The sequence below is a fragment of the Camellia sinensis genome, chromosome 10 (assembly GCF_055761805.1).
Source record: "Camellia sinensis isolate YWXY chromosome 10, ASM5576180v1, whole genome shotgun sequence".
In the NCBI taxonomy this organism is placed as follows: domain Eukaryota; kingdom Viridiplantae; phylum Streptophyta; class Magnoliopsida; order Ericales; family Theaceae; genus Camellia; species Camellia sinensis.
This window is the reverse complement of record NC_138970.1, coordinates 145067054-145139142: the sequence shown is the minus strand read 5'-3', so window position 1 is coordinate 145139142 and position 72089 is coordinate 145067054. Positions and strand designations below refer to the sequence as shown.

General features: G+C 35.2%; 2 protein-coding genes across 3 annotated transcripts; one reads left to right on the top strand and one right to left on the bottom strand.

The window, feature by feature from the left end:
• The first annotated feature begins 6322 nt into the window (after window positions 1–6322).
• LOC114298682 (uncharacterized) lies at window positions 6323–7195 on the top strand. The gene is made up of 2 exons (XM_028243282.2): window positions 6323–6518; window positions 6858–7195. Exons 1-2 carry the CDS (start codon window positions 6323–6325, stop codon window positions 7193–7195), a joined length of 534 nt encoding a protein of 177 aa, XP_028099083.2.
• An 8106-nt stretch (window positions 7196–15301) lies between these two features.
• LOC114298710 (2-oxoglutarate and iron-dependent oxygenase domain-containing protein CP2) lies at window positions 15302–35332 on the bottom strand. Of its 2 annotated transcripts, XM_028243328.2 has the most exons (9): window positions 34754–35332; window positions 31163–31210; window positions 22949–23125; window positions 22703–22853; window positions 22503–22589; window positions 20125–20249; window positions 16292–16410; window positions 15710–15821; window positions 15302–15628 (listed from the first exon to the last, which is right to left on the bottom strand). In XM_028243328.2, the coding sequence occupies exons 1-9, from the start codon at window positions 35069–35071 to the stop codon at window positions 15593–15595; spliced, it is 1173 nt and encodes a 390-aa protein (XP_028099129.2). In that variant the 5' UTR covers window positions 35072–35332; the 3' UTR covers window positions 15302–15592. The 2 variants fall into 2 exon arrangements, with proteins under 2 accessions (XP_028099129.2, XP_028099130.2); XM_028243329.2 differs by lacking the exon at window positions 31163–31210 and having other exon boundaries at window positions 34754–35326.
• Window positions 35333–72089: the final 36757 nt, after the last annotated feature.

Sequence of the window (72089 nt, the reverse complement as noted above, 5' to 3'; positions counted from 1 at the left end):
GAAAATCGAATATAAATTTCCAAACTTACATTACATGATACAATAGTTCTTCATGCAACAATACATTAATCTAACAACAAGTAAATAAACAAATAAATACCCTAAGGGTTTACAAGTTTCTAATGCTTGAGCCTGATTACATAAAATGGTTATTCAAACCCGCACACATACAGCCCTTGGCTTACACACAGAGTCACAGCAAAATGAGAGTCTCGTACTCTCAACACACATTTCCTCGCCTGTAGTTAGGCAGCATCACCACATCTTTTCCTGCACAAAAATCACGTAGGGTGAGCATAAAGCCCAGTAGGAAATCCTTAACAAAGTATATACATTTTATACAAGCCTCAAGAGATGAAATGCACATGACATGTTATGCCATTTTGAAAGAAAATCACATCTTCATCTTTGAAAACCATCATGCTCAATGATGTCATGTAATTTCAATTCTTTAAAACTAAACAATTCATTTCAAGAGCGGTAGATATGACTCTGGTAATCCCTAGGTCGGTGTCTACAAGTAGACTATACAAGTACTACCAATTTGTCATTTTTACCGGTATTAACCAGAAGGCTCGACACCTATCCGCGCGGGTTTTCGGGCTTTCACCCCGGACTCTCAGGCCAACTTATTCAATATCATCTATACCACCTATTAAGACTTACCAACGTATTTACTCCAAAACCATTCCATGAAAACTTGTTTCTCAACATTCTTTTCTCAATGCAAGTTTTCAAATCAACTTTCAAAGTTTAATGAAATCAAATGAATTGATATGCCAATAACACAAGATGAATATAAATATTGTTATTTCAATTCATCATCTAAGGAATAACACAATTCCCTCTTCTCAAATATCCTCAACAATTAGTCATTTCAAGACTATTTCAATGCTTTGAATAATAATTTTCAAACTGAACAATAATTCTCATATTCCCTAAAATTCATCATTTATGTAAATATAAATAAGAAATTTTCTAAACATCCATTTATTTTGACACACAAAATAAGTATAACAATATCATTCATGGATTTTCAGTCTCAAAAAAAAAAATTCCCAAATTCTAGGTTTTCTCACCAAAACTATACAACTCAAATCTTTTGAAAGAAAGCTTTCCAAAATCATCTTTTCTTCAATCAACGAAGATTAAAACACATAAGATTATTTTAAAAGAATAAAAGACAAACCTACTTTCAAAATCGCTCAACTTCTTGAATCAACAATCAATTTTCAAAGCTATCGAAAGATGGTTTCGAAAATCATATAGATCTTGCAAATATATATATAACTCTAAGAAAATCCCTCCCTCAAATTTTGAAGAAGAAATGAGCTGAAATCCCAAAATTTACGGTGTCGAAACTCGATCTCTACCGCACATAACGATGCCCTCGAGAAGTTACACAACTTTGATGAAGAATTACGGTCTAACTCCCAATGGATGTGGAGAAATCAAAGAGAGAAGATGACTTCTAGAGAGAGAAGCTCTAGATTTGGAAATTTTGGAGAGCTTTAGACAGAGAGAGAACTGAGAAAGTGATCTGAAATCTCCCCTTATGGACTGATATAACATGATCCGCTCGAGCGTGAAATACACTTTCCTGTAAGCAATTTCGAATGCATTTTACATTTTTGTTTTTAGCTCGACCCCCGTAAGTTGACCGGGTCAAAATCGGGATCGCTACAAAAATCTTTTTCAATACATGAAATATAAAAGCATAATAGCATTTTCTTAGGTATATTGATGAGTCGAGTTAGGTCTGGTGGCCTCCTATTTGCCATACGTCCGAACTTAGACAGATTAGGAAAAATGCATCAATATTTGTCCACTTAGACTATTGAAATTATTCATTTTATGATGCATTGGTTCAGGCCATCCAATTTTGGTGGATTGAATGGATGCTTACCCAGCCCTAGGCTGAACATCTGTAACAACTAAAGGTTAGTTTGGAAAGTAAATTTTTTAGTTACAATATGAGTTTAAAATATAAAAACTATTTGGAAATGATTTTTTTGATTTTTTTATATATATAAAAAACATGCATAAAATAAAGAGGAAAATAAAAAATCTTTGATTTTTTATATGATTTTTTGACTTTAAAATTTTTTTTATTGATTTTTTAACTTTTTAACAAAAACCTAATCTGCTTGAACGTATAAATGAATGCATAGAGACCATTTACCCAAAAAAAAAAAAAAGAAAAGAAAAGGAGAAGGAATGCATTGAGACGGCTTGGAGTTGATTTATTTGTGATTTTTGGAATTTTTTTAAAAATATATTTTTGTATGAAATTAATGGGATATCTAACATTTTTTAGCTAATAATGAACCAACAATAGTAACTTTTTAAACAAAAGTTTATTTTTTTGAAAGTTGCCAAAAGACTTCATGAGCTTAAAAATAATAATTATAATAATAGATAAATTATAAATTATTATCCAAGTACGCATACACATGGTGTTTCAAACTATAAAGATAATTTACAATCGTGCTAACACAAAAAGTTTTAAATATAGAACATACAGATGTGAAATAAAAAATATTTGTATTTATAGATTCGATTCTTTCAAACATAGAAGCGTCGATGTGAGACTAAATATATAAAAAAAAATATTAAAAAATTCTTTGAATAAAACAAAATATAAAAATATACTAAATGTTTATATATATATATATATATATATATATTGTGTTTAATGATTTTTTTTTAAAAAAAATTGTACAAATTTCATATTTTTAAGTGTATCTAGATTAAGTGAATTTAAAAATTAAAAAAAATGACTAAAATATTTAAACAAATTTAGTAAAAACAAAAAAAAAATACAGATTAAAAAATCAAAAAAAAAAATTAAAATTTCCAAACCAAATAGAGTTATTTTTGTGAAATGCTCATGTACATATTAAACTTAATAAAAAGTAGGGGATGAATAAGTTTAATTTAAACCAATTATTTTGAAAATTATACTATGAATCAAACTTGAAAATTTTAAAATTCTCGAGATATTAATTTGTGATTACATATCAATTTTAACCAATAAATAATAATCTCTATCAAACAATCAAAGACAAATTGACGTTACGATTTTACGTGAAAAAACCACAATAAGAGTATCTCCAATTGTGATTAAAAAAAATATGGACAAAAGCCACAAAACAATCCACTAAAAAAATATAAAGGAATTACACAAGTGTACTCTCAATTACCTAGTGAATCCACGCCCGAATTGAACCGACCCCTATGTGTCTTTTCCAACCCCGTCTTCATCTTGGAATTGTCTTGCCCAACGTTGAATCCACAACGCCGATATCGAATCTACAAGAATGAGCCACTTCAGAATCTACCAAAACTTCAGACTCAAATTCCATAGAATCCACCAAAGAACAAAACTCTCTTTTGTGAATAAAACAAAATAAACAAACCCTTTGATATAATCTACTCAATTCATGATATAAACTCTCACAGATATTAAAGGAAAGAAGCACAGAAGCTCCAGATGAAAACCTTAATACCCAAGAAGAAAATCTGAAAACCGTACCCTAGAAACTGATTTAATTACAGCTTTATAGCAGATCGAATCGCGATCTCTGCTCGAACACAAGAATGGATGCTCGAGTGGACTGACTAAACCGGTGTTTCAGAACATGATCTATGCTCGAGCGCAAGAAAGGCTGCTCGGGTGTAAAAATACAACTCCCAATATTTTTGCAAGTGAGTGAAACTTCTGAAAGGATTACATCTCCGCTCGAGCGCACAATCGGCCGCTCAAGCGGTCAAACCACTTCGATTGCAATTTTGCTTTTTTCTTTGGACGTTACCCCTTTGACCCCTGCGAGCTGACCGGGCAGCTCGATCCCTGACATAGTCAGCGAAGTGGCAAACATGATAGGATTAAGATCATAAACTCCTCTACATAGGCACAATTCAGATTGGATTTCGAATCTAAATACTCATAGTCTCACTTAGATAAAATATCGAATAAAATTACAACTGAAAGGAGTTTTGTCAAACGGGATTGTCAATAACAAAAACTTAACAAAACTATAATAATACCATTTTTAATTTATTAAAACTAGAATCTAAATAAACCATTTTTAATTTATTAAAATTGGAATCTAAATAATCACGTAAAAAATCTAAACCAAATCTAGGGGTGCAATTTTGGCTTGCAAGCCAGTGGTTCGGGTGGGCTTGGAAACCTTGAGCTAGGACTGTGTGCTCTAGAGCCTGGCCCAAATTTTTTTCCCCTAGCCTGACTCAGCCCAACGAATCTCTATGCCTGCACTGTGCAACAATAAGAAATTTGAAGAGAAAAAAAATTCAAATAGTCAAATTACCATTAAATTCACAATAGCCATATTTTTTTTATTTTTATAAATTAACCCGTCCTTCATCCCAACTTCTATAAATACCACCCCTCTCAATTTTATTTCTTACAAACAAATCCCTCTTTCAAACTCTCATTCTCTCTCATTTTTGAACTCTCTCAATTAATTTTGAAATCTTATCCCTAAGTGGCAATTGCAATTGTATAAGAATAAACTTTTATCAGAAGAAGCTAATTTTCGTATTGCATTCGTCAGTCGGAAACATTAATTATTTCTTAACATACATTAGGTTTTATTGTTTACTCATTATTTTAATTAATTGTTAGTTCATATATATTATTTTACTTATATTATCATGGATCCCAATATTCCTAATGTTTATGTCGATATTAATGCATATACACAGCATGAATTTGTTGATTCTCCTTCTACTGTACCTAATATCCAGGGCTGGCCCTAGGCATAGGCCCACCAGGCCATGGCCTAGGGCTCCTCAAAATAGACCCAAAAAAGAGGCCCTCTCCTATTATATGTTTTAAGTCCAAAAAAAATTAAAAAAAGGTCCAAACTAACTTAAAATAAATTGATCCATTAAAAAATTGAAAGGCCCATTCAAAATTAAGAGGGCCCTAACTACTCTTTATCCAATTTTCCCAATAGCTTGACAGCAGTAGCCCAACAAAGAGCACAATGGAGCAGCACTGAGTAGTGAGCAACACACAAACAAAGCACAATGGAGCAGCACTGAGCAGCACATGTAGGTTATTTTTTTCTATTCAATTAATTAAATATTTGTCTTGTCTTTTGCTCAATTGCTATTATAATATTGGTATTTACATCATGAAGAAGAATTTGTTTAAGTTTAATAGTTCACATTACATAATTTAAAAGTTTTGTATTTTGTTAAGTGGTGGTGGTGCTCGTGTTTTGAATTTTGATCTAAAAAAGAATTTTGTTCTCAGGTCATCATTACTCTTAAAAGAAATTATTCGTCTAGATTCGCAAAAAGGAAAAAGAAGCAAAAAGTCGAAAAATTAGTCGAGTGTCAAAAAGGAGCTATTGATAAGTTCTTTACGAGTGACAAACAAACAGAAAAATCAGTTGAAGACTTGAATAATGAGAATGAAAATTTGGTGAATGAAGAAGGAAATGGGAAATTTGGGAATGCAAAAACCAATCAATATAATGAGATAAATGTGGAATGTGAGGATTCAAATATAGATGATCCGGGGACTTGAAAAATAATTGACTAGAATTTACAAAATTTTTTAGTCGAAAGAGGTCCTGTGAGAAGAAATTGTGAGTTCAACTTTCCTAAGGATGATTCTTCTAGGCATAGGCATTTCTCACCTGTTCATTACTTTCGGCATTTACCAAATGGAGGAAAATTTGATAGGACATGGCTAATATACTCGAAACTTTTGGATAGAGTAATTTGCTTTTGTTGTAAGTTGTTTAAGCAAGAGAGAAATAAGACTCAATTGACTATCAAAGGATTTAAAGACTGGAGAAATATTGGCGAGAGATTTAAAGGCTATGAAAGTGGTAACGAGCACATTACTTGCATGAGCAAATGGATTGAGTTGGAGGAAAGATTGGGAAAGCATCAAACAATAAATAAAAGTATACAAGAACAAGTTAACAAAGAAAGAGAGCACTTGAGAAGGGTTTTATTGATAATAATTACAGTTATGAAAACACTTGCCAAGAATAATTTGCCTTTTTGTAGAAGCCATGAGAATATTTATGAAGAGAGCAATGGACCTTTTTTAAGCATAATTGAAATGATTGGCGAGTTTGATCCAACGATAGAACAACACTTGCGGCGGATAAAAAATGGTGAGATTCATTACCATTATTTGAGTCACAAAATTCAAAATGAGGCGATACAAATGTTGGCTGGGGAAGTCAAAAGTGCAATTTTGTTGATAATCAAACTAGCAAAATATTTTTCGGTCATAATTGATTGTACTCCGGATATAAGCCATCAAGAACAAATGTCTCTTGTTGTATGGTGCGTAGATGTTTCAACAAGTCCAATTACGGTGAAAGAGTTTTTTTTGGAATTCTTGAATGTGGATGATACATTGGGAATAAGACTTTTTGATAAACTTCAAGAAGCATTAGCTAACCTTCAACTTGATATTGGTGACTTAAGAGGGCAAGGATATGACAATGGCTCTAACATGAAAGGCAAAAACGAATGTGTTCAAACAAGAGTACTTCAAGTAGATCCTAAAGCATTCTATACGCCTTGTGGTTGTCATGGTCTTAACCTTGTGCTTTGTGATATGGCCAACTCTTGCTCTAAAGCAAAAACTTTTTTTGGTGTGGTACAACGCATATATGTATTGTTTTCATTTTCCGTTAAACGTTGGACAATTTTAAAGGATAATCTAAAGGAAGGCCACACGGTTAAGTCATTGTCTCAAACGTGTTGAGAAAGTCGCATTGAAAGTGTTAAACCACTAAGATACCATGCTTCAAAAATAAAAGATGCTTTAGTTGACTTGTTCAACAATCCTACCACAGATTCGATTGCAAAAAGTGAAGCTAAATTCCTGGTAACTCATGAACTTGAGACTTTTGAGTTCTTGTTTAGTATTGTAATTTGGTACAATTTGTTGTTTCATGTGAACTCTGTTAGCAAGCTTCTTCAAAGTGAAGATATGGATATAGCAGTTGCTGTAAAGCAGCTAAATGGGCTTGTTAAGTATGTTGCAATGTATAGAGAAGTTGGTTTCATGGAGGCTATGGTTGAAGCTAAAGAAATGGCAAGTGAATTGGGAATTGAACCCACATTTGTTGAAAAGCGCATCATTTCTAGAAAGAAACAATCTGATGAGAATGTTAGCGAAAAGGTGATCTAGTCGGCTGAAGAATCATTTAGAGTTGGTTACTTCTTCTATTTTTTTGATCAAGCCCTTTGTTCACTCAAAAATAGGTTTGAACAATTCAAAGTCTATGAGGCAAACTTTGGCTTTTTGTTTGACTTGAAAAAGTGCAGCAATGAATCGTTGAAGATGGGGTGTGTGAATCTTGAAATTTTTTTAAAATATGGTGAGATTTCTGATATTGATGGAAGAGATTTATTGATGGAGCTAAAAGTCTTGAAAGAGAGATTGCCAAAAAAAATCAATAAACCAATTGAAGTGTTCAATTATCCACAGTTGATGGCAAATTGTTTCCCAAATTCGTGGGTTGCTTATAGGATATTTTTGACTATTCCGGTCACAGTTGCATTAGGGGAAAGAAGCTTTTCAAAGTTGAAAATGATCAAAAATTATCTTCGATCAACCATGTCACAAGAAAGATTGAATGGAGCATTGTTATCCATTGAAAATGACTTTGCAAAAAAACTAGATTATGCAAGTATGATTAATTTATTTGCTTCTAAAAATGCAAGAAGAGCGAGGATCAACTGATACTTATTAGTTGTTATAATGTAATACTAAGCATTTTTTGTGATTTTGGCACAAATCTTTTGTTCTTTACCTTCCAAAAAAAAAAAAAATTCATTCAATGAAAAAAAAAATGTGAAGGGCCCCAAAAATTTATTAGTTGATTATCGGCTTTGGGCCTTAGAAATCTTAGGGCCAGGCATGCTAATATCCCTCTTCTAATAGTAGCATCATCATCTAGGGGCACGTCTAGTACTATTTGGGAGCATTTTGAAATAATATTTGTAACTAATCTTGATGATAAAATTGTAATTAAAACAAAATGTAAATATTGTGTACATTTACTTAGTACTGCATCGGCGGGGGGTTACTAGCCATCTAAAAAGGTATGCTCAAAGACATTTATAAAGTCAATAACTTGATATTAGAATTTAAATGCAATTAGAAGGTTCATCAAATGGTAATTTGCAAACATTTTCATATGATCTTATACATGCACAAAATTTTGTAATTAATTATGTTATTGAAAAAGAACAACCTTTTACTACTAGTAAATGTCCCCATTTTTTAGAAATAATTCGCGGAGGTTTTGCACTGCAATATTGTCATGCCCTCAAAATAAACCCATAAATCATACAGTATTGACATGCTTAGACATAATAGAGTAAAGCATAATTTCATTTCTCAGAGTATTTCTTACAAATGTATTACATGTTGACATCAAAAGTAAATGCCCTATGGGCTTAGAACTTTCCAAGTCAACACTTGGTTACAAAAAGAGAGTACTAACTCCACACCAAATAAGCCCTTGGCTTGATATACATGCAATACAACAAAAACAACAAAAGAGTTTAACAGCCTCAAGCCTTCCAAGCTACGTCCTTGGAGGTGGCATATCACCTGTACCTGAAAATGATGTCTCATATAGGGTGAGCCAACGCCCAGTAGAGATATGCTAAACATAATATAAGCAATGACTAAAACATTAGCATTTGATAAATGTTTGACTCATATGAACCACCTTATAACACATTCAGTTCCATGACAAATAATCTATGTGCCATTCCACTTTCCTTTACTTATATAATTTTCAATTTATCAGCATGGCTCAGAACTTAACCAAAACAATTTAAATGAAACTGCATCTCATGTTAAAACATTATCCTTATCCACAATTCATTTTCAAATGAGATAACACTCATATCAAAACACTTCCGCAATTCACAATAGATACACATATTTGCTTTATCAATATCACATGAACACTTCCCTACTTCATAAATGATACACAGATTCGCTGTATCAATACTTCAACAGATACACATATTTGTTGTATCCATGGAGTCCATCCCCTATCTCTTCCCAAACAGTATCCAGTTTAGGAGTCCATCCCCTATCTTCCCCTAAACCGTGGAGTACATCCCCTATCGCTTCCCACACAACACAATGTATGTAAACACATATCATATACATGATCAATCAATACATAAATTTGATGTATTTTACCGACTGCCATATTCGATGGCATACTCAATTGATTAGTTTTAGTCCACCTAATCATCATGCATTGTCTACAACAATCAAGACTATCCTCCACCGATAGCCCAAAGCAATTATTTCTAGACAGATAATAATTACATCCAACAGATAAATTATCAACAATTTCCAAGGTGGGTGATTAGTAATTCCAACTCCATCATTTTACCTCATAATAAGCCGATTACATTATTTCCGACTCAATTTCATATTTCCATAATAAATGTCATTAATTACACTAATGACCCAAATATGCCCAAACATGGCATTTTCTCCTTTTTCTCAATATTGACCCAAAGGTCCAAATATTATCAACAACATCATTAATTTCTATTTCAGACCCAAAACACATATGTATGAGTCAAATGAACAAAACCCCCCTTTTTCAATGTTACACATTTCAAATCCTAACTTCCCAAGTCAAGTCATTTATACAAAAAGCTCAACATCTATGTTAAAGTTCATAAAGATGAGTAGGAATCCCTACCTCAAGAGATGAAACCCAATGGAGAAGATGAAGAAATCTCGAAGTGCTCCAGACCAAGAAATTTTCAGATTGTTAGATAGCTCACAACAAACTCCACACTTTTTACAAAGGGACAAAGATGGGAGATCACTCTAACTAGATCAAACCTTAGAGAGAAGGTATATTCTAGAGAGACTAGCTCTCAAAAGAGGGTTTAGAAAAGTAAGAGAGAGAAAGGAAATGTGAAAAGTGATTCAAAATCACCCAACTGCCATTTGATATACGACTAGTCCGCTCGAGCGGAGAATAGGACGCTCGAGCGTCAAACATAAAAACTGGACCCGCTCGAGCGCAAAATGACCCGCTCGACCTCCAAGACACAAGAACAATATACACCCGCTCGAGCACAAAGGAAAGCCCGCTCGAGCATAGATTAACCTCTTCTAGTATTTTTACAGACATTGAACACCCGTTCGAGTGCCAAGATACCCGCTCGAGCGCGACCCACTCAAGGGTAAGGAAATCTGCTCGAGCGTGAAAAACAAACCTACAGTACTTTTGCAGAAGCACAAAATGCTAAAAGTGTGCAAACTCCGCTCGAGCGTGAAAGGGTCCGCTCGAGCGGACCACCAAAAATCCGGGCAACAAGAAATGGAACCAAGGCTCAACTAACCTGTTCGAAACACGCCCATTACATCCTAAAACTCAAATATATGGAATTGAAGGATGACAACAAGACATATACAACAACCAACTCTACGGAACCTAAGTCCGGATACAACAATCAAAGGAGGAAGAACCAAGATCGCTATAAATATCAAGGTTTTTCAAAGATACTGCTAGGAACAAAATTTTATAGAAATTTAATAACATTAAAAGTGACATTTTTAAAATTTTGAATGGAAGAGTTTGTTTAACATCTGATCTGTGGTCAAATAACGATTTAGAATATCAATCTATCACTACACATTTTATTGATAATGATTGGAAATTAAATAAAAGAATCATTTTATTTAGATTAGTTGAACTTCTATACACTGGCCATTCACATTGGGTAGAAATAAAAAATGTATTACATGAGTGAGCTTTGCAAAATAAAATATTTATCATTAGTTTAGATAATGCAACATATTACAATCAGACTGTAGCCTATTTTAAGTCAACTTTACAATTATTTGTTAATTGTGATTTATTTCATGTTCGTTGTTGTACTCATATTTTAAATTTGATTGTTAAAGAAGCTATGCATGTATATTACACTTCTGTACTGGTAATAAAACATGGGTTGTTACCATTATGTCTTCTGTTAATCGAATTTCAGAATATAGGAAAATTTGTTAACGAGAATGTATGTCATTTAAAAAATTAATTTTAGATATAGGCAGCAGATGTAATTCAACGTATAATATGTTAAAGAGAGCTTATAAATAAATAAAAACAATGGATTTATTTGTTGCAACAACATCAATAGGAGGAGTACTGATTCCCACATAACTTAATTGGCACTAAGTAGACTTATATAAAGATTTTCTAAAAGTTTTTGATACTATAACAAAATTATTTTCTTATATATATATATATATATATCCATACTTCACCATTTATTTTACATTCGTTAGTAGAAGTAGAAATAATAAAAGTTTTCACAAAATATGTGTAATGAATATTATATAGCCATTATTACTGCAATGAAAGAAAATTTTGATAAATATTTTGATCTATTGCCTCATCTTTTAGGTTTAATCGTCGTAATTGACCCTAGGTGTAAAGAAATTGGTTTATAAGAATTTTTAGATCGTATTTTCGCTGATAAAAAATAACTTGCCCCTATTATGAAAACATGCACAAAACTATTTGAAGAATATAGGGAAGTTGTATCTGCAAATACGACGCTAGCCTCATCACAAGGTGAAAATTAAGTGTTTCTTCAGCAATAAAAAGTAGAAGAATATCTCAACATCCAAGCGTAAGTATTTCTAAATTGCAACGTTATTTGGATAGCCTACCAATGGATAATAGCGATGATTTTGAAAATTTGGATTGGTGGAAACAAAATCAACCTATGTGGCCTGTACTTTCACAGATAACTCGTGATATACTAACCGTTCTTATTTCTACAGTTACTTCTGAAATAGTTTTTAATGTAGGTAGACGAGTATTGAACGATTACCGCAAGAGACTTTCACCCCAAATGATTGAGGCACTGATGATATCGAGAGATCATATGCATGCGCTTATGAGAAGACAAAATTATAGTGAAAATGAAATAATTCAAAGCGATTTGAATGATATATCCTAGGACAACATGAGTGAATTTTCTCTGATGATTGATCAACAAATTTTTTTTTTTACTATTTCATTTCGTAATATATCTATTAGATTATTGATGTGGAGCATAATGCAAATTATTAGTAGGCCAATATGTGCCAATCTAGTTGAGATGTACTTAACTTATAGTGATGCAATTTATCTACCATCATCAATAATCTATATCTATTTTATTTAATGATATAAATTTTTGTAATATTTTATTTCATTTTGAAATAAAAATTATTTATTAAATAAATGTTATCTATTTAATTTGATGATTGTAATATTTCATTTCCTTTTGATATATATAAAATTATTCATTTTAAAAGAAGAAAATTAATACCTTCATACTTTTTTAGTCATAACCAAAAAAATATAAGTCATACATAATTAAATAACACCACATAAAATATAACCAAACATCTCATTAATCTTAACTAAAATACTCTAGTACAATTTTTCTTTTGTTTTTTTCTCTCTCATAAATAATCTATCTATCGTTCGTTTTGTGCACCAAAAAAAAAAAGAAAAGAAAGAAGACCCGCTAGGCTCGGCCAGAGGTCCTAATTTCAATGGGTTTGGACCGAATTTGTCAGCCGGTAAGCTGGCCCAGCTTGGCCCGAAAATAGGCGAAAGCTCGTGAGGCTAGAAAGCAGGCCAGGCCAGGCCGGGCCCAAATTACACCCCTAACCAAATCATACGATTTGATCAATTTAGATTGGTTTATTGGTTAAGTGTTGCTAATAGCTCCCATATTTTTTCTTTGGACCTCAACTTCTTAGAACCACCACTTACCAAAATTGCTCAACCTTTTTTACTTTCAACCCCCACCATAATCACAGTAATACCCTTCAAGAACCTCCACCCTTCTTTAGTAGCCCTTTCCCTCGCGCACACCCTCCTCTAACAACCTTTTATTCAAAAATCTATATCTAAACAACACAAATAATATGTGCTAAGATTTTCTATGATATGCGAATAAAATTACCCCTATTATTTTTTTTGTTTTCAACACCAAAAACCCTGAAGTATCAATAATGCATTTCCTTCAAAATTCTTATACACAAGGATGTAGTTTAACCTATCGGCATGTGAGATGACTATTTAATAAAGATGTGTCAATGCTCAACATCATTCTATTAATAATTTCTTTTATTCTAAGTTATTAATTAAAAGTGTAACTTGAACACATTCCGCGTAATATTTTGAGATTATTGAATATAATTAATTACTCATGCCATTTTAGCAGGCTAGCTAGACGGCTACAATTATGAGAGGAAGTGTGCTTAAATTTGAGGTTTACTACTACAAAATCAAAGTTCTCGAGGCCAATCATGTGATCTAAACAATTGTTGAAATGCCAAGAACGAGGCTTTTGGCTATAGAAAGATGGCCTTCAATTCAATGTTTCGAGTGAGGCCTTCATGATCTGATCAACAATTCTAAATGATCATTGAAATGCCAAGAAAGAGGCTTTTGGCTATAGAAAGATGGCCTTCAATTCAATGTTTCGAGTGAAGCCTTCATGATCTGACCGACAATTCCATTTAATTTTGTTCCTCGGATTGGATAATCAAACCTAGAAGGGAAGCGCCCCTCTTTCCTTCCATGGTTGTAACCTGTTGGCTCATGCAAGACTTGAATCCAATGAAGAAAATGCAGGTTCTGGAGGCCTAGATAAGGCATGTGATTCAGGCTCTTGTATTCCCACCAATTCTGCACCTTTGCTTTGTCCTCATAATAAAACTTTAATGTATTAAGAATAAATATAAAAAGTTTCTTTAAGAAGTTTAACACATACCACTATTATCAAAATATACTTAGTGAGTAATTTAATATTTTAAACTTTAAAATAATATAACTTTTGATTTAGATGTCGATTTTTAATAAAATTAGTATTTTTAGAATTCTCTCATCATGATCTATCAAACAAAATTCATGTTGACTATGAAATTCTTAAAAAAATAAATAAAATACCGTCGAAATTGATGTAAACAGTAACATAATACTATGTTTGACAGTAACATGTTACTCTGGTTCACAGTAACATTTTATTATTACAAAAAAACAAAGTACATACTAGATGAACCAACCAAAAATACACATACACAACATTTTTAAACTTATATAAAATAAAATGAAAGTGTTTCTTGTTAAAAGAATTCTGTAAGATATATATGCATAGCAATATTGTCAAAGAAAAAAATAATGAAATTTTACTCTATCATTGCTCAATTATGCACCTCCTTCTTAGGAGGTTTATGAAACAAAATAAATTGAGCTGTTATTTTCACCAAATAAAGGTCTAATGGAAGGGTTTTAACTAAATTTTCCTTTCATCAAGGAGTCTGCATGAATGATAGATTTGTGAAAAAAAATAAAATAGAATGAAAATTTTCTTTTCTTTTCTTTTTACTTTCACAAATTAAATATTCAAATAAAACCTTAAATAAAAAGATCACACACAAACAATGAATTCCCAAAGCATTTTATGGTGAAATTCTTGAATTCATGAGAATTGCGCAAACATCAACAAGAGTCTAGGATTTGCCCTAATCCATCAAGGCCTTTAGATCATATAGACTTGAGCATCAATTAATTTTCAACCAGAGTCATGTCTCAAGTTTACACTTCTAAAATGTATCTCTGGACTTTTTATATCCGAAATAAGAATTTTGAAAGTTTTATTCTCTGTTTTCGATATAGATTTTCAAATTTTTCGATATCCACAATGATTGCCTCCTCTCTTAAGCTTTCCCTCATACCATTATGAGTATCCTTTCTCAACTCTAGCTTCTGGCTATGTTCGATATCTGCCGGCGCTGACGGCGAAGTTGAACAACAACGACAGGGACGACGGGCTTTCAAGTAGTTCTTACTTTCCAAACCACATCTTTGAGAAGATCAATGATTTTTCTTGACTCATAACTATTTTTTTGGCGAATTTATTTTCGTTTTTTGTTGTTTGTTTTTATTTTGTCATTTGGTTGAGATGCCCCTTTAGGGTCTTATTTATGTAATATTGTCATTTATTAATATAATGTTTCTCATGTTCTCAAAAATAGTCTCCAACAAAGATCTAAATTACTTCAGCAGAAACAATATGCAACTCTCATCTACCATGAGATATCATATCAGTCAATACAATCTTTTCTTTCTCAGTCCGATCACATTATTCTCTGTTTGCAGTCGAAAACCCTAAAAATGTTTCATGTCAATTGAAAAACAAGTTTCTAGACCTAAGAGCAACAAGTAGAGTCTTCTTTTCAAGGTAAAAAAACATTTCATTGACTAAAAAAGGATAATATGTTTTAAGTACAGAAATGATATCATATTGTCACCAAAGGTGGCCACAGCTGATAACAATAAGGACATCAAACGTAACTTTCGACAAGAATTGGATGTACTGAAACATAACAAAGAGCTATGACAAACAACACCCTTTTCAACCCTCATATCTACCGACAAAATTACAGTGAATTCTTCAAGAGGATGATGATGATGATAGTTGTGCTATATTACAATAATCCGCAAACTGCACACGGAACTCTTGCTCAAGAAGCAGCTTCTCCTTCTCTCTTTAGTAATTCCTGGACCATCATCGCAAAGATGTCAATTATAGTTTGAATCATCTACGTAGTTTAATAAAACAGATCAGATGCAGTATATACCAGTTTAGTGGCGGTGACAGACTGGTGCAGTCTTTCTTTCTTCTCACGTTGGCACTCTCCACACCAGTTAGAGAAATCTTTCTGATATTTTCTCAGCTCTCTAAAGACGGAACTGCAAATAGAAAGTTGTGTAAATGCAGTTTGAGCAAACCAAAAAAAAAACAGCTATTAATATTTGACAATTCTGACAGAGAAACCGAACACAATGTGCATGAAAATTAAGTACATGAAAGGAAATGTTGATGATTACATAATAAGGCCTCGTTTGGCAAGTGGATATTTTAGTTAAAAAGCTAAAAGGTCACTAAAAAAATCAAAAAGCTAACAACTTATACTAAAAAGTGAAAGATTCCTTTTACTCTCTACGTTTTACACATCTTTTCGTAAAAAATTAAAAAGTCATCCCAAACATACTAGTTTTTTTTATATAATATTTTAGTTAAAAAGCCAAAAAGTTATTAAAAAATCCTGTTCCCAAACTAGGCCTAAGTCAAACAATTTCCGTACCTATGGAAATAAATAAATAAATAAATAAGAGCAGTGATTTATTCAACAAGTAAAGGTAAGGAGGAACTGGGATACCTTCTGCACCATAACAGTAAGTTGATCCTATGCCCAGATGTTGTGGCTCTAGCACCATGCCTATGGCGACCGCGATGAAGAACTGCACGTCCCGGAACATGGGAATAATCAAAGATTTCCTATGAATGCACCATAGTAAGCTCCATTATATAAGTCCTCAAACACTTACAAAGACACTCTGCAGGAAACTACAACATGCTAAAGTTTGTCATATAGTTGAGCTCGTGTTTGTTGAACTGCACCACCCCACAGACAGGTTCCATAGACAACAACTAATTATGATAATTGGAAAACCATATCATTAAATTAAATCCAAATATCTAGGATTACTGCAAAAGTTATTGGCAGAGTAAACATTGCAAATCTATGCCACAAAGTTAATTGGCAAATGGCAAGATTCATTTAATGATTGACAACCAGTTTCATTAAGAATGCTACTATGGTGACTTAGATAACAAGGCATTTTAAGATGCCTTGGAGCAAATGCCTAGATCAACTTTCAAGCAAATATGTAAGCCAGAAAAGGCTAACACCTAGACCTCACTTCTACTTGAGCTAATTCTACCCCAAAAAACAAAAAAACCTAATGCCATTTAACCATTAAAATAAAAACAATGTAACATAATTTTTGGTCGTACTTTTTAAGGTGTGACCTCTGTTATCAGAATCTTACGATTCGTGATTCGATTCATGATTCAATTCGCATTTTTTGCAAAATCGATACGTATCTATGGGTGAATATATTTTGGAAGTGAATTTGTAGGGAATCGCACAATTCACAATTGATTCACAATTCGATTCACTTATTACGATTCATACAATTTTTGAAATTATTGTGCCCGACATATTTTCGACTCCATTTTTTTAGTGAAAATGATATAATACAACTTCTAATAGCGTTTAATATTAAAATAACCAACATATATACATGATTTGTTATTATTTTAGTGATAGAGTTTTTAGTGATCAATATTGTTGTTAATTATTGTTACTTTGGAAATGGACAGTTTGTCTATTTGGTTATTATCTTTATTAAGAATGGTTGTCCAAAAAAGAAAAAAATAGATGTTGGTGATCTTACATAAGAACCTTTGTTAACTTCTTACCTATTAAACTACGTGATTATCATTCCAAATAACATTTTCATTGATATAAGTCTAAACATTTCATATTCATAAAATATATTTAATATCAAAATATGAAGATATATGTTTTTAAGTAATTTAAAAAAAGTGACTAAATCTTTACGATTCACAATTCAATTCGATTCGTGATTCAGTACGAGGCCATTTCAATTCACGATACGAATCTCAATTTGACAACTATGGGTTTGACTCTCTTTGCATCCAATGAACATAAACTGTTCTCAAAGTTTTCACTATTTATATCTTTAAGTAATGCAACATTTTACAAATGAAGAAGAAAATGAGCCAAATGTTTTACCAACAAAAAGGAAAGGGAAAAGGGAAAAAAAAGAAAAAAAGAAGAGGAAATGAACCAAACTCTGAACAAAAAAACAGATAAATAAAAAGAAGATGAAAGGCCAAACAACTAAACTAAGACCAAACCTATCAAAGCACCCCCTTGAAAAAAAAAAAACAGTAATAGTAATAATTTTATAATGCCATGCAATAGCAATTCAAGAAAAATATTCCATCAAAATATCCTCTTCTTTCCGTCGAAACCTACCAATAGACACGTCAGCAGAGATGTGCACTTTACACATCATCATACGCACCTGCACAAGTCTCAGCATTCAAGGGACACATATCCAGTCCACATGTTCAGTCACAGCAAACGGGTTTCAAAAGATCAACAACTTCATGTCCGCTTCGGTCCTAGACTTGATCATTATATAGTCCACCTCATAATCTCATTACGCTACAGTAGTTATACTGTACACCAGTGTTGCAAATCCCATATCATACCCACCAGTTTAACGATAAAGCAGTGGTGAGAAGGGACAATACCATTTCAGGCAAATTCCAGCTTGATCCAGTCTATTTCAGGCGTACTGGAAAATTTCGTCTAATTTCAGGCAATGACAGTATTCCATCTAGTACATCAAATGTTGCTTTATATATATATATATATATATATACTTGTAATTAAACAGAACTTTAAGAATTCTTTCTTTTCATCAAGTTTCTAATCGTTAAGTCTAACAGTGTTCTACAAGTGCGAAACAGAGTTTTCAAAATGCCCTGGCCAATATTGGTGAAAATAGTTTTTTATTAGCTCCAGATCAGTGAATAATGCTCTAAAGTTAATTCCCTCACTCTCCATTATATATAAATCTCTCTCTCTCTCTCTCTCTCTCAACTTTGCAATCTCAAACCTTAAATATTTTTGTAGTTATCACTTAACAGCTTAAATTTCGTTCCACTTAGCTACAATCACAGATATAATGAAGGTGTGTATATTTCTTCTCCGATTCTATTTTTTTCTTCAAAAAATTTACTGAAAATGAAGCCAAATAATTAAAAGCACAAAAATCAATAATTCCAAGATGGTACGTTGGTATGGGAAAATCGGTACACTGGCGCCTCTTATTTCCTTAACATGGTTGCTACAGAGACTTGTGGTTTTGGAGGCTAGAGATATAGGTTTGGCATTGGTGCTGCACCCAACACGAGTCAAGCTGCCTTGGGCCAGTCCAACTGAGAAAGAGACCTCGCCATTCAGCTTCAAACTGGAAACTTCCAAAAGACTTTGTTTCAGGCCAAGAAACAGTTTTAACAACCTAACTGAATCCTGACAAGCCTAACAGTTACCCTAAAGAGATGTTAATTTCAATTAAATGTTTAGCATAATCTACTTCTGCTGAAACTCAACCCTCTGTGATCATTATTTTGTTGAAGTAGAAGTATACAAATATGAATATTACAACATTTTCAATCCAACAATCTTCCTATGCAGTAACAATAGGTATTCTTCATTACTTCTGTTATTATTGTTCTAGTGACATACTAAAAATGTAAAATTGAAAGTTCATTCTCCAGTATTCTTTTTTGTTATTTTTATAAATTATACTCCCTCCGTCACAATTTATTTGTCCATTATAGAAAATCCAACTTAATGACGAGACATGCAATCCTTACATTTTAATTCAAATTTTGAAATATTTTTCCCTCCATTGCCCTTCTCTTTAAATTTTAAAATGTGTTTACAATGATTTATAAGGGGCAATTTTGGAAATCTAAAAAAATTTAGTATTCCAAAATAGAAAGTGGACAAACATTTTGGGACAGACTAAAATGGAAAGGTGGACTAATAAAATGGGACGGAGGGAGTAATTACATTGAAGGAGTCAATATGGTTTATAAGATACCTTTGTCATACAAACAAATGTATATGAAAAAGAAAGGAGCCACAATTTTCCATTGCCAACAATAGAGGGCAATATATGGCCCACATAAGTATACTACATGTTGAAATGAAAAATAAAGAAAAGCATATATTTAGAGTTTCACCTAGTCAATAAACATGAAAGAGTAATCAAGGACTAACTGGGTTGTTGTACTATTGCCTGAGCCTAGTTATCACTTTAGAAGAATTGACGTCTTATGAAACATGTATTGGCTTAAAATTTTCTGGGAGGAAAATTGTGGCGTATTTTATTTTTATTTTAAAAGACAATAGTCATGTAGAGTAACAAAGTCATCAGTCAAACATTTTTTAAAATTTACAGTCACTGAGACTGTCGTAGAAAATCAAGAAAAAAAAAAAAAAAAAAGACAAACTAATGAACGAAATTGCATACCAAATAAAAGCATTTGCTAAAGATGATTAATCAACTGCAGTCAAATATCACTAATTTAATGACAACATACCTCAGATTGAGTTTCTGTATTTACATGTTTATCACATCTAACTCCTCGGAAGAACAGTTCTCCACCAGAAAATTCCTTACCCAAGCAAACATTTAAAGTAACTTCTGAGTCATCTACATGGAAACCTATAAAGGTAAAACTGTTTAGATTCTCAAGCCCAAATAATATTGCAACCATTTCCATGTTGAAAAATTTTGAGCACCAAACACAACTAAGTAAAAATATTTATGTGTATATTTATACATAGGTGATGAAATTATAACAACTAAAGGGAAAAAAGGAAGGGGGAAAAAAGGAAAAGAAAACATAACGAAAAAATATGGACATATCTAACAAAAAAACTTATCCATTTTGCAACACAGACATAAAAGCACATAGACAAACATGTGGTCGAAGGTGAAAGCAAACAGAATGATGCTAGAACCAAAACATGATATCTTTTACTAAAATGGACGAAAAGCACGAGAATTTAGTATTAACATTGAGACTAGGAAGGAAAACAAGAAGAAAAAAAGTTGCACACAATACTTCACAAGAAAAGATTGATACGCTTTCAAGGAAGCATGGATTAGCAAGAAACAATCACAAAGGAAAGTGGAGTTAGACTTAACAGTACATCGTCCAGCAATCATACTAGCTGTTGATAACATAGTAAAGCATCAACAAAAAACTACCAGCCCTTACAGTCCCTTTTCCACTTTATAATAAATTTAAAAAAGGATTTCACGACAACAATACAAGATTCTAGAGGCACACCAAATGCAAAGGTCAAACAGAGAATGCTCATATTGTTACTTTGACAACTGTTGACATTTAAGTGGGAAAAAGTGACTTTACTACAGGAGATACTAAGACGAATGACATGGTGACCATATATTGGACATGGAATATCATGAATGTGCCTGACACAGATAAAACTTAAGAGGTGTCTAAGATGGTCTCAAGGCAAATTTTAGAAATTAACATGCTTTCTGCCCGAGAACAACCTAGTGATAGAGGTTGTATTGTTTTGGGGAGGCACATTGGCTTGGCAAGTATGCAATGACAGAGTCTTGTTTAGCCTTATGAAAGGTAACTAACGATAGGAAAAATACCTGCAACTATTAATTGATAGGTAGGGAATATTATTGGTGGTCAAGAATATCACCCACCAGTCCAAGGGTTTCTCAAGCAATCACTTCTATCATAACATCCAAATTGAGTCTGTTAGGAAATATTATGTTCCCAAATGTAAGAATCTCTTATAAATTGACAAAAATAAATAACACAATAATTCATTGGGCCAAATACATGCTGATGCTCTAGAGCATAAAATAGTCCACCAGTGACAGCTAGTTATGAATAGGCTGGTTGCATAAACTAAAATTTATTAGATAAAATCCGGCACCATGTTTCTTTTTAATAGTTGGCCGACAGACACTGAGGAAGAGTGATACCCCTCCAGAAATTGTGTTAAACCTCCACAATTTTCAAATTTCTCAAACATGCCCAGAGAAAGTAGAGTTTCAATAAGTGAGGTTTTCTATGGCTAGGTGGACGAGGTGAACTAATGAGCTACAAGCAGCATTACAAGGAAAACCTGAAGAGAGCTGAGAATGGATTGAACTCAGGTGGCTTGTCCATGGGTAACACAGGCAAGTTCTAGGTTGCATCATTCTCCTAATCAGAGAAAGAGCCTGTCCTTAGGCTGTGTCAATTTCACTCATGTCATTGATACTGAACGAAGCAAGAAACCAATAACCTACACCTGAACCTACCACACCAATGAACTAAGAATTTACATAATCTATATAATTACCATGTCAAGGGGTTGCAGAAGTTCAATCGTTTTTGTGTAGTGGTTTGCTCATACTCTCAACTAGGGGTACAACTGAGTGATAGATTAGATCCTCAGACATCCGCAACTAGGACTGTTGCAACTTAAAAAAGGGTCATACATAACTTTCCAAGAAATGCTCAAATGTTGTTAGTTTCTGATCAAATAATGACATTGAGAGGCATATCGCCAGCTGCTATTCTGTTTTCCATATTATAATCCAGAAAATTGGAAATTATCACAAAGGATTTTTACTCTACGCAATCTGAGTTCTGAGAGTGGCAAAACAGTATAACTTAAGTCCTCAGAAGAAGAAACTTCATCAACTCATCTATTAGACCAATCAATGAAAAATGTAATAATGGTAACTTCATGCCCTCATTCAGTTTCACTTAACTTAGAAATTTAATCTTGTTTCAAGTTAAAAAACACTTTGCAAGTAACAATATATGCACAATCATTTATGCAGGAACTAATGGCAAAACAGAGGGTATAAAAAGGATTGGCTAAGAGATTTTTTAGGGGGGTTAATGGGGAGGGGGGCATTGAAGAGATCACCCACCAAGATCAACATCCCTATCCATTCCATACTCAACAACGAAACCATGATGAGAATCTAGTGTCGATCCACCAACTTCAGGAAAAAAAACTGCATAAGATTTAAATCATATTAGAAGGAAGAACAAAAAGATTAAGTGAATATCTAATCTATCATTCAGCTTTAGTATCTACTTTTAAATCTAAAATCATTCAACACTCTACCTCTAGATATAGGGCGTATAAAGTCTTCCATTAACTTGTCAAGCATAGTTTCCAGGCCGAAGTCATCAAGAACAGCACCATGCTTATTCATTGTATTTGGTCGCATAATTCGGAATTTTGTTTCATGAACCCACTTTTCAAAATTTTCTACCTAAGCAATCAGAACCTGATAAGAAAACATAAAAGCTAAACTACAAGGAAGAATTAAAATTCATGCCAGATGACAAGAACAAAGCTACATGATACCTCAGCTAGCAACAATTCACAGAAATGTGGCTGAAGCATTTCAAATGTAAAAACTCCTGGAGAGGGTTCAGACATAATACTTTTAAAACTCTCCTCTGTATTCTCATTGACCGCCTTGAAAAATGAGGGTACAAAGAAGTTTGCAGCATGCATAGTGTATAGCTCCCTATGTAGAGGCTGGAAAGATAAGAAAACAACTGAGAATGTAAAAGATGAATATTACAACAAAGCAATTTAATTTTTATGAGTAATTTGCCAAGGAAAAAAGAAAAAGAACAGCAGATAATATGAGATTAAATTTTCAGATTTCTCAGTAGATCCAATTTCTAAAATACAAGCATCAACGAGGACACCTTTTATTCATTTATTTATAAATATTGTAAGTAAATATTAATTCATAGAAAAGGCGTCAGATAGGATGCCAACTGTAGATCTCAAATCAATGACGGGTTCTGTTTGGCTCCTAAATTTAATGGGCACCTGAAACGACCGGATCATTTGTTAGGATATTGTTCTCTTGTTCCTTCGAGGCTTGAGTAAGGCATCGATTTTTCAATAAGATCAATTCTTTTGATTGCATAATGGACTCTACTGAAAAACATTGGTGAGCTTGTAAATGAGGTCCTTTACCCAACCCAACAGAGATATAGCCTTTGGTGCTAGTGATTCATATTTCATCATGTAGATAATTTTTTATCAAGATAACTATTCCATTATCTGACATTATAGTTGTTTGATCGGTATTGCTTATAAGTAACATAATGTTTATAATCCATCAATGTAATAGGTATTGTTTGGTTCTCTTTATAATCCGGTTCGTGTCCCAAATTCACCTTTAACCCTAAAACTGCTTCAAAACAAAGAAGAGTGCATTAAAGATAACCCAACTACTCTATCTCTACCCCACAAAAAATAAGAGTATCATCTAAAAAGGAATCCTCCAGTTTCCCCACCTAAAAACCTAACATAAAACCTTCCCGCACTGATTGTTCAATCATCCTACTCAATGCCTCCATCACCATAATCCCCTCAATATCAATTTTTTTATTATTTTATAAGTAGTTAATATCCAGAAAATAAAAAAGGGTTGTAGCACTATTCACTAGAACAAATAGAATAGTGGAAATACAAACCAACAAATAATCAAGAAAACCAATTTCCATGATCATAAGGTTTTTCAATATGAAGCTTGCAAATAACCCTTGGAATGCCACTCCTAAGACTCAAATCCATGATAGCATTCTCTATAAGTATAGCAACAAACCACACAAATTTTCTTCATTAGAACCCTAAAAGCAGCCAAACCATCCGCAACTTCAATATTCTCCATCACCTTCGCCCAAGGTTCTGAAAAACAGTTGCTGTCGCCGTAACGGTGGCAGTGGCACGATTGCGGTTGCGGAGTGTAAAGGCCATAGCGTAACAGTTGCGGTAATTGGAACCGTAAATTTTTTTTATTTTTTGCACAATTTGAAAAAAAACTTACCGATACGCATTTTTTTTTCAAAAATCATATTTATTAGGTTTTAAAATAAATTTTGATAAATTTTTGTTAATTTTTAAATATGATCCAATATATTTCATATTTTTAAATCACTACAAACTGAGTTTTTTATATTTTATTTTAATAATTAATAACTTTATAAGTCAGAAATCCATATTACAAGTGGCAAAATTTTCTTTTATTGGACTTAGATGTATAAAATTCTTTTTTTAATTATTATACTTGTGGAAACATATGCAAATTTTAACTTGAATAGTTTTAAAAAATAAATTATACACGCTAATGTAATCATATAAAAATTAAAAAAATAAATTACAAAGAAAAAAAATGTATACATGGTTTTTTTCTTTGGATCACTTGAATATTTGTTCTCTTTTTAGATAACCTATAAATAAAAATAAAAATAAAATAAATTAATCAACAAAAATTGACAGGTATAAAATATGTATCAATATATAATTATACGTATTATGCTTTCTAAATATTTTACAAAAAATCAATCACTAACTATTATATATAAGCTAAACAATGACAAAAGTAAAAAAATAAATAAGAGTCTAAATATATATATATATATATTTTTTTAATCAAGCCAAATAGATAATAATTACACTTATTATTATTATTATTATTATTATTATTATTTATTTTTTATTTTTTTCAAACAAAGATTTCATGGTTGGGTGAAATTCTCCAGGCAAGATGAACAGGCAGCATCATCTTCAACAAATCAATAATGGGTTTTTCATCTTCCCTCTTCTCTCTCTTTATCTCTTGCTACTCCATCTTTCCTCTTCTCTCTATCCCTCTTTCCACCTTTTCAGCATTTTTTTTTCTTTTTCCAAAAGAAACTGTTTGGAACCATTACGTAATGGTGCGTAACAGGCCGTTACGGCCGCTACGACAGCCACTACGGCCGACATACCTATGAATCTCAATTACACCACAAAAGCGGGGGTAAGACATGGTACCTACCACCACAACCATTGCGTAAGGGCCACAACTGTTACGTAACGCTACATTTAGAAATCTTGAAATTAATTCATATAAGATTTTTTTCTTTAGGCTTGGATTACTTGAGTATTTGTTCTTTTTTTGTAAATTTTTATTTATTTATTTTTTGGGGGAAAGGAAGTTATTCAGAATATTATAAAAGGGTGTAACAGTGTGTAACGGACTGTTATGGCTATTACAGTACCGCTACGGCCGTTACATAACACCGAAACGGCCGTTACACGTGTGAATATCTATCACACCGCTATAGCGACCGTAATGGGTGGTAGTAACCACCACAACCGTTACATAACAGTTGCAGCCGCTTTGTTAAAACCTTGGTCACACCCTAGAAATACCCATCCCAACTACTGCAAATAAAAAACTGACCAATGAAAGCAAATAGCCTATCTTGATTTCTAGACCAAGTGAACTACCCTCCAATTAAACAGAAGATCCAACAACTCTCACATCAAAAAATTTCGAAAAATTGCTCAAAACTTGTTCAAAACATTACAATTTAAAAACCACATCCTCCACAAGAAATATAACATCAAAATCTCCACCAATGCACCATGGAACATACCACAGGGATTGTATTGACTAAAGTGTTTAAAATTGAAAATTGTTTTTTGTTAAAATTTACCATCACCTACCACCAATTTACCATTACCTACCACCACCTACTCCTCACCTACTCCTCACCTACTACACTCACCCTCTCCTATATAATGAGCCACTCACCATTTGTAATATACAACAATTACATCTATCAATCAATAATACATATATTTTTACATGGTATCAGAGCTATAAGATTTAAGCCTGTATTTCTTTATCACCGGCGGGCAGCCGGCCGGCAACTTTGCCTTTGCTGCCCGCTGGAATTTTCTACACATACCTTCCAATCTCCACAGCGTCTTCGGACCCCTCTCTCACCTGCCACACTTCCAAGGTCACTTTCGCAACTGGGTTCTCTTCAATCTCTGCTTCCGTTGCACACAGCTGTCTCTTCAGCTCGAGCCTCGGCATTGACTCCAAGGGTTCGAGGTCTTTGTCTCAGGTTATGCCTCCCACGGACCGCCACACCCAGGTGGAGGGCCGAGGGCGGAGAATCCGAATCCTCGCCACCTGCGCCGCCCGGATCTTCCAACTAACCCGAGAACTCCGCCACAAGTCCGACGGCGAGACCATAACGACGCCGCCATTGCCCGACACAGATCTGAGATTCCGGCAACAATCCTCTATACGATCTGGAGTTCTGATCGACAGCGGACAACGCTTTGTACAGCGTTCGAGTCGTACTAGCTGTCGACGAGACAGCGAATGAGAAGTGTTCTCTACGGCCTCCATCACTCCAGTGTGGCCTTTTCTTTCGGCCGCATTTTGTAGCTCCACGGCACTCCATAGTCCAGCTCCAGATATTCATAAACTACAAGATTGAAGTCTGTCAAACGAAGAATAAGTTTCCTCCCTGGCTGATGATCTGTTCTTGTTCAAAGTATTCATGGAGTGTGGTGTTGGGCTCTTCACCAAGACTGCTGTAGAGTATCAAAAGCGAAAAGAAATTTTTTTTAAGGAGCTGGAATTTGTTTTTGCGGATGTGGTGATGGCCATTATTGCAGCTTTCATGCTTGTCTACTCCTACTGTCTCTCTCCACTCAAGGACACCCTCATAAAATAAATATAAACACATATCAACACACTGCAGCAGCAAAGGGAAAAGGGCCACACACACACACACACAACACCCACGTTATTTCCACTTTTCTTTTCTTTTAATATATATATACATATATATATTTTTATAATATATTTCCACCAATATATTTCCACCATCCTCTAAAATAATAATTCTTCACACACTCCCAATTTGACCCATTCGTTGTAGTTGTATTATTATTATTATTATTATTATTATTATTATTATTATATTTTTCTTTTTCATCCCACCGTTTCAGATCCCTACATCATTTCCTCTTTTCCCCAGGCTCATCATTTCATCACCATTCCCTTATTTATTTATTTATTTATTTTTATTTATTTATTTTTCGATTCCCTTCTTTTCAAAAAAAAAAAAAAAAAAAAAAAAAATTTACAAATTTGCACAACAACCCATATTTTATTTCTCTCAGGGATCCACCCCGATCATAATTTTACACCAAAAATAAAATAAAATAAAATAAAATAAAAAATAATAATAAAAAAATAAATAAAAAAAAAAAAAAAACCAAAACACAACCCCAAAAGCTTTGTTTTCTGCAAATGGCCACCCACCGACATCACTTCTTCGCCTATTCCGCCGGTCTTTTCTTCTTGCCTCCGTCCTGAGCAGCCCTTGACGGTGCTGCCTCCGTGTTTTCCACGCCGCCGAGCACGTTCACTCCCCCATACTCCTCCACTGCAGCATATGGCGGACCTCCAAATCGGAACATCACGGTGGCCTTCCGCTTCAGCTCCTTATTTTCTGTCTTTAGCACACTTATCTCTGCTCGCGCATCCTTATACATGCGTTGGAGCAGAGCCAGCTGGGAGTTTAACTGTTGCACCTCATTTGTCCTGCTCTGCAGCCGGTGCGACAAATTTGTGACCGCAGTCATGGTTTCCACGCATGACTTCAGAGTATACTGATTGGCCTCAATATCAGTTTGCACCGCCATTGTTTGCTCCACCGACCGCATCGGAAAGTTCAACGGAGCAAACACAGAGGTGTTTGGTTGAGGTTCACTGGCCACCGCACCAGTTATTTCTCTTGTGGACTCATTCAGTTCTGGAAAGAGCGTAAGTAGCCCACGGGAAGAGGAGTCCATGTTTTGGGTAGCTGGACGGGAAGAAAAGGCCATGTTGCTGAGTGTTTCAGAGACGGGTTGGTTACAGAGTATTACCGAGTTTCTTTCTCAGCAACACGAAGGATTTTTCAGAGGTTTCTCTCAGTTTTTCTCTGCCTCAGCCTCTGCCTTCGTCTTGGTTATATAGCCAAGGCAGCCACGCGTATCATGCGCCGCTCGGCGCTAGACGACAACCTGGGCGCGCAAGCCAAGTCACGCGCCTCGCCATCATGTCCGGTACACCTTTTGATAAAATGGGCACGCCTTTTGATGGCACGCCTTTTGACAAATTGGGCACACCTTTTGAGGGTGCGACTTTTTAGGGGTCCGACAAGACTCTGTAAACTGTCCCGACATTGATTCCGGTTAGCTCCTTTATGGGTCCGACAAGACTCTGTAAACTGTCCCGACATTGATTCCGGTTAGTTTCTACAAGGGTCCAGCAAGACTCTGTAAACTGTCACAACCACTGTTACAACATTGTCTGCTACAACGGTCCGACATGACCCCACAAACTGTCTTCTACATCGGTCTGACACCGCCATCCAGTGTCCTCTACACCGTTATGACACCACCATACAGTGTCCTCTACAACGTTATGACACCCCCATACAGTGTCCTCTACAACGTTATGACACCACCATCCAGTGACTTCACCAATGGTCTGACACGACCATACAGTGTCTCCTATCCTCTTTTATTTTTATGTATTTTCTTGTTTTGTTACTCTCTCCAAACTCAAGTTGGTTAGTTTCTATCCTCCTTGAGTTTGCGGGGGGCTGTTAAAATTTACCATCACCTACCACCAATTTACCATCACCTACCACCACCTACTCCTCACCTACTCCTCACCTACTACACTCACCCTCTCCTATATAATGAGCCACTCACCATTTGTAATATACAACAATTACATCTATCAATCAATAATACATATATTTTTACATTTTTACTTTATTGAAGAAGGTTGATGATGTGAACTTAATGAAAATGAAAAGCAAGTATATAAGTGTCATACTAAAGAGTGATCGAATTCAGTTGAGAAGAATTCCTCAAGTTGTTCGAATCCACCACTACTTGCATAACACGAAACAATTGTATCCATTCTTGGGACATTAATAAGGCCTTGTTTGGGGTATCTTAAAAAAGTTAAAAAGTCAAAAAGTCACTATCCTATTTAAGTCACATCATCTTATTCAAGTCACATCACTTCAAACCTAACCCATACTTCATAAAAAGTCAAAAAGTGCACTTATTTAGATCATCCCAAACCACCAGTAAGTTGGATGATTATGATCTATGATGACTATGAGACCTAATATGATTGTCTCGTATTATTGAAGGACGGCTATATCATCTGTCTTTCTATTGCTTTGATATCTTGTTTATGGTTGGTGTCATACTAATTTTTCTTTTACAAGTTTAAAAATAAATATAAAAATCTCTTCACCCTCAAATTCAATTGAAAGCCAAATTAGAGTTGAACATTGCTCGTAGGAACCTCTTGAAAAAGATAATTGTTGGCCAATCCAACGAGTAACTTTCAACTTAGCAATGTCTAGGAAAATTATGTCACATGGCAGTCAGTCATGTTGTCTTGGGAATTTTCCTGGATGTTGATTGACAGATTTTAAGAACATTCGTTCCTGGAAGATTTCTAGGCCTTAGTGCAATCTTCTTGCCAAAGATGCCTCCATTTGTATTTGATGGTGCATGTCTAAAAGCTTTTGAGAAGCTTTGTTCCTTATTGAGGGTGTTTGTTTGGGCTTTTCTAAACCAGCTTATGACTTTTGGCTTTTGAAAAGTTATTTTAGACTGTTTGGTTAAACTTATTTCAAACAGCTTCAGATTCTAACAACTTATTTCAAGTCAAAAAAGCTGATTCTGAGAAGTTGTTCACCCCTTACTTTTGATTATTAGCTTTTACTGTACACATGTTAATTTACGATTATACTCTTAAATTTTTTTATTTTTTATTTTTTTAAAAATAGAAAGACTCAAATGGACTATAGAATATTATTATTATTTTTTATGAAAAATGTAAATAAGTAATGAATAACAAAAAATAAAAGTTAATTGAAAAAATTATTTCACAGCTTATTTAACAAACACTACTCAGCAACTTAAATCTATAATCCAACAGTTACACAAAACAGATTAACAGCTTCTGATTAAAGTCATAATCTATAATCTGTTTTAACAGTTACACCAAACGGGCCTAATTCGTGTTCATTGATCATGTCGCTTTGCGGTATCTGCTTTTTAAAAAAGATACCAAGCCTAGGTTGATTTGGTGGATTCTTCTCCTTCAAGAGTTTGACTATGAAAAACAGGATAAGAAACATTTACAAGCACTCGTAACTTCAAGAGTTTTCCTAATTTACTTGATTATCCACTTAGAGATGTAAACATTCACAATTCAGTTCACACTCACAGGCACTCCTATTCTTCCCTTCATTCACACTCATGCCCTTCTTTCTCACAGAGAAAGCACAGTGCGTACAATTTCCAACTCCCTTCTCTTTCAAATTCATCTAGGCCCACTTTAACACTTGAGGTTTCTCCTCTAGCCTTTAAACATTTTCCTCCACATAAGAAAATTTGAGAATGAAACTAATAAATCAAATCAATTTATTTTTTGATGAGCAAAGCAATTTTATTGGCATAAATATAAAAAAGGGGATGCAGCCCATATTACAAAAGGTTAAACTATGATACTATTGGCCACATTGACCAAAGGAGCCTTTACATTCAAAAGACAAAAGAAGCAAATCATATTTTATCATATGGTCAACCGAAATATATTAGGTGAAAATGTTTCAAAGTCATCATAGTCCTGATTATGAAAGAATGCACAACCACTAAATCAAAATTCACCATGAAAGCTACCTGATAGTTTGATATAATCTTCTGCCTGTATTCTCTATGCTTTTGAATCTGTTAAAATGTAGTGCAAATCTATCAGGAATTGTTTGGCTAGGGAGATAATATTAGAAGAGAATTGGTGATGAAAATTTGACCAAAAGATAAGCATGTCTACAAAGATAGTACATGTATCCATTATGCCACGCGTCCATCAAGAAAGCAGAAGATTTACATGGGTCCCAATATGCAAAACAATAAACATGAATATCATTTTTTAGGTGGACTTGGGCCCTAGAAAATGCATGTGCTCGCATGTGTAGAACCACAACCTTTGCAGATGAAGTGAATGAATGGGACTTGTTGAATTCAAACTTCAGTCAGATCACTAGTATCAATCTTGGAGAGGGAGAGGGAGAGGGAGAGAGAGAGAGTAAGGATACTTTTCTTGTTATTTACAACAATGCCAAGCGAAAGGCAATGAAACTATACAAATAAACCATTGGTAACCCAACTCAACATGAATTATTATACTCTTCCAAGGAAGACCCATCTGTTTTGGTTTCTTTAAAGATGGCAACAATGCAATAATCTAACTAAAGATGGGTTAATTTAAACAGACAAATGAGGCTTAGGTTCCAAAAACAGTAAGATTATTAATAAAATTGATTTTTTTCCATATATTCCACATATAAAAAGACAAAAAGACACATAGATTCCCTTTCTTTCACTGGAAGCCATAGATGACTAAAGATGCATGGAATCCAATTCAAAGTTAATGATTCCCAAGTTCCATGATATAATATTCAACATTCAATATTTGTGTATGGTTTCTGAAATTTCAATGTCTCTAAAATGGAGCATAGAAAAAAAATGCATCAAGAAACATTCCCAATGAGTATGAAGGAATGTGTTATGAATTACTTTAAAAATTCAAAGGAATTTCTGAAACAAAATGAAAATTTTTTTATGGACTAATAAATCAAAACTAAGGATTTTTAATCAGCAGAATGAGGGAAACTACGGCACTATTTGGCAAATTGGCATCCCCTATTTTAATACACTTTTTTATCTTTTTATCTTTTTTGAATCACACCACTTCTCTACTTTTTTGCACATCTTTTCGTAAAAAATCAAAAAATATACTTATTTAGATCATCCCAAACACCCTCTACAATTAAGGCATACTATATGCTTAATACCATCCAGAGTTGCAGCACTAACCAACAGAAATGAATACCCTAACCAGTAGTCTAAAACATCTTCCCTCATTTGAAAGAGTCAAAGAACATCCAAAATTCAACTCAAGTCTAACACATGTTTTTTCTCTTCTTCCTTTTTTTTTTTCATTTTTTTTTTTTTCATCTCAATATGGGAAGAACATGGAAACCCTCAACATTAGTCAGCCAAAAACATGTTCATCCCTAACACTGTGTCTTCCAAACACAAAGCACTATAATTGTCAAACAGACCTCAGACAAGATCCTAAGCATTTTTTGTACTTTTAATTACTAGTTATGCACTGTTTGTTGGCAATGGTAAGGACCCAAATCAGGAAACAGTCTCAAAGCATCATTGGCTTTCATGCAAGGTTCATCTTAAAAACAAGGCAGACATGAGCCAGAAATCAATGAGTGCTAGGTTAAAAAAAAGGCCCATTAACTATTTAAGCATATGTTATTTTCAAATCACCTACCAATCACTTCATAACATCTGGATATCACTGGGTATGTACTATAAACTAAAAATATTCAACACACATTTAATGACTTTCACTTTTGCAGTAAGTAATAGCAGCAATGTTTACAAAAGGAGAGCGAGCCTCTCTACTGTAATCATTAAACACCTTGAAGTAAATCTATGTAATAAAAAAAATCCTAACTTTTAAAGTTTAAATGCATTACTAAAATCATAAAAGATAGAAACCAACACATTGCTAACATTTTATTTTCTCACTCAATGAATACTGATAAATAGTTACCTTAAGGAAACTATCAATACTTGTGCTAAAGACCACAATTTGCACACACATAACAACCTTAATGCTATGCATTTTCAAGAGAGACTAAAGGGCATTTCTGTAATTCAAATGCAAAACACTACTGTCCATCCAATAGCCATGCAATCATCAGACAATAAACTAATTCCAAGAATCATATAACTTTGTGTGGCAGTCCCAATATTGCAATTTACACTTTCTCCTACAATTCTCATCTATCTAACAAAGTAAATGCAAAAGAAAAGAAAAAAAATATATATATGCAGAACAAATTACTGACGGCTCTGTTTGGTTGCCAAGAAAAAGTAGGCAAAGTTGTAAAGAAACTAGGTTTGAAATTAGATTCCCCATTGTTCTGTACAGTCTTTTAACTTACTTGGCTATCTCCAGCACTTACATTTTTACTCAGATTTGATTGAAATTTTGAGTAAAAGCTTCGTTTGATATAGAGTCCTCCAATGGCCAAACTCTAATTTGAGTATAAATTTGAGTAAAAGTTAGGTAAATGGAACAATTGCAAATTTAGAAGCTGTTATATCACCACAAAATGTCTTTAAAAATTGAGTAAAAAAAGAGATCTCCTTTGATTTTGGTCAAATTTGAGTAAAACTCATTTTGGTATGAGTTTAAGCATTTCTATTCAAATTTAAATTTATGGGTAAATGGTAAGGATTGGAGATGCCCTTTATTTTGAACATATAATGCAAAATTCACTTCATTTATTCAGTTTTCTCAACACACAAACAATCCCAAATCCGAAACCCTAAAACAAACCAACATTGATTAATACACATTTCCTCATATGTAACACATTGCTAAAATTTCATATTCCCTTCCTAAAATTCTCATCCATCTAAAATAATAAGCAGAACAAATTACTGGCTGCTCTGTTAGGTTGCCAATAAAAAGTAGGTTAAATGTAGGGAAACCAAGGGTCTGTTTGGATGCATGTGTATTTTGAATCAAGGGATTTGTGGCCGAATAAATAAAAAATGCAAGAAGATAAGCTCAGATAGAAATATCTATACTATTATACAGGGAAGGCTTCAGATAGTGTTGACACAAAAAATGTCACGGATTTTGATTTCCAAGAATGCTCTTCTAGCCTATTTAAAATACAAAATTATATGGTAGACAATACCCTTACCACTTGAACAACACACAATACGTGTTCTTTTAAATCAAAATCAAAATTTATATTTTTCAGATTTAACAATCGGGTGGGCAGACACCACTAGTATAATTTATTAGGATCCTTGTAGCTACAAAGACAATCTTTAACATAATTTCAAATAACTATTTTATATAGTGATTTCAAATCCATCGTGATAAATCTATATAACTCAATCTTAAAATTCATAGGTAAACTACCATATCTAAATTCGAGTCATTGTCCTTGAATGCTTAAGGTTAAATCATTGATTTAAAATTCACATCAATCCAAACAGACTCAAAAGGTTTGAACACAAACTCCCCACCACTGTACTGTTCCCGATTTAACTAACTTAATTTCGAACAAACAATTCAAAATTCACTCCCGTTCTTCAATTTCACAGCACCCAAACACACCCAAATCCAAAAACAAACCAACAGTTATCAATTCAAATATTGATACTCACTCTAGTACGCTCTCCTTCAGGTGAGTAGCGAAGCAGAATATCGCGCATGTAGTGAACCTTAGCTTCGCGGGAGACATTGAGCAAGGTCGGAGGGAGGTACCTCTCGAGAGAGCTGAAGAGGAGAGGACTGAACTCCAATTGAAGGTCTTCATAGCTATCGGGCTTGTGATCTGTGTTAGGGTTCAATCTAAGACGATGAGTCGAGTACGAAGGCACGGTCGATGAAACCACTCCATTTCCGTTCCTGTTGTTCACAGTGCCTGTTCCTGTTCCTGTCTGACTCTCCTTCCTCCTTTCCACGGCTCCATCGAGAGACATTTCTACAGAGAGAGAAGAGAGTGTGTGCGTGTGTATATATATAACTGTATGTATTTGTGGAGAGCGAGAGTGGAGATTATGGAACCATTTTGAGAGAGAGAGAGAGAGAGAGAGAGAGATGGCTGTTTTGATCGAAATTAGGGTTTTGGGAATTGCACGTCCAGGTTGTTGCAGGTTAGGGTTTCTTTGTTGTCAACTGTACATGGCGACGTGTCTAGATTGTGCTCGGTTATTTTAGTTGATTGTTTTTTACTATTTTACGAGGAAAAATATATATATATATATATATATATTTGGGAAAATTGGTATAGGGTCCCTCTCCCACTTTTCGTAAGGGAAGAGATCACAAAATTATTTTTTGATGTCTAAGGTCCTCCCATCTATCACAGAGAAATTCAGCACCCTTCCTTTTGTCTACTGTCACTCGTCACCACGATCAAACACGCACACAAAGAGAGAGAGCCATGTCGCCGGAAGATGTGTCGGTGGAGAGGTTTAGGGAGGTTCTCGCGGAGCTTAATCGACGGAGAGAAGCTCTATGGCACAATCACAGTCACCAACGGACAGAGTTCTCAACCCATCTACAACCGATCAACCGATCGTGGTGGCTACAGAGACATGGATGATGATGATAAGGACAGAGTCGATCCAGTGATTACCGAGTTGAGCTGGACATTCGGTGTTGACTTGGACAGCGTTTACTTCTTCAGCAACGATAGAGACAACAGTATACTAATGTTTCAGTAGAACAACCTCGAAGAGCTTATTTCCACTCGTCAAGTCAACGCCAAGAAAGTTAAGTAAAACCCATGTTACACATTCTATGATTCTTGAAAAGCCTTCAGCAAACACCAACCTACCAACGTATTGGAACTTTAAATTATTAAACCTATCCCTGTGCTACCTGATTCCCACTTTTAAAAATCTCATGTCACTGAAAATGGAGGAAGAGAAATCCAATGGAGAAGAAAACAGAAATTTTTTTATAAAAAAAATATTTATATAACTCAAGACCTCTTTCCAGTAAAACATTTTGTTGAATCTTGAGTGAATTCTTATATTCACTCCCATCCTCCCCCCACTCCAAAGAAGAAAAAAAGTAAAATTGGGAAATAAAAAGGTGGGAATAAATTATTTGGGGGATTAAGCAAGCTCCTGGATTTTCTCTGGGTTGTGGAGTCCAGAGAAATTCTCTGGGTTGAGAAAATTTCTCTGGAAATATGTCTGGGAATTTTCTCTGAGTTGTGGAATCCAGAGAAATTCTCTGGGTGAGAAAATCTTTGAAATATGTGTGAGAATTTCTCTGGGTCTGGAGAGTCTAGAGAAATCTGATATAAATTTTTCAGACAATCCCAAAACCGTCCCATTTAAGAATTCATACACAAGCATACACAAGCAACTGGTGTCTTGGTGTTTTTTGAATTCATTGATTTTCTTTTCAATTGTTTGGGCCTGATTTTTTTGGCTGGTTTTGTTTTTAAATTTCTTCTTCATTCATCTGCCGACACCGCCCAATTGTAAATATAACTATGCTTTGTTGTTGCAGTACACAAAACATAAAGGGCAGAACGTTGAGTTCACATGTTTCATTGAGTTTTCACAGGTTTGATCGTGTCTACGATGAAAATATTACATTGAAGAGAGGAAGAGAATTTTTCTGGATTAAATTTTCTCTGGGTGAATTTTCTCTGGATTGAATTTTCTCTGGTTAAATTTTCTCTGAATCGAATTTTCTCTGGACTGAAATTTCTCTGGATTGATGTTGAGGGACCTTAGACATCATGAAAATAGTTGATGTCCTTTATACTATAAAATCATAATATCAGGGACCTTAAAAAAAATACCCCTATATATTTTGTACAATTTGCAAAAAAAAAGTTGTATTTGCATAGATGACTTTGAAAAAAAAATGATTAATTAATGTGTAAGATGTGATATTGATAACTCTATATAATTTATAAAAAAAATTACAGTTGAATAAATGAATTTAAAAGAAAAAATGATTAATTAATGCGTGAGAAGTGACTTGATAATTCTATTTGCAGAGGTTTTTTATATATTAAGCCTATTTTGTAGCTTAATTCCCAAACTAGGCCTAGTTTGGAGGGAATTCCCAAACTAGGCTACAACGCTATTACAAATCACGTTTTCACTGTTTAGAGCTCAAAATGTGGTGAATAGCGAAAGCGTTATTACAAACGACGCTTTTAATTAAGAAAACGTCATCGCGAATCACGTTTTTCACATAACATTTTTTCTGAAGAACACGCCATTCGAAATAGCGCTTTTAACTGTAACATTTTTTTTTCTTGCAGAAAACGCTATTCAAAATGGCGCTTTAACCGTGCATTATTTTTTCGTGTAGAAAACGCTATTCAAAATGGCGTTTTCACTATGCATTATTTTTCGCAGAAGAAAACGCTATTCAGAATGGTGCTTTCACTGTTCATTTATTTATTTATTTTTAATATTTTGTTTTTTTTTTCTGTTCTCATTGTTTTGGTGATAATGTAATTTATAAAAAAAATTTGGCTTTACTAAAGCCATTGTCATGTTGAATTTTTTTTTTTTCTTTTGTCTTTGTTTTGGTTTAGAAGGTATAATTCAGAAATTTTACATAATATGGGGAAAACCTATTCTTTTCATATATTAATTTGTGTTACATCATACAAGAAAAGCCTCTTCTTTATATATTAATTTTTCATTATATTTTTAACTAATTACCAAACATTTGGGAATTAAGCCAATTTATATATCATTTAAATTTTTATGGGAAAAGCCTTGGTTCATATATTAATTTTACATAATATTTTTCATATATATAATTTTAAAATCATGTTCATTTAGATATTATTAAGCCAATCATGTTCATTTACAAAATGCATGCTTTCATTGTTCACTACAGTAAGTATGGATTGAAACCACGTTTTCACTGTTTATGTAAATTATATTTAATTTTTTTTTGTAAATTTTTTTTTTCTGTTGTCATTGTTTTGGTGATAATGTAATTCATAAATTTTTTTTGGCTTTACTGAAGCCGTTCTCATGTTAATTTTTTTTTTCTTTTGTCTTTGTTTTGGTTTAGAAAGTGTAATTCATAAAATTTTTCTGTCTTTACTAAAGCCATTTTCATGTAAATTTTTTTTGTTTATTGTTTTGTGTTTGTTTTGGGTTAGAAGGTGATAATGTAATTAATAATTATTTTTTTTTTGCTTTACTAAAGTCGTTTTCATGTAAATTTTTTTTTTCTTTTGTCATTGTTTTGGATCAGAAGGTGTTATTCAGAAAATTATTTTGGCTTTACTAAAGCCGTTTTCATTTAAATATATATATTTATTCTTTTATCTTTGTTTTGGGTTACAAGGTGAGAATGTAATTCAGAAAACCAGTTTAGTAAAACCGTTTTGTACCCGTTTTCATTAAAAAAATAAATTTTTTTCTTTCGTCTTTGTTTTGGGTTAGAAGGTGACATACATGCTCTACAGTCTGAAGCACACCCACACACTGTGCAGTTCAACGAGCAACGACGAAGGGTGAGACGCGAAGAGCATCGCGGAGTAGGCCAAGAAGACGAAGGCCACCGCGAGACCTCCTAAAATAAATTTTGTCAACATTTTTGTAATAAAACGTAATACATAATATACGAAGTCACTAATTTACTAAATACTCATACAGGCATGAAAACAACATAACTGAAGTTGCAAATGTAATAGTTTTCAGTTACATAGGTAGTACAGACATAAGTCTCCCACAAAAATACATTCTGAACACCATGAACTGAATACACATTACATACATCCTGGACACCCTGAATTGAACACATAATACATAAACATAACAGTTAGACAGACAAACACCTAATTCATGACCTAATATTGCATATTAATAGCCGCAACATTTGACAGACACAATACATAAACATAAACATAAACATAAACATAAATAACAGTTATACTTAGTCTAACACAGACATTACATATTAATGCATGACCTAATATTGCCGAGGTGTAGACATTAACACCTAATTCGCGCTTAAATCGGTAGGTGGCTCAAAGTCTGAATAATCCGAAAGCTCAGCGTCAGAGACAAGTTCAGGATCCTCCATGATACCCTTGATAGCCGCAACATTTGGTTTTGTTTTGTTCTTCTGGGCATCATTCTTAACTATATATAGCTGCATATCGCGGGCTAACCTACGGCGCATTTGAGAAATCTCACGTTGTAGTGTTTCACATAGTCGATCAACATTATTAGGATCTTTCTTTTGGATCTCAGCAGAACGTGCTTTTGGCACCTTAAGTTGATTTTCCCGACTTAAGGTTTCCAGCTGTACCCGCTCTATAAATAGTGCGGGCCACTTGAGACGAGCAGCATCAGATAAACCATATCCTGTTTGATTGTCAGATGGCTCAATACATGAACCTCCTTGAACTGGATAATACTTGGGCATCAAAAAATGTCGCTTCCCAAACCTATCACGATAACCATAAGCATAATCTAAAATAGGTATTCCCACTCCCTCCCATGAATTGTCTTTAGCATCACCACGGCCCCTTCCCTCTCCTCGTCGTGAACTGTCACCCCTTTGCAAGTCCCTACTACCTCTACGATTCCCACTCCCTCCCATGAATCGTGTAGCCATGCTAATTTTTTAAAACAAATGAATGATAATTTCGTAGGCCGAAATGAGTTGTAAGGTTGTGTGTTCACCTTTAGTCGTTTATATAGTTGGTTATGAATGGCTTTAGAAAGATGCCTCTGTATGACAATCCCACATATATGAACAAGGTATGAGTTGTCACTGCACTGAAAAAACAAAGAAAAGCAAATATTGTGTATCGAGTCACGTGACTTGACAATCCATCTGCATATACGGACAAAATAAGGGCATGCTTAATGTAAGGTAAATCAATGAATTCACTGTTGCCATGTGACTTTCTGAATTGAGAATCCTACATATATCAATAAGAGATGAGTTGTCACTGTAATAAAAAAATTGAGCAAAAAATCTAGAAAACCAAAGCATGTGCACCAAGTCACATGACTTCACAATCCATCTGCATATACGGACAAAATAAGGGCATGCTCACTGTAAGGTAAATCAGTGAATTCACTATTGCCATGTAACTTTCTGAATTGAGAATCCCACATATATCAATAAGAGATGAGTTCTCACTGTAATAAAAAAATCGATAAAAGCAAATACTGTGTACCAAGTCACATGACTTGACAATCCATCTGCATATACGGACAAAATAAGGGCATGCTCACTATAAGGTAAATCAGTGAATTCACTGTTGCCATGTGACTTTTTGAATTGAGAATCCCACATATATCAATAAGAGATGAGTTCTCACTGTAATAAAAAAATTGAGCAAAAAATCTAGAAAACCAAAGCATGTGCACCAAGTCACATGACTTCACGATCCATCTACATATACAGACAAAATAAGGGCATGCTAACTGTAAGGTAAATCAGTGAATTCACTGTTGCCATGTGACTTTCTGAATTGAGAATCCTACATATATCAATAAGAGATGAGTTCTCACTGTAATAAAAAAAATCGAGCAAAAAATCTAGAAAACCAAAGCATGTGCACCAAGTCACATGACTTTACAATCTATTTGCATATACAGACAAAATAATGGCATGCTCACTGTAAGGTAAATCAGTGAATTCATTGTTGCCATGTGACTTTCTGAATTAAGAATTCCACATATATCAATAAGAGATGAGTTGTCACTGTATATCAAATAATCGAGCAAAATATCGAGAAAACCAAAGCCTGTGCACCAGATCACATGACTTCACAATCTATCTGCATATACTGACAAGTTTCTCCACGATTTGACTACTCAATGTGTGAAAAAATGAAGCTTCTGTAGGCAATGTTGTGTTTCACTTAGCTATGCATCATTCGTTGTTACGACCTACTATTTGTATTTCATTGAAAAGTATGACTATTTGAATTTTTGTTGTCATTTGGAATTATTTTAAAATCAACTTTTGAATATTCAATTTGTAATATTTTGGGAAACATTTACAATCTCAACTTTTGAAATCAACTTTAAAATAATGGTTGATCTTGTGAGTGAAACGTGGGTTACGTAGGAGTACTTGGCCACCAATGTTTGTAAATATCATAGTGCATTCAAATCTTTTCACCGAGCTACCTGTTCTGTTTTATGTGTTATTGAAGGCGGTAGTTCATTTGTCTGAACTTTATTAGTCCCCCAACTGGACCAACCACTTGGCTTTGAGCTTGTTTGTCCAGCCCCCGAAGTCTAGTTTTCTGTCAACCCTCCATTCCTTACCAGAGTCCTCATTTTTACTAGACTTCCAGGAATTGGAAGGTGACTCTTTCTTCTTTCCTGATGGAGATTGAAATTCTTTACGTAGAGGATCCCTATTTCACAAGCCGCAGTTAAGGTAAGCTTTTCACCGACCTACCTGTTATGTTTTATGTGTTACTGAAGGCGGTAGTTCGTTTGTCTGAACTTTATTAGTCCCCCAACTAGACCAACCACTTGGTTTTGAGCTTGTTTGTCCAGCCCCCGAAGTTTAGTTTTCTGTCAACCCCCCATTCCTTACCAGAGTCATCATTTTTACTGGACTTCCAAGAATTGGAAGGTGACTCTTTCTTCTTTCCTGGTGGAGATTAAAATTCTTTGTAAATTGATCCTTATTTCATGAGTCCCAATTAAGGGAAGCTTTTCACCGAGCTACCTGTTCTGTTTTATGTGTTTTAAGTATTCACATAATTCAACATACATTAATCCATTCATTAATCCAGAACATTCATTAACTCATTGCAATTCAATAAAGAAAGTCATGAACTACTAAATATGAAGTTTTAAATGTAGTTATTTCATAAACTTCAGGTTCATAAAACAAATAATTGAAATACATCCGTACGTTAGATGAACAACAACATTGTCTTACACTCCAGTAACGAAGATACGACACAACATACATACAAACATATATGAAAGATAACGGTGTTTGATTTATTATTCCTCATCAGACATGTAGTAGTCAGAGAGATATTTTTCATTGTTTAAGACATTATTTCGCTCAGTCACTGTCAAATCTCTGTTGCTTGCTTCTGCCATTTCGGTGGCTAGCTGAAGCATGAAATGTCGATATCTCCGCATCAACATTCTATTGTTCTCCTTCTTAATTCTGCTAACTCCTTTTTCATAGTCACTCACATTTTGTTTAGCCATGGTTAATGAACAACGATGAGGTACCGGTGCCCCAAAGTTACATAGATCATTAAACAATCCTTCTTGCTCCGTTACCCAGAACGTCCATTTTGCTCGGATACCAGCATAATAATCCTTCGGACTCGAGTACTTTTCGCTCTTGTAGTCGTAGGTAAATAGAGGTAGCAGCCACACTTTCGGATTTCTTTGCCGGTGTGAACTTCCTGCACCTCTTGAAGACATTGTTCATAAAATAAAAAAATTAATAATAATAGTAATTGTAGATATATTACTATTGTTATGACTTCAACAAACATCATACTGGGGTATTTATAGACATCATAGTGGGGGTCAACTAGAGATGATCTGGTGACGATAATGCATGCTGGGGCACTATGGAAGAAGTGCTACACGTGATATTATTTTATATTATTCATTTCATGCAATTTTGAGTACTCGTGACTTTGTGTACCTATGATGTAGTCACGGACATGGTTGTCAGATAAAATCATAATTGTAGGCCAGAGGATCACAATGCAATCCCTTCATATTCGAGCAGTGAGTTGTCAAATAAAACAAAATGTAGTGAGTTGTCACATCGCCACATGAAACTCTTTTTTCATGCTTACTTTTGTAATGTAGTAAGTAGTCACTTGAAATTGACGATTTTAGTACACATACGTGTTTTAAAAAAATTATAAATGAAATCATAAAATGAAACAACGGCTTTAATTTTCTTTGTTTTAAAGTAATATTGTTCATAAACAACTACGAAACAAAGTGCAAGTAAATACACAACCGTCCAACTCACTTCGACCTACAAAACTATCGTTGTTTTTTTCACAAAAATAATAAAATGGTCACCTGATATGTAAACACGATTGGAACTTTGCAGCCTATATTTTATCTTATTTTCACTTAATGAATTTCACAGTTATCTCATTTTCATTGTTATGCATTTTCTGCTTCTTTTCACAGTCGTATTAATGTGACTTAGATGAATTCTGAAATGTGAGGAAAAAACAAAGCATGTAAGTTGCGCTGCACAAAGTCACATGCATCACGTAATGTGAGGAAAAAAGTCACAACATATACAAGAATCGCAAAGTCAGAAAGTCACATGCATTACTGCATCACTGCATAAAGTGACATGCATCATTGCATCACTGCACAAAGTCACATGCATCACTGTATCACTACACAAAGTCAGATGCATCACTACATCGCTGCACAAAGTCACATACTTACCTACTGTGCCCATGTGAATTATGCAATTCATACAAATTTTGAGAAGGTGTTAGAACAAAATAACAATAAATTAATAAATATTTCAATACACCTAAAAAGTAAAAAAAATTGTGAAAAAATATTTCAACAAATTAATAAAAACATAAAAGTAAAAAATATTGTAGAAAAAGTGGTTTGAACAATGGGTAGAAAAATATATTGTAGAAAAATATTGTAAAAAGACAAAAAATATACTTATTTAGATCATCCCAAACAACCTCTTAATTTTCAACTTCCCTTTGAAAGAAGCTAAAGTTACATTTAATAATGTACCCAGGCTGACACCATCTGCGGCACAACAGCCGATGCTGCAAGCCTTTCATTTGTTCATGACTTGACAAAAGTGGAGTCCTGGCAGCCGAATGCACTGTATAAGGTCAGTGGCATGCATGTGATCGAACAGGATATGCTCATAAATTGGTTGAGACAAAATATTATAATCGATTAAAAAAATTTAGTACTTGAAATTGTAAGTATATTTCAATGCAATATTGTAGTCAAAATTGAGGTTGTGTTCAGTTATATTTGTCAAATACATTTTTACCCAATTTTACGGGCATGGTGTTTGTTTTGGATTTTTGAATTATAATTTCACATTTATTTTTTTTAAAAAAAATTCAGGCAGAGAAATTTGAATAATTCAGACGTTTAGTCGATTGATCAGCTTGCTTGTTTTCATTTTTCAGAAAATTCTACTTTCTTAATTTTCGTTTTTTTATTTTATTTTTTTCACTGATTTTTTTTTTAATATTTTAAGCAATTTTTTTTTTCTTTTTAGACACACCTAACATAAATACACTTAAAAAGTAACAAAATTGTAAACAAAATCTTTTAAAAATTCACTAAATACCAAAAATATTAAAAAAAAACAAGTATTCAGTACATTTTTTGTATTTTTATGTATTTATTAATTTTTTGAAATATTTTTTCACAAATTTTTTACTTTTTGTTTTGAAATAACAATAAATTATGCAATTCATAAAAATCGAAGTGACAACTCCTATCAAGTTGATGCATAGTTGTTCAGGTCATCAAAGTTGACGTGACAACTCTGATGCATAGTTGTCATAGTTGTTTACAATAGTTTCATATATACAGCTACCATGTGTATATATGGTATAAATATCGCATCATACCACAACAAAAGTTTTACAGCTATTTCGAGCGATATCATCATGAGATATACGGTGGTTGATCTATATTCAGCAATGGGTCGCTATTGGATTGCAGATGGAGATGAATTTCAATATCCATTAAATCCAAATTTGCGTTACTCACGTGCCACCGTCAATACCATGAGAGCTGAGTGAGAATTTCGCATAACTCGAGCAAACGTTCTCATTAAGTTATGTTGTGAAGTTAATATTAAATTTCCTCGCCGGTTAGCCATGCGTATGCCAACTGACACTCCACAGTTGTTGCAAAGGGCATTGCATCGTATCTGCGACGAAGTTAATCGCATGGCCCAACATTTGCGAAGGTCCTCACTAATGAAGACCGGAAATGAGCGTGCCGAAGATGGGTTAATGGATGATGCACACCAGTACTTCGCCTGGAGCATGGATGTTATGTATGAATCTGATATTGAGATATCAGATGATGATGATAATGAATGAAATTGTTTGGATGAATGAGCAGACCATTTATGTTGTAATGGATTTGTAATGCTTATCTACAACTTATCAATGAAGGGAGATATGTCAATTGTTTTTAGGCCTGAACAAACATATTTTTTAGGCCTGAACAACACATATTTTTTATTTTATGTTTTTATGGGTTGTTTAAACATTTTGTTCAAACCAAACGCATTTGTAATTTATTTTTTTTCTAAAAATAAACAAAACTAAGTTTTTAATTTTTTTGTAAACATAAACCAAAAATGTAAACGTTACCAAACGCTACCTTATTCATTTTGATTTTACGGGTTTAGGATTTATAATTTAATTCTTAAAATTTATTTGAACTTCAATTTTATAAATTGATGTCTCAATTTGTTCGATAATTTTTTTGGTTTATAAATGGTTGTCTCAATTTGTAAAATTGAGGAAAAATCGTAAATTACTATAAATAATGCAGAGACTACGGAGAATCAGAGAGAGGTACAGATGTGTAAGAGATTTGTGTGATTCATCAAAATAAGTAAGAATAAAAAATTGTGAAATTATAATTGCGAATAAATAAGTATGACATATTTACATTAACTGTACAAGTTTGATTTACAAAAACTATAACAATTACTACAAAAAAAAAAAAAAACTATACAGTCCATATCACAACCGCTAATGCCCTAACCTACCCCCAATCCCATAACCCCGACCGTGGACCTCCCTCCTCGATTTCTTGCGGTACACTCTCTGAATATCTGGCACTCCCTCCCCTGCATGTGGCCCTCCACTGACTGCCTGTGGAGCCTGTGAGTGTGACCCCCCATCTCCTGCATCTGCTGCCCCTGATCCTGTCTCTGCCTGAAGATCGAATACTGCTGTGAGCTGTGAAACTCCCTTATTTGGTGCAACTGTATCACGATCTGTAGCTGGACCTCGACCTTTGCCTCTGCCCGCACCCCGACCTCGGCTGCGACGTCCCCCGCGACCATAACCTCGGCTTCTCCCTCGCGCTCTGGAGGGGGGGCTCAATATGGGCCTCATTGTCAATGTGGGAGATGTCAGTGAGAACTGCATCATGTGTACTCATCGGCGCGGTCGAAGTAGTCCCCAGAAAAGTAGGTGGTAACTGGGTGGGTGGGGTAACAACATCATACATAAACCGGGGCGGTGTCCAATCAGGGTCAGCATGTTGGGCAGGATGTACGTGTGGGGAATTTGGAGAACTGTATGGGGTATAATGCGGTGGGGTGACTGAAGTCCAAGGAGCTGCTGTGGTTGGCGCTGAAGTGGGAGGCACTGACGTGGACGAGACTGATGTGTCTGGAGCAACTGCTGCACTATGAACATCGTACTCCCCAAAATGCAGATGATCTACTCGATGGGCATGCTGGATCCCCTCGTACAATAACCCTCGAATCTCTGCAAGGGCTTGCAGACCAAGCTGTTTATCACGTCTGAAAATGGCGTCCTCAGCCAAGTGATATAACCTCCTCACTCGAACCACCTGAACAAAAAATCAGATATATTAGGCTATAGTTGACTGAAAATAAATCAATTATGACATTAACAATTATCTGACACATACTATGATACTCACCAATGCCTCGAGAGAAGACCTAACTCCCTGATATCCGACCTCAGACAGGTGGCTCGGATTACCGACAAGTAGGTGTGTATGTCACCGATACCATAACATGTAAGGGTCGGGAGAGGGGAGAACCCCATCGCTCCAGTCAGCCTGTACAATACTGTCGCGACAGGCATCCCACAGCTGTATGTATCGCATATGATGCACACTCCAGTCAGTGCCGGCTCGGCCACATCTATCAGTCGCATGCAACCGCCACTCGATGTCACACCGATCCGGCACGGACCAGACCCGACCAAACTATCGGAGGACACGATCAGGGAGATGCCACTCAACCATGTCAAAACAAATAAGTGGCACTCTCACCATCCATATCTCCTCACCTAGTCGGCAATAGTCTGGGAACGTACCGAGGACCCCAACATAAGGTTGCCAGATAAACTACAATAACGACAAGTCTATTAAAAATTGCTCATGAACATATACACTCCATATGACAATTAAAATTTAGGTATTTAAATTTCATACCTCGCCATCTATTATCCGGTCAAGCTGATCACTATATACGACGACTATGTGGGTCGATACGATCTCGTGGCCCATATCAACCCTCCACCGGCTACCTCGAGGTCCGGCCGGCAACTGCATGTCTCCCTGGCCAATGGGAACCGCACCAGGAGCAACCAGTTGCCGCCTAGACGGGGCAATGCGAATCAATCTCTCCTACGCCCAAATCTGCAATAGTTTGAACGCAATTACAATACTGATATATGCCATACAATATGAATTGACATGTAATAAAATTCTTACTAACCTGTAACAAGACAAGGGGTCCTCCGATCTAATTCGCACCCACCTGAGCTGCTCGATATAGCATCCTATACAAGCATGCCAAAGCCGCGGCGCCCCAGCTGTACTGGCCGATCGCGTCAATGTCTCTCAACAGTGGCATGTACATCAGCTTGAGCAAGTTCTGTGACTTATTAGGGAGAAGTACCCCCCAATAAGCCACAGAATATATGCTCGGGCATGCTGCTGTACTAACTCATCTGAAGCATGATCTGGAAGATGGCCCTGAAACTGCTCGGACAGCCACCTCACCCTCACTCTACCTGCCTGTAAGTCTGTAGGTGTAGGTGCTACTCCCAATAGCTCAGCACATAGGGCTATCCACTGGTCCCTCGTCAATGGTGGGCCAGGTCCAGTAACTGCTCGCCCATCAATCCGTAGACCGTATAGGACAGATACGTTCTGCAATGTGACGGTGGCCTCACCGGTCGGGAAATAAAATGTATGAGTCTCTGTGCGCCACCTCTCGACGCGAGCAGTAATGAGTGGGTGGTCTAGTCTGATATGGCCTATACGATAGACACCATAGAAACTTGCGTGTAGTAGACACTGCAAGACTCTATGGTCCAATGGACGCTCCCACAGGCCGGAATCTCCCCGTCGGCATGCCACCATTGTGCGTGCTTGGTCCTGTATAACATAATGAGTAGTTTAAATTATAGCATTATCACGTAATATAAAACAAAATGCAAGGTATTTTCATTGTAAGCGTAAAGTCCAACAAACATTATTGCATACTGGGTCTTCCCATATACTGTCAGCCCGATGTGAATGACTCAAAAGTGGGACCTCATCAGGTAGATGTGCCATGAAGCCTGTATAGTTGAAAAACAAATACATTTTAAAAAACTGTATTGGTGAGCATGTAATTTAACTACTCCCTCCGTCCCAAAATAATGGTCCTTTTTAGGGAATCCAACTTTTTTTGGTGGTACAATTATTGCATTTCGAAAAAGTTGATTTTTCAAAATTATCCTTTTGATAGTACATTTTTTGGGAATATCAATGCCATAATTATACTTTTTATATTGTTTATTAATTTAAAAGAAGGACAAAATAGGAAATTTATATTATTTTTGTACTTGATTTTTTAAGAGGGACTAATATTTTGGGACAATGAAAAATGGAATAAGGGACTAATATTTTGGGACGGAAGGAGTATAATAATTAAACTCAAATTATTCCGTACATGACGACTTGAAAAACAAATGTGGTCGATTATTTTAAAAGTATCAATTTGTGTGCCATTAACATGGAAGCAATTCACTAAAATTTAAATTTATCAATTTATGTGCCATTAAATATGATAAGCAATTGAACAAAACCTATCGTTATCTATGCTATAACTAATATAGAAATCTTTTACAAAATCATTTTAGGGTCTCAGTTACATAAGCTTAATAATGACCAATAACATGTGGATAGTTTTCATACATAAATATTTGCTAAAAAATGGAATGAGAATTTTTTTTCCAATAAGAGGTTGCTAATTACATTTATGGCATATTTGACAAAACTTCATTATTGATTTTGTAATGGTAAAAGTTCCAATAAAGAATAAAATTTGTAAATTATGTAGATCTGATTCATAAATTGTAAATGTAAACAATGCTTGTAGCAGTCGAAATATTAACATCTTAAAATGGTAGAAGAACTATGTGATTTTCACTAAAATTTTGTAATAGATATTTTCAATCAAGTAGAGAATTAAAAACATAGGAAATCAAAACATTGTCATTTAGTTAAATGTTTTAAATGTACGAAATAATGTAGAAGAACTATGTTAAATGTAGAAGAACATTGTCATAGGAAATCAAAACATAGGAAAGTTCCTATGTAGAAGAACTATGTTAAATGTTTTAAACATTGTCATAGGAAATCAAAACATACGAAAGTTCATATGTAGAAGAACTATGTTAAATGTTTTAAACATTGTCATAGGAAATCAAAACATATGAAAGTTCGTATGTGGTATAGTTAAATGTTTTTGCATTGTCATTTAGTTTAATTTATTTGTTTAGTATGTTAGTTGTAAATTTTGTCAAGGAAATCAAACAATTACAATATATAAAGAATTAAAAAAAATGATCTATTTAAATGTACGACCCCGTTTACAAATAATGAATTACAAAATAAAGAATAAAATGATCTATTACAAATAAAGAATTAAAAAATGATCTATTACAATATGTAAGTATTACATAGTCTTCATCGACCAAGTTGCGCTGAACATGTTCGCCTGTCATGACCTGTCTACTGGCACTCACTGCAACGAGCGGTCAAACGCCTATCTGATATATCCATCTCATTCGGAATACGAGACATAGATGCACGACCCCGTTTTACTTCTCGCAGACAAAGTACAATAGGCATTAAGGTCCACTGCGGATCATCCCAATAATCTTGATGCGGTATTGGATTGAATTTCATTTCCCAAACCCCCATGTATACAGGAAGCCTATATACTAGATCAACGTACTCGAATGGATTGTCACCGCATTCAGACATTACAGCGAGCATATGAGAACATGGATAGTGTCGTATCTCATATTTCCCACAACTGCACGTGGGTTGATTCATCCGCACAATTTGTGTATTGCGACCTCGTCCATGGCAAAAAGATGTTTGCACCTCAAATACGCGGTGTGGCCTATCAGAAAATTGTAATAGCAACTAATCAAGTTCATGTTTTTAGGTGTACTTAACTTCACAATATAATAACAACAATTTAGTTTATATTACAAACTAACTTGTCATACGATATCAACTTGAAAGTATTTGCCCTTGCGATGCCATCCTCAATAGTTTTTTACATCTCTCTAGGGTATTGGAACTCATTTCGTACATCTATTTCAGTTTGGGCTCCCATCTCGTCAAAATATTTTACGAGCCGCCGAAATGTAAATTCAACCATAGCTGAGATAGGTAAGTTCCTTGCACCTTTCAAGATGCTATTGAAGCATTCTGCATCGTTGCTGGTCAATACCCCCCATTGATATCCACCGTCATACGAAAGGGCCCACTCCACAAGATTCATCTTGTGAACCCAATTGATGGCATCTTGGTCAATAGCCTGTATCTGTTGTAAGTAACCATTACACTTTCGTTGTTGATGAGCACTCCCTGCTTTCCATAGAAGTTGTTTCAGCTCCTTATTTTTGAACCTAGTGTTAAAGTTACTACAAACATGTCGAAGGCAGTGCCGATGATATCCAACAAATTGGAGCGAGGGATTCTGCCAATGCCGCCTCACAGCAGCTAAAATACTCTCAGCTCGATCAGATATCAAAGTCACTCCTTGTCGGTCCATGACAATATGTTCCTTGATATTTGAAATGAAGAACGACTAAGACTCCAAACTCTCCCTGTCGAACAACAGTGAATGCAAGCAGTAATACTTTGCCATTGGCAGTGACAATCGTTGCTACAAGCAACACACCAATGTATTTCCCGTATAAGAATGTACCATCTATGGTTATAACAGGCCTACAATGTCTGGATCCATCGATGACGGGTTTGAAAGACCAGAAAACAAAGTGGAAGACGGGCATAATGGTTGTACTTCCGGTATATCTATGCTTCCATTGCACGATGGTGCCAGGATTAGATGTTTGTAATGCATGCATGAATTTAGGCAACATCCTATATGATTCATCCCAATTCCCGAATACCATTCTAATTGCCTTTGCCCTTGCATGCCACGCCTTCTTGTATGATATACTGTAGTTCATGGTCTTTTTGATATCTTCGATGACTTTCTTAATGGGCATATCAGGTTCATTCTGCATACGACAATACCTATGAGTCAGATTATTTTGGTGTGAACACTTTAAACAAACAAATATGTATATAAATGTAAACATTTATTTTGTATAGTCACCGCAACTTGTCCCAAAAGATGAGAAGCAATGTAACTGGAGCTAATATTAGTGTGGTCCCTGTTCATTTGTGGGAATAAACAATGGTGAGGACCCCTATACTGCTTTATTTCAAAAAGACCATGTGTCCTACTAAGAGATGCACACAACCACCATCTACAATCGTGCTTGCAAGCACACACCCAAACGTCACGCTTGGAGGTTACGACTTTATACTCTTGATTATTTGTTGCATCGTACAATTTCATAGCATGTACGAGTTGCTTCTTATCAACGAAAACCATCCCTTTGTCCAACTTTGGATTTTCAGCATTCCAGATTCGGTTACGGCGAACGCCATCGCGGTTACTAATGTCAAAACCACCACCCATGTAAATGTTTTCATAGAAAGGGATTTCAGGTCTAGGTGGAATTGGGGCATTCTGAATATCAACGGGAGCGTCGGCATCATCTTCTTCATCATCATCATCATCTGATCCGCCCAATAAATTTTATTCATCACACATTTCATTCTCATTATTGTCTAGGGCGACATCAGGACCGTACATGTCACTGTTAGCAAACTGCACAGAATTACCCGTTTCAGCCATATTACCAACAACTTCAACTGGAGTGGTATGATGGCTATAGGTGGGCACATCTTTGGTGTTATTGTGAAAGTCAGTCTCATATCCACCATGTGAACTTGATTCTCCACCAGGGCCATGAAATGTCTGTTGTGTGTAGCCCACTGCATAACATTCATTTGATTCATACATAGGAGACTGAAACGTTGTCATGTCAATCCCATGTGTCAGCAATGTAGTGAACGGATGAGAATCCATCTGTGTCATATTCGGAAGATTGTGTACAACCTTTTTCTTGATGTACACTTCCAAACAATTTGGTGGTTGGAAACTTCCACCGATACTTAATACGGTGTTCAACACCTCATCGTCATTGATCGGTAATATTTTGTATTTGCTGGTTGCTTGCCACTGGCGATAAGGATATTTGCATTTGAAGATCAATCGGACTGTTTCCTCGTAACTTGCCACCTTGGACATAAACATCTCCTCCAAATTGCTAAGTGTGGTGCCAAGTTGCACCCCATATATCCCTTTCGGATCAGCATCATATGATGCACCTTCATCGGGATCCCGAATTATGTTTCCCCCCCAGTAGAAGATAATTGGAACAGTTGCCATATACTTGCTTCAATGAAACAATAAACATTAAAATATCAACAATATACATATATTGAAACAATATACATATAACCACAAGCATTATTATCAGCATAATAAAACAACCTTACCATTGTGGCAAGGGCCTCCCTCCCTCAATATGATCAATTTTTAAAAGGCATTCACTGAAAATAAATAAATAAATAATAATAATGACTCTACACAACCGTTAATTTAGGCAACGATATAATCGTACGCATGTAAGCGGGACCAATTTTAAAAATACTTATTTCGTTTTCTTTTCATAAATCTTGATCTATTTTTTATTATTTTGATATGGTAGACAGATATATCACACATTTAAAAAATATTTCATTCTATCAAGTATTTTTCTTATTGACCAGCTATGAAAAAGCAATTATGGTCATCTTAAAATTTTTTTGGTCATCTTGAGCCTCGAGGATGTAGAGGGTTATCAGTTTTTCTTTGGCATTTGGGCTGCATACAGTATGAGGTAATTGTTTGTACTTGACATTAGCCTCTGTAGTGGGTTGACGTTAGCTTCTGTAGTGGGGTGGTTTCCCTTTTAGTACTTTGTATTCATAAAAGATGTGAGTCTAGGTATAGGGCTTGTAAAATGTTTACCTTCAATAAAGTTCATGTTTCTTTAATGGTAAATGAAAAACATTTAAAAACTTAAGAGATGAATATGATAGTGTAGATAAAACCAGAGAATATAGGTTTATCGTTGACTAAGGAGTTTAAGGTGGAATTTGCACTCAAGAAGATGAAATCAGGTAAGATATTAGGATTAGATTGTTTCCCTATTGAGGCTTGGAAATGTTTAGATAAGGAGGAGTTTGTCTTGATTGAAAAAATTCTTTAATAAGATTTTAATGAGTAGAAAAATGTTTGATGAGTGGAGAAAAAGTATTTTAGTACTTTATTTATAAAAATAATGAAGATACTCAAAATTGCAACAACTATATTTACTGATTGATACAATGAAATTGAGGGAGAGAGTGATTGAGCATAGCTCAATAATGTCAGGGAATTATTTTGGATTTATATCAGATAGATCAATTATGGAAGTGATATATTTACTAAGAAGATTGATAGAAAATTACTAATAGAAAATGAGGGATGAGGGATCTACATATTATTTTAATAGATTTAACAAAAGCTTATGATGGGGTGCCTCGATATATTATATAGTATGGTGGGTGTTAGAGAAAAGGTGTGAGATCAAAGGATATATTGATGTGATAAAAGACATGTATGATGGGGTTGTGTGTGACTACAATTAGATCATTTGCAAGAGAAACTAGTGAATTCCAATCACCGTATGGTTGCATCAAGGGTCAACTTTGAGTTCATACCCTTATTTGCCTCTGTCATGGATGAGTTCATACTTGGGATGATATCTCATGGTGTGGTTTGTTCATTGATGATATTGTTCTAGTTGATGAAACTAAGGAAGGAATCAACATTAAATTAGAAATTTTGAGAGAAGCACTAGCATTAAAAAGGTTTAAAATTAATAGAAATAAAATTGATTATATAGAATGTAACTTCAGTGATAGTAGAGGTCAATGCTTTTTAATTAAACCATAGGCTATCATATCAATGCTTTTTCATAGAGGTCAATGTATTTTTCTTATTGCATGATTTTTTAAAATCAATTTTGTAAATTTAGGATACTGTCCATCTATTTTGCTTGATAATTATGGTCATCTTAAAAAATTCTCAGTGTCTGGTGAAAAAAATTTGGTTGTCTGTTTTGGTGAAAATGCTCTGTAAATACTACCAGACTCTTTGGTGTTCATCCTTTCTTTTTAACTTCTTGCAAGGGTCTCAAAAACAACATTGGCCTCTACTGGACAAAATTGGACAAATCATACAAACATCTTAAATCATAGTGTAAGTTTTGTAGATAATTAAATATTTGTTCCATTGAGTTGAAAGAACTCGATTGATTTGGACAGTATAAAATAGAGGTTTCAAACATTGTTATTAATTTTTTAAAACTGTTGATCCAATTCTTTAGATTTATGGACAATTACATATAAGTTAATTTGATTTGCTCAAACTTGTGCCATTAGGGACCTTAATGACAAAGTTATTTCCTATGTGAACTAGTAACCCTTATCCACTTTTTAGAGGTCATAGAGGCTTTGTTATGAAATTAAAACAAAAAACTCATTTTGGCTCGTTTTGAAAAGTAAGAAAAAAATTTAATTTATTTACTCTTTTTTTTTTCTTCTTAAACATACAAAAACAAAATAATAATTACAGAGATAATTTATAATGGCCAAAAGTTAGAGAGAAAATTTAAGTTGGTGGTTAAATCTATGTAGTAAATTTTGGATAGTTATTCATGTGAATCTATCGGGGCATCCGTACCAATTATTTGGTATTATGAAACACAGGCTTACCCATCAAAGTGCCATTTTTTTTTTGTCCTTCTTATCTACGAAATTGCTATGGACTATTAATTAAAATATTTTAAGACTCTTTTCATGCATATATTATAACTAGTGTAATAATGACTTCTAATTATATAAATCAAAATAAAAATTATTAAAACATAATGTTCAGATTTTCCTTTTCAATGGTGGCGGATAGTCACAAAGCGGAAGTGGCGATAAGTCACTTCGTTCAATACCCATTTCAAAAACTTTTTCAAATATTCTTAAGTTTTGTGAGGAAATTTTAATTTCTACTATAATGCTAAAAACTTGTTTGATATTATTTTTTTAATGATTTTTTTGACTTTTTTATAAGTTAAAAAAGTTAATATGAAATTGGGTTGCTTTTTAATTTATTTTTTTTAACGGGTGATAAACATGATTTTTTTTTATCAATTTTTATTTTTTAAAAAGCTATTTTCACAAAATAAGGTAATGTTTTTTGAGCGAATACAAAATAAGGTAATATTCCTTACAGTGTACCATAATATCTATACAAGTGATTGGACTTACAGATTTTCGTAGGTCAGTATTATTTGGGTGAGTGGCAAATCAAAAATGAAATTTACCTACTTAGTTCTAGATTATGCCAACCAATTGATGTAGAAACTGAATAAAAAATTGAATATACAACCATAAAGTCAACAATTCATGCTATGTATGTTGGTAATTATGTGTAACAAATAAAGAATACTCTAACTGTATATATGATTAAAGCAAATTGACTTTAACACATCAACTACATATATAACATATACAAAATGAAAAACATTATACAAATTAATAAATTTTATAAATTATTCTTAATAATTGATATATCATGTACTAATAAAATTTTTAAAATTAAAGCATGGATTATTTTAATGATGTAATAGGTGTTATACTAGTAGTTAATTTTTTTTATAATAAAAATTTATTAATATATATAACATTATCAATTTAAAATAGGGATAATTGGTGAAAAGTCCACACTCATGGGGCCATATGTTATTTGCTTCATGAAAAATTCCAAATTCTAATTCAAACAAACTCTTAGTTATGTTACTCATAACTATCTCAATTCATGAATTTCATAATATGAATTTCAATTCTCAATTCTCAATTATATGAATTTCATAATATGACATTAACAATTATCAATTATATGAATTTCAATTTTTTTAATTTTATTCTTAATTAAAAAAATTACTTTTAAAACCCTAATTTCAAACCCTAATTTCCTTTTAATTCCTCTTAACAAGCAAAAAATAAAATTTCCAATTCAACAAATATAGGTTGATTTATTCACAATTCAAAATTCCAAACCCTAATTTCAAAAAATATAAACATTTTGATTCACAAGCATAATTTCAAAATTCCAATTTCTGATTTCAAATTTCAAAATATAGACATTTCATAATTCCAATTCAACAAATATAGGTGAAGAAGATGATTTTGTGTATAGATCAAATATAGACATTTAGCTCAAAATGTCTATATTCCAATTCAACAAGTTTGGCTCATCAACGCCTTACAGCGGCAAGAAGATGCTCTATTCGCCGGTCTGAAAGTGGTTTCCGAAACAGAAACCCCGGCGACGACTCCAATTATGCAGACGATGGAGCAACGTGCAGATAGGTGTTCTGCCACTGATGTCTGCTACATCACCGCGCCTTCAGAAAATCAGCCTGTGCGTTCTGGTTGTGGATGTTTGGATTGCTTTATGGGTTGATGTGGATCCTTCCACTGCGGCTTTTACAGCTTCTCCTATTAATTTGGATACCTCGTCCGTAGTGAGTCTTGATGATTCTAATTCAAACAAACTCTTAGTTATGTTACTCATAAATATCTCAATTCATGAATTTCATAATATGAATTTCAATTCTCAATTCTCAATTATATGAATTTCATAATATGACATTAACAATTATCAATTATATGAATTTTAATTTTTTTAATTTTATTCTTAATTAAAAAAATTACTTTTAAAACCCTAATTTCAAACCCTAATTTCCTTTTAATTCCTCTTAACAAGCAAAAAATAAAATTTCCAATTCAACAAATATAGGTTGATTTATTCACAATTCAAAATTCCAAACCCTAATTTCAAAAAATATAAACATTTTGATTCACAAGCATAATTTCAAAATTCCAATTTCTGATTTCAAATTTCAAAATATAGACATTTCATAATTCCAATTCAACAAATATAAGTGAAGAAGATGATTTTGTGTATAGATCAAATATAGACATTTAGCTCAAAATGTCTATATTCCAATTCAACAAGTATGGCATCTAGCTCAAATATAGGTGAACAAATATAGGTGAAGAAGATGTCTATATTTTCTTTAGAAGATGATTTCAAAATATAGACATTTCAAATTATTCACAAGCATAATTTCTGATTTCTGATTCAGAAGCAAAATTCCAAACTCTAATTCCAAACCCTAACATTTTCACAACACTGATAAAACCCTAACACATTACAACCCTAACACATTTAATAATTGACATTTAAAACCCTAACATTCACATTTTCACAAACACACATTCACATTTTCAACCACACATTCACATTTTCACAAACACAATAAATAAACACATAAAATTCAGAAAAAAAGACAGAGCTAGATGCCATACCACAGAGAGAGAGAGAGAGAGAGAGAGAGAGAGAGAGAGCAGAGACAGAGAGTGAGAGCAGAGAGCAGAGGGAGAGCGAGAGCGACAGTGAGAGTTGAGCAGAGCAAGATCAAGAGCGAGAGAGTGTGAGAGCAGAGGGAGATCGAGAGCGAGAGAGTGTGTGAGCAGAGGGAGATTGAGTCTGAGAGCAAAATCAGTGAATCCAAAGTGCAAAAAACGTGATTGGCTTGGGTGTCTTATATAAGTGTTGAGCAACACTGAAAGCGTCATTCCAAAAAGCGTCTTATTAAGTGCACAGTGAAACCGCTATTCCAAATAGCGTTTTCTTCAGAAAAGGAATGGACAATGAAAGCGCTATTTCAAATAGCGTTTTCTTCATGAACAGTGTAAGCGCGATTTTAAATAGCGTTTTCTTCAGAAAAATTTTTTACCTTAAAAGCGTGATTTGCAACTACGCTTTCTTAATTAAAAACGTGGTTTGCAATAGCGTTTTCACTATTCATCACATTTTGGGCTCCAAACAGTGAAAGCGTGATTTGTAATAGCGCTTTAGCTTAGTTTGGGAATTCCGTCCAAACTAGGCCTAGTTTGGGAATTAAGATACAAAATAGGCTTAATATGGGAAAAGCCTCCTATTTGCACACTACTCTTTTCTTAGTATCCATCATTTTCCAAATTTTTTTATTATAATTTTATTCCTCAATCAAATTACGTTTATGGATAACCTTAATTTCTCATTACACACCTATACCCTACTATCACCCACTGCTCAACTGCAATCATTGTTGCACCTCTAGCTTCGATGTCACTCCCTCGCCTCTTCGCATCCTCTCTGACCCCACCTTCTCTCTCACGCCCTTACAACTATGGATTTCAATTTCTCTCTCTTCTTGCAACTTGGGGGTCGCGATGGATGGAATTATGGCGGTGATGCATCGAGGTAGTAGAAGTCTATAGGGGTGATAGGTCACAAGGTTAAGTCTTGTAATTCTGAGTGAGAATGCAGATCATGGTGGTTGAGGTTGGTGATGTGACACTTTAAATATTTAATTAATACCACAACCCACCACGATTATTAATAAGAATAATAATAGTAATCTGTAAAGTAAAATAAAATAATTAATTTTATGATAATAGGCGACAAAGTGTAATTTAATTTACATTAGGAACACTGTAGAATTAAGCACCAAAACAAACAAATAAATAAATAAATAAAAAGAAAAAAGAAAATTAGTGATCCAATGTTGGCCCAGCAATTTCCTTAGTAGTGTTGGCCCAAGCAATGCCCCTAGTAATGTTGGCCCAAGCATATCTATTTGACAGCAATCTATACTTATCCTGAAGATTCAAATCTATATTTAAGATTCAAATCTATTAGCACAATGATGGCAGTCCATAGAGAGGCTACGTGTCACCCAAACTATTATCAGCAAGTAGTATAAAAGGAGGAAGGTTGTTTGTGAACAAATGAAGGAAAACCAACAAAGAAAGGGGATGAAAATATTGGAAGGCAAGAAGGGTTTTAATAGTAGAAAGAAATAGTGATGTATTAATTTTAAGGTGAGTTATATTATACATTGAGTCACCATAATATATTTTACATATGTTTTGGATTACCATAAATTATTTTACGCAATCTATGGTTTAAAATTATATTAATATTTTGATTTTATTAATTATTTTCTGAACTTTATTTGTTTAAATTGAATCCCATAGATATGTTTGTTTAAATTTTAGAAGTTATTTGACAATGGTTTTATAAACAATTATGTTTTGTGAGTACCACAACGGGAGTCCAATGCCTTGGGGGACTTAAATAACCATTGGCCTCTGTTTAGCCACTTTATGGTCTTCTGCTTGTCATGGATCCGTTGACCTCTGTTCTGACTGTCACTCCAATGACCTCTATTATGTTCTGCTCTGTACCCGTGATTATGGTTATTTATGTACATAATTTATATATTTCAGTTTCTGCCACTTTAAATGATTCGTTTATTCAAATTAAGTTATGTTACTATTTTAGCTTAAATAGATATCCATGGTTGTTTTGCATTCCCTATACTCTTGGCATAATATTTCTCTCTGTTGTGTGCTCATAGTTGTTACCCTTTCAGGTGGCGAGATGTGAGGAAGACCCGTAATCTCATGTAGTGGAACCCAAACAAGAAGTTCATGTTGATTTTTGTTTTTCTTTCATTTTCTCCATTTTGTTTTTTTACTAAGGGCCAGTCACTGAAAAAAATAAATAAATAAAAAGCTTATAGATATACCTCTTTTTATCAAAATAGTCGAATGAAGTTAATTTTCAGTTTAATTATTTTCTTACTTCCATTTTGTCTCTGTTTGCGCCATTTAATTTACTACGATTAGAATTATTTAGTAAGTTCGATTCTAGCCCTAAAACCCTGGGTTGGGTCGTGAAAGGTGAGGGCAATTGCAGGTAGAGAATAATAGAAAAGCTCAAGGCGAAGAAGAATGAGAAAGCAGATGAGAGGAGTTGCGATGAAAGGGAAGAACTAGGCAAATATGGCGACTAACGGTGGCAAGGATGGCGCTGACAGTGATTAGGGTTAAGATTTGATGGAGAAGGGAAGGATAATTTGGTATTATTTGCAAATTAATAGTGTGTATTGAGATAATATAAAATATTCAACTTGTGTGAGGTGTGAACTGAGCAAATGATATATACTGAGAAAAGTAATGGTATGTAAATAGAATTTTTCTGTAACATTTTACTTTATTGACTATTTTAATCTTTTTAATCTTTATTGATTATTTTAGCCAAAATCCTTGCTCCCAAGCAAGGTCTTAAGATAGTTGAATATTTCTTTATACAAAAATCAATTTATTATTCTACGTACACATAATTTTGTAAAGAGTTGCTAGAAAAATATTTATTTCAAAAAACATCAAAGGTTACTGGAGGTATATATGAATGGTCATGGGCCGGGTTTAAAACAAGTTTATATTCTCCCATCTCATCCCGCCCGCATCATATTGGAGCGAGATAAATTGAGTTGGTGGCGAGGGAGGGGAAGGTTACTTTTGTAACTTAAAAAATATAAATATTAATATAAGTTATATATTATATAGGATATTATGAATAATGATTTATAATTAATGAAAGTTAAAAATATAAGATGAGAATTAAATAAGTAAAAATAAATATTAAAAGTGTAATATTTTGGATTTTTAATTTCATTGTATTAAAAAAATTAAATGATATATATATTATATACATATAAATAATACTTGTGGAGCGAAGCAAGACAAGGGATGTGGGGCAGGACAAAGCAGGGTGGGATGGGATGAAGAAAAAAGACCAACCCTACATAATTTGGTGGAGATTTATTTCAAAGGAAAATGTTTGAGGGCCACAATTTTTGCGGCCACAATGGCTCAAAATTGTCAAAACGACGTCGTTAAAACCCAAAACGACGTCGTTTTGACAGTTTTGAGCCATTGTGGCCACAAAAATTGTGGCCCTCTAGCATTGTTGTATTTCAAATATAGGCTTTATTACACAAAATTAAATCTAAACCACACAACAAAATTCATGGATGAGTTCCAGAAAGTGTTTTATGGGATCCTAGAATTTTTGAATTTTGTATTGTAGTTTGAGATTTATTTTACATGTAGGTCCATCATTCAAGAATTAAATATGGACTATACATTCATTTTTTAAGGATAAAATTTTAGGTTTTGATTCTAATTCTTTAGGGCATGTTTGATAACACTTTTATGTTCAGTTTTTTTTTTTTATATATTTAAAAAAAATTAAAAATTTCATATAAATTTGTTTGGTACATTTTTGAGTATATAAATAAGTTTCCTCAAATTAAAAACTAAGGTAAAAATCATAAACTCAAAAAAAGTGGTTATAATTGTTTATAAATTAATGTACGCGGAAAGGAAGGAAATACAGAAGAAAAGTGGAAGGAAGGGATGGGTATCAGGTCAGGAGCTTCATTGTGAAACAAAAGCGAAAGGAAACATTTTTTTTTTGTTTTTTTTGGTTTCCACCAAATGTGTTTACAGCTTTTATTTTTTCTAAAAGTAAACAAAAATTAATTTACAATTTCTGATAAACATAAACATTTCCAAATGCTTGTAGTTCGCTTTTCGTGTTCTTTTTGGATTCGGTTAGTCCTACAGTTTGGACTTTTATGGTTTTAAATTTGATTTCACAAGTGTAATGTGAAATAAATAAACATAAATGAGTCCAAATCTAGCAATTCTTTTAAAAAATTAATTTTGAATGAAAAATGGACTGCTTTGCCAAATTTTAAAGTCATCACCTAAATATTTTTGAAAAATTTAGGAAACCCGTGACTCATGCCAAAAGCAATTAATCCGTCATCATCAAAGTGTCTCGGCTTGGGACCTTGGGTATGAGAGGGGAATGTCATTAATTGAGCACCCCACTCATCCTATCAAAGATCGGCCTCTATTAATCATGATGTGATTTTTATTTACATTTTATGCTCTTGTTCCGGTTATTATGCTAATTTTACTAAATGATGCACACAAGTATAGACCAATTCACAAAATTTGAAATGTTTTGATTTTATATTTTTTTGAAAAAGTGTTTTGAATACATGTCACTTGAAAAAGCGAGCTCGTATTTACATTAATCAAATTATTCCAACTTAAGTACAAAGGCCTTCATCCACTGGCATTCAAACAAGTATATCACTTAAGCACTTAGCCTCATGGAATATGCTTGATATGGCAACACAAACATACGATGCAATATGTTAAAGCAAGAAATGCTCACCTAGTACTCCAAGGCAAGCCAAATAAAGCAAAATAACTAGAAAAAAAAAATAGCATGCTCCTAAATGATGCAATATGACTAATGTAACGCACACATTATGTAGATAACAAGTTCAGCTACTAGCATAACATTTGATTCAATTTAAAACATGGGATAGATCACGTATTCGAGCAAAGAATTTGAAATTGACATTGGTTAGAATGATGAGTCGAACCCTTATGCGTGTAAGACGAGTGGATGCAAGTCATGGAAAATACTAAGTAATTATGATGCTACCATTATAAACGGGTAAATAAAAGGGAGAAAGAAATGAAAGTTGGAAGATATACACAAATTATTACATATTTTGCCCTCATGCGAGAGGGTCCGAATACCCAAGTGTCCAAATTAAAACTAGCTATTACAAATCCGAATGAATAATGAATAACTAACTAACTATCTAAGTTATTACAACAATGATAATTACACTATAATAATTACAACAATAAGATAAATAATAATATTACAACATTAACATGAACAATAATTATAACAATAATAATAAAACAAAAGAAGATGCACAAAGATCATATGCGTGTCAATGAAGGCCGTTTGCAGAAAATGCTCTATCTGCCTTCTGTGGAATTGCTCTGTTTTACCCCCAGCCACTGTCCCCTGTTTCTGCCAAAAATGATCTGTTTACCAAACATTGGAGCCTAGTCGGCCCCCAATGAGCCCCGGCTGGGTCCAAACCAGGCCAGTCGTGCCCTATTTTCATGCAAAAAAATATTTTTGTGCTCTAAGGTGAAAATAGTACAAACAGAGCCTTTCTAAACCCTGTTTGTCTATTATACTCTTCTCTATCATGGGAAACTCGAGAAGAACGAATTCGATTCCGAAACCATCAATGATATCAAGTTGATTGCTTGATGATTTCGGGCATGTTTGGACAAAAAGTTAATAAATGCAATGGAAGACAACCACCCCTCCCTCCTGTCATGAAGTTAGCTCAAAGAGAGAGGTAGACACACCCCAAGATTCATCAAAACATCATGAATTGATATGTGATGACTCTTGACGCAATGGACTCAGCATAACGTTCGGCCGAAACCAACCAATTTTATTCATCTTTTTATGTCGGTTTCATTGATTTTAAGTTAATTTTATTAGTCCTTTCCATTCTTTAATCATTTAGTCCGATAATGAGATTTAAGTCCACTAAATGAAGAGAAATGTCAAACGAGAAGTGATCCTTAGCACGAAAGAAAGACCATGCCTTGACGATGAACCTCTAAAGAGATTAAGCCATTGAGCATAGGAGGTCTCTTTCTTATGCCTCGGATAACAATTAATCGCTTGAAACAACTCTCAAATAAAGAAAAACAATAAAGGAGGGAGAGTGCAAAAATGATTATGCGAAGTTGATTATTACCAAAAGTAGAACTCTTTACATAGAAACTAAGTAAAGAAACCTATCAACTCAAATGACTCGATGTCTAAGTGTAGACACCCCATTTTTGACCGTCCTCAAGACTTGGATGTCATCGTTTGAACGCTCGATGATCATCCATGCTCGTGTTCGTTTTGAGTTTCTGAAGGCCTGGACTGCGCGCCTTGCCTTGGAGCCTCTCAACTTATTTGTTTTGTGTTTGGTTGTGGACCAAGAGCTTGTGGCTTGATTTCTGATAGAAGAATGTGGCTAGTTGGCCAGCCCTCTAACCCATCGGCCAGGCCTCATGCCTATCGGCCATGCCCTCTCTCCATCGGCCATCAGTGGTGGCCGGTCGGCACCTTTATTGACCGGTCGGCCATATTTTTTAGCCGAGACCTTTTTATTTGCTTTTGTAGATATTTTATTGCTAGCTGTGACAGTTGGTGAGCATAGAACTCATCCTCCATATACGTGTATGGAGGGATTGAACCAAGCCTCTAGCTTGTTCAACAAGCTTGAGACTTGGATTTCTATAAGAAGGGAGGCCCCTCTCCCTTTCCAGAGGTTCTGAAAATTTGCAATAGGCAAAATATCTCTCTCTCTCTCTCTCTCAAGAACTCTATCTCTCTCTCTCTCTCTCTCTATATATATATATATCTTGAAAGTGAGTGTTCTTCACACATTTTGCCTACAACCCTTAGTCAAACCTCTTGACCTTGGAGCTGAGATTCCATAGGACTTATTTGGACATCCTAAAGTTGGTTTTGGCTCAGAAAAGCTGGTGGTTTTGTTGTGCTTCAAGGGTGAGTCCCTTATTTTCTTTTAAGCTTTGTTTTTGCTTAAATCTTTGGCCCTATTTGCATGATGCTTTTGGCTTAACTTTCAACTACAAAAAGCTTCATTTTTAAGTATTTGAAATGTTTGCTTGAGGCTTCTTTGGTGTTGGGGGTGGTCTATCCCCTTTTGTGCGTTGTTTGGCTTTGTTTTGTGCTATCCTTTTAGGCCTTTGGGATCATCTTCTCTTGGCCTTTTAGCCACTGAAATACAGTGGATTTTTAGTGGTAGAAAGTGTGTTTTAAGGCCCCAAATATGAGGGGGTTGTCCCATCTCCTCTTCTCTTGTGTGCTTGTGTTGATGGCTCACCAAATTAGCATGTTTTTCTACCTCCTTGAGGCTCCATCTTAGCATGTTTTGGTGACTTTTCTAACATGTTATAACTCTATTTTGGGTTGGTTTGATCACTTGTTGCATACTTCATGTACTTGTAGTGCAATCATCCCAATAGCCTTAATATGCATCATACTTTGGACCATCATTCTAGCATGCTTTTGGCTCAACTCCAGCAAGCTTTTACTCATGTTTTTCCATGCTTAAGCTCTATTGTAAGTTGCTTTGGTCATGCATGCTTTGCTTTGTATAGCCATAGTTCAATCTTGTTCACTAGTTTCGTGTTTTGAGTCCACTAGCATGCATTGCTTGGGCTATTTGCATGATTTAGCATCATTTGGTATGTGATTTCAGTGTGTGTAGTGTGGTTATGCTCTCTCATGCTTCACTCTTTCAATGCTTTTGAAGAGTCATGCTTTATGCCTTAAACATGAGCCAATATGTATGTCATCTTGCCTAAGCTTTTGGGCCACAATTTCAATGTGTTTTGAGTCTTATTTTGCCATGATACAACTCTGTTTTTGGTTGGTTAGAGCATCCCTTATTTGCTTCTTACATGTGTAGTGTAACCATGCTCATTGCCTCTTGCATGCTTGGTGTTTTGGCTTACCATGCTAGCTTGTTTTGGCTTCATTCCATGCATGTTTGGGTATTGTTTTGACCTGCCTTGAGACTGTTTTGAGTCACCTTGGCCCTTTGGGGCTTACTTGATATGGCTATGGTGCAAGTACCTTTACTAGCCTTAAGCTTTGAGCCTCCTAGCATGCTTCATTCGTCATATGTGCATGTTTTGGCATCATTTGAAATGATATTTCAGCGCATATAGTATTGTCACACTTCCATGTTTTTCACTCTTTAAGTGCTCTTAAGAGTTGACCCTTATGCCTAGTTGGTGAGCCATCACATGAGCATGTGTTCTTGCCCCTTTTTGTGCCTAAGTTTTGGTGTGTTGGCCACTGTTTTAGAGCCTCTTGGGTTTGTCCATATTTGGTTTAAGTCTATTGAGCATTATAGTGCATGCCTCGTGTGTAATGTGTTTCACTAGCTTTGATGCATTAGCTTTTAAACATGCCACGCGTGCATTGTTCATATGTTAGAATCTTGTGCATGCTATTCTAGCATTGGTAGAATAGCATGTTGTTTGTATGTTGTTGCATTGCATTGTGTTAATATGGTTTTTGTATTTTGTTGCATTGCATGTTGTTTGCATGTTGTCGCATTGCATTGTGTTTGGATTGGATGTTAATCCAAACACAAGAAACGAGGGATGTTTCATACTTGAAGTGATGAAATACGCCTCATTTCTCGGTCGCCGACCCTCTTGATCATGCATGATAGAGGTTAAGGCCCTTATGTATTATTTGTGCATTCATTGACATTGAATTGTGCAAACTTGGCTTCTCGGCCATCATGCATTGAGATGCATGATTGATGGCCCGAGGGTCGAGTACCGTACTCCTTTGAGCATGAGAAATGATAGGGAGGGTGGTTATGCACACATACCTTACAAATACACTGTCATGCCTCTATTTGTGCTCTGTTGCAGCAAAAAGGAGAAATTGCAGGAAGCAGTGGCCAACCGGCCATCGGAGCTGCCGACCGACCACCAAGTCTGCCGATCGTCTATAAAAATTGGCCGATGACCATCCACTTTGGCTGATGGCCATCTCTCTTGGCCCACCATCCCTCAGAATGTTCCTAAGGTGGATCAGAATCATCTTGGAAGTTGGCACAATTTTCAGAGGTCTAGAAGTGTGCAAACAGAGGCATTAGAGGCACAATAGTGGATTTCCGAACAAAGCCGACCGAGCATGCATATCTCTCTCGTTTCCCGAGGCCATTTGTTTAAATTGCTTAGCTAAATTAGTTCATTAGCTTAGTTGTTTTGTAATTAATTAGTTAAGTGTTTAATTAATTAATTTGGTTTGTACTTAATTAGCTTAGATTAGCTGGTTGTTCAAATTCATTTGTGTTGTAATAATTAATTAGCTTAGATTAGCTTAGCTTCTATTTGGATCCTTTGTCGAGATGGCACAATTTTGTAATAAGCATGCGTGTGTGTGTGAATGTCTTCCAACCCCACGTCTTTTTCCCTTTTATTTACCAGCTTTTGATGGTTAGTTTTAAGGCATATTTCAATTAGCATACTTATGCTTTGCATGCGTGCATCATTCATTCGTATTGCATGCACCGGGCTTGGCGTATAATTCAAACTGTATTGTATTTCAATACCTATTTGAATACATGTATCAAGTGTTGTAAATCATATGCCATCTTAGAATAGCCGAGCCTATTTTAGTTGTATTTTTGCATATGTTGCATTAGGCATTGTTGACATAGCTAGGATCATGCATGATTACTAACTAGCTTCTTTTTGGCTCGGAGTACACTGTGAGTGTTTATGCTTTAGCATCCTTGCATAAGTGTAAGTGACTGCTATGATAGCATGCTTGCCATGAGGCTAACTGGTTAAGTGATATAGCTACATGAATGCCTGTGGATGAAGGCTTCATTGCTTGAATTGGAACAATTCATCAAAATGCGCATTTTAAGCCCACTTGAGAGTGGCAAATCATGTTTTCTATGCCCACTTCAGGGTGGCAAATCTACGTCTTATCCTACTTGAGGGTAGCACTTTTAAACCATTTTCAAACAAACAAACATGAGATGTTTTGTTCCAAATCGAGTGATTTAGTCTATACTTGTATGCTGTGCGCATCACATAGTAATTCTAGATTAATAATCGGAATAAGAACACATGCGTTTTCAAAAACAACATATCATGTTAGTAGAGGCCGATCTTTGATCGGGCGAGCATGGGTGCTCATTTCAGGACCTTCCCCTCTCGTACGCAAGTTCCCGAGCCGAGGCAACTTTGGTGATGATGGACACGTGGCCTTAGGCACGAGTCAGGGTTTCCTAAATTTCCCAAAACAAAATATCTAGGTGGCAACTCTGAAATCTAGCAAAGCAGTCCATGTTTGGCACTTTCTTATTAAAATCGATTTTCCAAAACGATTTGCCAGATTTGGTCTCTTTGGTGATTTATCAGTCTTACATTGCACTTTGTGAGATTAGATTCAGAGCTGTAACAGGAGTCCGAACTGTAGTAGCTAAGAACTTACAATTCTCGCGTGCGGAGCGGAGTTCGAGGTGGTCTACAGTTTCTGGCGACTCTTCTGGGGATTTAGAGAACTTGACTTGAACTCATGATATGTTGTTTTATCTACACTTATGTGTTTCTTTACATTGCATTTGCATTGGTGCACCTAAGTCACCGTGTTTGCCATCTGCTATTCCTAAACGGTTTGCCAGAGGCTTGCTTGGAAAAGCGTGCCATAAGGCTGACCGGTTGCGGGCTCTGCCACGATGGGAACACAAACCTCGATATTTGCCAAGGCACCCTTTTTGACTATTCGACCTAGTGCATATCGGAATCCATAGTGACCATTCCAAATTAGGACAGGTTGCTTACCCGATTATAGGTTATTTGAAGCTGCTATGTACATAGTGAAATCCTAGTTCCTGACAAGATAAGACATGGAAACCCTACCCCTCCATAGGGGTGTTTTGGCTTTTACTTGCTTGATATGTGCTGTCAGAGTGTGTCTCTATAGGTTGTATGTATCAGTTTGCAAGTTTGGGCATCAGGCCTTCGGGCATCAGTAATTGGGGAATCAGTTTTACCTAAGGGTATCAGATTTGAGGCAGTAATTTGGGAACAATGATCAGTATTGAGAACGGCGTGTTCAGCTTTCAAATGCGAACTATGTGTTGTCTTAATTTAAGCCGAAGTGCTGCCCATTTTCTGCTTATTGTTTCTTTATTATGCTTTATTTATCTTTTTGCAAGGTAGTTTAGCATCATTGCCTTCGACCAGGCAGATATTCCCCAAGAACTTTGGATCAGAGGTCAAAGACTTCATCGATCCAAGGATTTGATAGACGGACAACCAGTGTTCCTTTCATTACTTCTGGTTACTAGACGGAGGTCAGTTAGACGTAGTTCATCAGTACAACGGTTACCAGATCAGTGGTCTTATCCACCCCGCCAGTGAGTATTCGGGCTTAGGTTTCCGTTTCTACCGCAGAGAGAGATATACCTGTTGTTCAGTTAGATCAGCACCTTATGGCAAGTATGGAGGACATGATGCGTCAGCTCCAAGAGACTATACAAGCCATGCAGCGGGATGCTGCCCGCCAGACAGAGTTTGTCGCGCGTCAGGTAGAGGTTGTGGCTCAACAGACAGAGCTGATTGCCAGACTTCAGCAACAGCAATAACCACAGTAAGCTGGAGTATCTGTTTCACATCCACCCCCACCCCCACCCCCTCCCCCACCTAGAGTTCTAACACTCGGGGAGACTGCAAACGTTCAGGAAAATACGGACGTCCCAACGGGGCCAGTTCCACCCCCAATCCTACCTCAGCTGTCCAAAGCACCAACTAATCTAGTGGATACACCGTTTGAATTTGAGGTGGATCCAACAGCGCTGAAAGTGAGCAAGTTAAAAAAGCTGTTCAAAAAAGCTCAAGGCATTAATTCCATTTCAGACATAGAGGATAGATACACCGATTCGGCAATGACTTTGCCGGACCGGTTCAAGATGCCGCATATAGACTGTTTTGATGGTTCTGGGGACCCCATGGTACACCTGCGGTTGTTTTCAGATATCCTAAGGCCAATGGGCCTCTCTAGATTGCAAAAGCTTTCCCTCTTCGGCCGGACCCTATCCGGTGTTGCGGTTATTTGGTACGCAAAGCTGGAGGACTCTATCAAGAGAAGCTGGGAGGAGATGGCTGAGGCCTTTATAGCTCAATACTCCTATAACATGCAGATCGAGATCACAACTCGTGATCTCGAGACAACCGGACAGGAGTTGAAGGAGGGCTTATCTGACTTTGTAACCCGTTGGAGGGCCAAAGCTTTTATGATGACCATAAGGCCGGTCGACAAGGATCAGATACGGATGGTTGTGCGCAACCTCCAACCTAAGCTGACACAAAAAATGATCGTCTTACCCCTTCCTACCTTTGCGAATTTACACGAGATTGGGGTACAGATTGAAGACGCTATGAAGCAGGGTCTGATTGACCACGAGAGAGAGCAGCCCAATAGGGCATTACTCACAGTTCGAATGCAGGCACGAGTAGTGTTGCAGCTGCCAGAACTTTCGATGTGGGCATGGTCACTACCACCACTCCAAAAACAGCCAATCCCTTTGCTGGTACTTCCATTTCAAACCCCCAAACTCCGAATTACCCACCTCGAGGCAAAAGGGTTTTCGCCTCGCTGTATATGCCTTTGTCCAAAGCTTTGGGAGTCCTACTCAAGAAAGGACATCTAAAATTGTTAGAACAATGGCCTCTACCCGATCCTTTCCCTTCAAAGCATGACTCGACTAAATATTGTGCCTTCCACCAATAGCACAGTCACGACATTGACTAGTGCTTCAGACTGCGTCATGAGATCTAGGATCTTATTGACAATAAGGTGATCGTGCCTCCAGAGAAGCTGAATGTCATCACCAACCCACTCCCACTATATAACCGAGCTCTACCTCCCAAACACATCAACCTGATCCAAACCGCGGCCATTCCATATGACCCGAGCATCTACATCACACCCTCCCACCTACTCAAGCCTGAGGTGTTCATCCCAAACAGCACGGAGTTGTGCATGTTGAGCACCTCCCTAACCCAACCCGAACTGGTGGTGGTGACTGTCGAAGACAGAACTAGGATAACTTTGGGGGCAGAGGGGAATGTTGATTCAGAGCCCGAGGGGTCTGGAAGCTTTGCGTACAAACAGAGTGGTTATATCACATCAATAGACCAGGTTAAGCCGAAGGTAGAGTTGCCAATTGGGGCAGAGATTAGTGTGGTTTGGGAAGATGAACCCAGTCAGGGGTTAGATGACCTAGCAGAGTTGGAAGAGGACATTGCAAATCTGCAGTTCTTTGAAGAACAGGACTTAGGGGATGTGAACATCAACTGGTTCGACTTGGATGGATCGGCAGAGAATACGAGGTGGCTCAGTGACCAGCCAAATGTTGTTGAAGAATCTCAGCCAGAACAGGGACTATCAGGAATGAGAACATCAGCAGTGGCCGGAATGGCCGACAATCAGGAAGAATCGCCGGAGAGCACCAGTGTTAAGAACTTTGCTCAGGATTCAGGTAGATTGAGTACAGCAGATACTGAATAACAGGCTGCACTGAAGCAGTTTGAGCAGGAAAAGATTGAGGATCTTGAAAGGGCTAGGAAGGCCAAAGCCCCTACGGGGACGGAATGTGCTGTGCGCACAGGAGCAGTTGCAACGGAACCGGATAACTATCTGTCAATTGCCAACGGGATGTGGTGGAAAGACGATGACTTACGTCTTGCCCACACTGACAAAGATTGGGGGCAGAACCAACCGAATGATACCTGGTATGTTGAGGAGATTGACCATATGACCAGGAGTGGGCGGTATTTCACGCCCCCACACTTGGATCAACCAGAGGCGTTCGGAAAGGACAAAGAAGCGGATATGCAGAAAGAAAAACTGCTCGAGGAGAAGGCTGTACTGAAGCAGCTTAAGAAAATCCAAGCAGACATTTCCATCTGGGGACTGCTTATGGTCTCAAGAGTTCACAGGCAAGCCGTCTTTTCTACAATGGCAAGGCCAAACTTTCAATTGATACAACTCTGGAGCAGTTGGTAGGGTTGGTTTTCCCGGGAGGAGTTTCCCCGACATTGGCCTTCACTGACAAGGAATTGCCGCCTGAGGGCTCAGACCATAACAAACCGCTCTATATCTCTATTGAGTGTAGAGAGAAATAGATACCGGTGGTCCTTGTTGACATAGGATTTGCTATCAATGTGCGTCCGTCGAGAACGACATATGCTATCGGGTTGAAGCTTACGAATTTTGTGCCTACGGCCCAGGTGATACGGGCCTATGATAATACCAGCCGAGAGGTGATGGGGATTGTACAGATTCGGACTCAGGTTG

Excerpts from the sequence above, each read along its gene's own strand:
- LOC114298682 (XM_028243282.2), top strand. The coding sequence starts at position 6,323 with ATGTCTCTTGTTGTATGGTGCGTAGATGTTTCAACAAGTCCAATTACG. Across the intron at positions 6,519-6,857 it reads CAATGGCTCTAACATGAAAG|ATTCGATTGCAAAAAGTGAA; the intron begins GCAAAAACGAAT and ends ATCCTACCACAG.
- LOC114298710 (XM_028243328.2), bottom strand. The coding sequence starts at position 35,071 with ATGTCTCTCGATGGAGCCGTGGAAAGGAGGAAGGAGAGTCAGACAGGA. Across the intron at positions 16,411-20,124 it reads ATACAGAAACTCAATCTGAG|GAAATCTTTGATTATTCCCA; the intron begins GTATGTTGTCAT and ends GTGCATTCATAG. Across the intron at positions 15,629-15,709 it reads CTGTCACCGCCACTAAACTG|GAATTACTAAAGAGAGAAGG; the intron begins GTATATACTGCA and ends ATGATGGTCCAG.